The sequence below is a fragment of the Vigna umbellata genome, chromosome 1, assembly GCF_029865625.1.
Source record: "Vigna umbellata cultivar VRB3 chromosome 1, Vumbellata_1.0, whole genome shotgun sequence".
Lineage (NCBI taxonomy): Eukaryota > Viridiplantae > Streptophyta > Magnoliopsida > Fabales > Fabaceae > Vigna > Vigna umbellata.
The window spans coordinates 74,903,227-74,971,849 of NC_142165.1; the positions used below are offsets into that span (position 1 = coordinate 74,903,227).

At 33.5% G+C, this 68,623-nt stretch overlaps 12 protein-coding genes and 1 pseudogene across 15 annotated transcripts; 5 read left to right on the plus strand and 8 right to left on the minus strand.

Annotated features, from left to right (window-relative positions):
- The first annotated feature begins 2,848 nt into the window (after positions 1–2,848).
- LOC148206301 (uncharacterized protein OsI_027940-like) lies at positions 2,849–5,618 on the plus strand. The gene is made up of 7 exons (XM_088104211.1): positions 2,849–2,998; positions 3,678–3,864; positions 4,086–4,245; positions 4,339–4,370; positions 4,453–4,500; positions 4,577–4,625; positions 5,295–5,618. Exons 1-7 carry the CDS (start codon positions 2,994–2,996, stop codon positions 5,372–5,374), a joined length of 561 nt encoding a protein of 186 aa, XP_087960337.1. The 5' UTR covers positions 2,849–2,993; the 3' UTR covers positions 5,375–5,618.
- Positions 5,619–6,729: 1,111 nt separating this feature from the next.
- Positions 6,730–11,259, plus strand: LOC124836249 (WD repeat-containing protein GTS1). The gene is made up of 8 exons (XM_047311373.2): positions 6,730–6,937; positions 7,065–7,272; positions 7,374–7,469; positions 7,555–7,629; positions 8,703–8,813; positions 9,255–9,346; positions 9,676–9,760; positions 10,620–11,259. The coding sequence occupies exons 1-8, from the start codon at positions 6,807–6,809 to the stop codon at positions 10,980–10,982; spliced, it is 1,161 nt and encodes a 386-aa protein (XP_047167329.1). The 5' UTR covers positions 6,730–6,806; the 3' UTR covers positions 10,983–11,259.
- Positions 11,260–12,491: 1,232 nt separating this feature from the next.
- LOC124836252 (putative U6 snRNA-associated Sm-like protein LSm4) lies at positions 12,492–15,921 on the minus strand. Its single transcript, XM_047311377.2, has 7 exons — positions 15,764–15,921; positions 15,517–15,558; positions 15,262–15,360; positions 15,100–15,177; positions 14,295–14,334; positions 13,290–13,457; positions 12,492–12,911 (listed from the first exon to the last, which is right to left on the minus strand). Exons 1-7 carry the CDS (start codon positions 15,764–15,766, stop codon positions 12,895–12,897), a joined length of 447 nt encoding a protein of 148 aa, XP_047167333.1. The 5' UTR covers positions 15,767–15,921; the 3' UTR covers positions 12,492–12,894.
- Positions 15,922–17,078: 1,157 nt separating this feature from the next.
- Positions 17,079–21,188, minus strand: LOC148206302 (thiamine pyrophosphokinase 2-like). The gene is made up of 6 exons (XM_088104213.1): positions 20,632–21,188; positions 20,447–20,543; positions 19,294–19,366; positions 18,190–18,291; positions 17,696–17,945; positions 17,079–17,438 (listed from the first exon to the last, which is right to left on the minus strand). Exons 1-6 carry the CDS (start codon positions 20,768–20,770, stop codon positions 17,320–17,322), a joined length of 780 nt encoding a protein of 259 aa, XP_087960339.1. The 5' UTR covers positions 20,771–21,188; the 3' UTR covers positions 17,079–17,319.
- A 2,572-nt stretch (positions 21,189–23,760) lies between these two features.
- Positions 23,761–25,383, plus strand: LOC148206303 (xyloglucan 6-xylosyltransferase 2 pseudogene; annotated as a pseudogene).
- A 2,836-nt stretch (positions 25,384–28,219) lies between these two features.
- Positions 28,220–29,109, minus strand: LOC148206304 (translocator protein homolog). Its single transcript, XM_088113227.1, has one exon. It carries the CDS (start codon positions 29,058–29,060, stop codon positions 28,491–28,493), a length of 570 nt encoding a protein of 189 aa, XP_087969353.1. The 5' UTR covers positions 29,061–29,109; the 3' UTR covers positions 28,220–28,490.
- Positions 29,110–30,594: 1,485 nt separating this feature from the next.
- On the plus strand, positions 30,595–35,695 carry LOC124836247 (dol-P-Man:Man(5)GlcNAc(2)-PP-Dol alpha-1,3-mannosyltransferase). The gene is made up of 12 exons (XM_088104214.1): positions 30,595–30,808; positions 30,889–31,061; positions 31,151–31,219; positions 31,295–31,452; positions 31,535–31,601; positions 31,708–31,761; positions 32,007–32,095; positions 33,250–33,366; positions 34,240–34,379; positions 34,464–34,542; positions 35,084–35,140; positions 35,223–35,695. The coding sequence occupies exons 1-12, from the start codon at positions 30,628–30,630 to the stop codon at positions 35,389–35,391; spliced, it is 1,353 nt and encodes a 450-aa protein (XP_087960340.1). The 5' UTR covers positions 30,595–30,627; the 3' UTR covers positions 35,392–35,695.
- A 6,552-nt stretch (positions 35,696–42,247) lies between these two features.
- Positions 42,248–44,067, plus strand: LOC148206305 (heat shock factor-binding protein-like). Of its 2 annotated transcripts, none has more exons than XM_088113239.1 (5): positions 42,248–42,415; positions 42,673–42,726; positions 42,986–43,009; positions 43,096–43,171; positions 43,671–44,067. In XM_088113239.1, the coding sequence occupies exons 1-5, from the start codon at positions 42,413–42,415 to the stop codon at positions 43,826–43,828; spliced, it is 315 nt and encodes a 104-aa protein (XP_087969365.1). In that variant the 5' UTR covers positions 42,248–42,412; the 3' UTR covers positions 43,829–44,067. The 2 variants fall into 2 exon arrangements, with proteins under 2 accessions (XP_087969365.1, XP_087969375.1); XM_088113249.1 differs by having other exon boundaries at positions 42,257–42,415; positions 43,096–43,138; positions 43,674–44,067.
- A 700-nt stretch (positions 44,068–44,767) lies between these two features.
- LOC148206306 (rapid alkalinization factor-like) lies at positions 44,768–45,511 on the minus strand. The gene has a single exon (XM_088113255.1). The coding sequence runs from the start codon at positions 45,389–45,391 to the stop codon at positions 45,047–45,049; it is 345 nt and encodes a 114-aa protein (XP_087969381.1). The 5' UTR covers positions 45,392–45,511; the 3' UTR covers positions 44,768–45,046.
- Positions 45,512–47,049: 1,538 nt separating this feature from the next.
- Positions 47,050–50,767, minus strand: LOC124840211 (protein LOW PSII ACCUMULATION 1, chloroplastic). 2 transcript variants are annotated; one of them, XM_047316220.2, is made up of 9 exons: positions 50,526–50,764; positions 50,305–50,408; positions 49,741–49,876; positions 49,145–49,376; positions 48,803–48,960; positions 48,101–48,289; positions 47,903–48,003; positions 47,613–47,709; positions 47,050–47,445 (listed from the first exon to the last, which is right to left on the minus strand). In XM_047316220.2, exons 1-9 carry the CDS (start codon positions 50,745–50,747, stop codon positions 47,371–47,373), a joined length of 1,314 nt encoding a protein of 437 aa, XP_047172176.1. In that variant the 5' UTR covers positions 50,748–50,764; the 3' UTR covers positions 47,050–47,370. The 2 variants fall into 2 exon arrangements, 1 of the variants encoding a protein (XP_047172176.1); XR_007029020.2 differs by lacking the exon at positions 47,050–47,445 and having other exon boundaries at positions 47,903–47,999; positions 50,526–50,767.
- Positions 50,768–53,347: 2,580 nt separating this feature from the next.
- On the minus strand, positions 53,348–55,842 carry LOC124840215 (bifunctional protein FolD 2-like). Its single transcript, XM_088104215.1, has 5 exons — positions 55,669–55,842; positions 55,376–55,559; positions 55,097–55,254; positions 54,226–54,438; positions 53,348–53,754 (listed from the first exon to the last, which is right to left on the minus strand). The coding sequence occupies exons 1-5, from the start codon at positions 55,759–55,761 to the stop codon at positions 53,518–53,520; spliced, it is 885 nt and encodes a 294-aa protein (XP_087960341.1). The 5' UTR covers positions 55,762–55,842; the 3' UTR covers positions 53,348–53,517.
- Positions 55,843–56,872: 1,030 nt separating this feature from the next.
- Positions 56,873–57,770, minus strand: LOC148206307 (uncharacterized). Its single transcript, XM_088104216.1, has one exon. The coding sequence runs from the start codon at positions 57,725–57,727 to the stop codon at positions 57,518–57,520; it is 210 nt and encodes a 69-aa protein (XP_087960342.1). The 5' UTR covers positions 57,728–57,770; the 3' UTR covers positions 56,873–57,517.
- Positions 57,771–61,307: 3,537 nt separating this feature from the next.
- LOC124843727 (ankyrin repeat-containing protein At5g02620-like) lies at positions 61,308–65,080 on the minus strand. Of its 2 annotated transcripts, none has more exons than XM_088104217.1 (4): positions 64,710–65,080; positions 63,880–64,471; positions 63,000–63,409; positions 61,308–62,231 (listed from the first exon to the last, which is right to left on the minus strand). In XM_088104217.1, exons 2-4 carry the CDS (start codon positions 64,226–64,228, stop codon positions 61,344–61,346), a joined length of 1,647 nt encoding a protein of 548 aa, XP_087960343.1. In that variant the 5' UTR covers positions 64,229–64,471; positions 64,710–65,080; the 3' UTR covers positions 61,308–61,343. The 2 variants fall into 2 exon arrangements, with proteins under 2 accessions (XP_087960343.1, XP_047176495.2); XM_047320539.2 differs by having other exon boundaries at positions 63,880–64,476.
- Positions 65,081–68,623: the final 3,543 nt, after the last annotated feature.

A 68,623-nucleotide genomic window follows, 5' to 3' on the forward strand; every position in this document is an offset into this window, starting at 1 on the left:
CCAAAACATCTAATTCCAAATTTCACCTGTCAAAACCCCTACATCTAGTCAAAACCAAGTCCAACTTCACCTATGAACCATCAAACATTATTATATCAGTTTCATACCATTCTCACAACTCCAAAACAATTGTAAATCACTCCATCGACAAACTTAAACATTCAGTTTTATACCATATTCATTTCCATTGTCTTTTTACCTATTAGAACCTCCAAAATACCTTTTAAATGCCACTTTGACTTCACCATAGTAACTATCATTCCTTCCTTCATCACATACTAGCTAATTCTCATCATAAACAATTTATTAAGGACCACATAAATTGTTCTAAACTACCAATTCTAACTTTAGATCAATAATTTAGAAATTCACCTTTCAAATCTCTAATTTTTGATAAAAACTCACGTCATACCTTTACTTAGTACTATTCAACAATCTTCACCAGTTTAATCAACATATAATACAACCAAAATACATTTATAACTCATAAAAATCACTTTTAACCTTAGCATAACAATTACACATCAGTTTTCACACATTTTCATATCGTTTCATAACAATTCCAACAACTTAACATACTAGAATTCACAATGCAATTTAATAGTACATTTTAAACACACCATTATCATAAACTCGTGAATTACAATATGTCTACCAAGTAAACTTTAATTAAACTAGCTTCTCTTACTCTGCTTCCTCAGCTCAAAGAGACCAAACATAATCAGGGGATGTTGTTAGAACCATTGATTATTAGAGAACATAAGAGAAAACTCATACCATACATGCAAAACTCCATATGCACGGAAGAATGTTAAACTAGAGAAAATAGTAGAAAACTATCTCCTTTTGAGAAATTGATCGGGTAGACTTGAAGATCTCACTGCGAGGATCACACAGGTGACTTCTGATCTCCAAACAAGTGAATAGGGTGTAAGAATCCTTATAGAAAAGGCAAATGACTTTAAAAAAGTGGTTTATAAAGAGATGTTGTGTTTTAAAATAATGAAACTTGTTTATAACGAAATATTTTATATTAAAACTATTTAATATTAAAATATCCGAGTCTCACTATTTTTAACCTACTATCACTTATAAAATACTATTTTATAGGTCTTCACGTTATATAGAAACCGAACTTAATAATATGAAGAAGATAATCCTATAATCGGTGTTTATTTTATTTTGGTTATACATTATTTAATATTGTTATATAAATAGTTGCTAAAAAGTTTTATTATATTTTGGTAGGTATATACTATACTATGGGACTTTATGTCCATAACAATGTAATGCTTGCTTTTGGTACTTCGGAAAAACAAATTTTGATTGAACCTCCTATATTTGCCCAATGGATATAATCTGTTTATGGTAAAACTTCTTATAGGTTTGATATACTTTTATCTTTAACGAACAGTCCGACATTCAATGCAGAACAAAGCATATGGTTGTCTGGTTGGTTAAGTGCTGTAAATGAGAATAATAATTATTTATTCTTATCAATAGGACCAGAAGACTTTTTGGTTCATCATGGTATTGCTCTAAGTTTACATATATATTTGGTCTAAAAGTTAAGTCGGAGATATTTACAAAAATTAAAATTCAATTAAAATATGAAATAGAAGAGGGATTTTTTACAATATAATTTTTCATTAAATAATAATATTTAAACTCAACTTAAAATTATAAATTTGATTTAGTAAAACAAAAATTGTTTGAACTTGTATTTATTGGTATGTTACACTCTGATATTATTTTTATTTATGTAAATTTCTCAACAAAGACCATCAAATATAAGAATCAAATCCAATATATTATAAATTAACATTATATCTATTTGATACAAAATTTACTGTAAGTTATTGGGGTGAAAGTCTGGAACTGGCTAAAGTGATAATAGTATTTTGATGAAGAAAATAAATGAAATAAATTTAATTTAACTCTTTCTTCTAACTAACAAAACAATTCAAGAGAAACATATTCTAAAGATATTTTCTTCCAAATTAATATTTTAGTTACTTGCACTGTAATGGAAATTCTGAAATGACCTACCAAAAAAGATGAAGCTTTGATTTGTCTTCATTTTCTTATAGCTTGACTTTTAGGAAATGTTTATAGTCATATAATTTCACCATAGTCATAAGAGATATATTGAAAAGGAACAAGCTCTCATGCTCATCACTTTACATTCAATTGGTGAATGGAAGAAATGAGAAATGGACTGCTTTCATAACTTTTTACTTTTTACTTTATATTTTTTATTTTTTATTCAGAAATATTTATATTATTATACAAAGGATTTTCTCTTGATATACATTATTCTTTTTCATTATTTTTAAAATAGTCATATTTTAAATTAAAATAATTACTTTATCAATTTTATCTTTTAAATAATCATTTTTTTTAAATTAAAATAATTATTTATAATAAATTGTAAAATCTATTTTTATTTATTTTTATAATTATAGTAATAATAATTTTTTTATCATAGAAAAATAACACTTGTTTTACCTGTATAATTTAAAGACGTTTTTCGCAATTCAAAATATAAATTTTGTATATTGAATTATATATTTAAGAAAAAACATTTAAATTATACTATTTAAAATATAATTTTTAATAAACAGATAAAAAAACAAAAGAGAAAGGACATGAGAGAGAGGTGCAGACGAATAGAAAAAAAGAAGAACAAATAGATATTTTCAAAATCTTAAAAAAGACCAGAAAGAAAGAATCCGAGAAACAAAGAGGTTATTTGGTCCTTAATATGGGCAACAGATTGGGCCGAGAGGGAAATTGGGTTGGGCCAATATGCGATTGCGAGTTCAGGAAGGTACTAGAAGTGTCGTATTTTACGGCATATAAATACCGTTTCTTCAAAAGGAGCAGTTGTAACAGGGTTACTCTGGGGTTTCTCATTCACTCACCAAAGAAGAAACTAGGGTTTTACAAAATAACCTCTCTCTCTTTTTCTTCATTCCAATCCAATACCAAATATGAGGTACAAACCATTAACCCTGCATCTTCCTTTGATATTTATCCCTTTAGAACCTGTTATCACGTTTTGTTTATTTTGACATATCATTAAACTATTTTCTTCATTCTCTTGGACTTTGTTTTCTTCTATAATTGGGGGTTGTTATCGATCAAATTGTTTGCTACTCTTGTTTTGTTTTGTGGAGTTCTTACCGACTTGTGATCCTGGAGAATGGCGAGTTTTTCACACTTTTTAGCTGCAACACAAATACTGTTTTAATTAAAATTTTAGTAAACCTAAACTATAAGGGGGAATTTTCAAAATCTAGAGCCAATTGAAAAAGTTGGTGTATGATACATATTTTATTTCCCAGATTGTATTTGGTGATTCGGGTACGGCGATGGTATTATTAGGTTTTGATTTGTCTTGTTTATTATGAAAAAAATTGCATGTTGGTTCTCATTTTTCTATCATTTAATGTCTTGTTCTTCATTGTGTTCCCGTGAACGATTCGTATGTTGCATATGACTATTACGTTTTCGTCAAAGTGATTTGTGATTAGTCAATTTTTTGCGAATTCAGTGATAATAATTTTCAGCAGTTCGATTTTTTACCGTCTAGTATTTATTGCCTTCCAATGCCATATCTGGATCCTATCTAATTGTTCTTCATTACTTGTTTATAAATGCACTGAGTGATGCAGTCGTCATCCCGAGGTTAAGTGGGCTCAGAGAGTTGACAAGGTCTATATCACGGTGCAATTGGCTGATTCAAAAAATGCTAAAGTGGATCTTACTCCTGAAGGCGTTTTTACCTTCTCTGGCAGCGCTGGCACTGAAGACTATCAGTATGAGCTAAAACTGGAGCTCTTTGAGAAGGTTAATGTAGAGGTGAGAAGACGGTGCTAATTTTTGCTATGCCGCTATATCATTGGGGCATCTTCAGGAATGTTTATTTGCACCTTTTCATGTGAAATGAACAATAACATCTCTTCGACAAATTTATTGCCCTATATACGATTTAATGGATGTTGTAATGCTCATACTTGTATTTTGTCATCCTCCACTTACAAATCCACGGCTTTGATTCGTTCTCCATTTTCTTCTTTCAGGAGAGCAAAATTAATGTAGGAGTGCGAAGCATATTCTGTGTAGTGCAGAAGGCAGAAAATGGATGGTGGAAAAGGTTACTGCGTGGAGAAGGCAAGACTCCACATTATGTGAAAGTAGACTGGGATAAATGGGTGGATGAGGATGAGGAAGATGGCAGTGGTATTCATGGCTTGTACTAAAATATTTAATATCTTGCAGATCACAGTATACTTTTATGCATAGTCTAATTAATTCTGTTCATTGTGTTATCAGGTGAACCGGACTTGGGAGGAATGGATTTCTCGGTATGCAATGTGTTCATTTGATTATTCTCTTCAAAATATTTTCTTGATTATATTATTTAATATCCTCACTATTTTTATGCAGAAATTTGGAGGAATGGGTGCTGATGGAATGGGAGGGATGGATTTCTCTGTACGTAATACGTTCAGTTGATTTACTTTTTTATTGATGTTATATTATATGTTTTGATTAAATATGAATGGTGCAGAAATTTGGTGGTGATGCAATGGATGATATTGATGAGAGTGATGATGAAGGTACGTGTGTGTGCTAATTTGTGATTGACATTTTTCGTTTCTACGCGATACTTGGCCATACATTATGAAGCACGTGCAATTTATTGTGTTATAATGTAGTTTAAGCAAGTTGTTCTGACTTCTGAGTTTTTTCCATGTTTAATTACAGCGTTGTGTATGACTATGTAAATGGTTTTTATAGGAATTAGGAACACTTGGAAAAACTGAGTGGCAGTTTTTGCAGCTTAATGGCTTTAAAGGGAGCTGTAGGTTATGTTAAATATTATATGATACTTATAACGATTTTTGTTTCCATCTATTTTTGGTGGATATGATGTGCATGATGATAGAGTTGGGTGGAGAGTGCTAATTTCATAGTGCAGCATTCTAGAACTGAAACAGTGAATTGAAGTTGATCGGGAGGTGTCAGTGCTTTGTGATTGAAATGTGCAGTTCTGTGGTAGTTAATTCCTGTGAAGTTATCTTTGTATTGGTTCTTAAGTAGCTTATAAATTACGGAGCTAAGAGATAAAGCTGAATAAGAGATTTATTTTCAATGAGTTAATGCTCATGGACATATTATGTATATATGTTGAATTACAAATATGCGCATATAGATTTTTTGACCCTTGTTTATTCAATGCTTAATTTACATTGTAACTGAAATATATTTGTTTGCCGACTCTACAGAGCAAGAAGTGTCGAAGCCTGTTGAAGCCGATGCTGGCGAGGCATCGACGGAGACAAAAGAGGCTGCTCCAAGCACATGATGTCGTTTCTGTTCATGACGCTACCTTAGAAGATGCTTTATGAAAATTCTGAGTGAAAATTTCTTTCTGTACCATTGATTGGTAGTTGTTTTTAAGTATGAGACATTTATGTCTCACCCGTGGTGGCTAAACATTTAGCAAGTATTATTATTTATCAGAAAAATGCTCCTAGTTGACTTAGGATATTGTATAATTGAGATTTATTTTCATGCATGATATCGGGATTTGCATATTTTTATGTTCATTTTTTTGTTTGTGTGGATGTTGATTCTGGCGTAACTGCTTATTTTCTGTGTTTGAAAATATAATTCTTAATAAAATTTTGCTTTTAAAAGACGATGCGGTTTTAAAATAAAAATAATGTAGCTCAGTACGAACTTAATCTTTTATCAGATTGGACCTTATTTATTGCAGTTGTGACCGAGTAGCTTTTACAGGTTATGTGTAGTTTGCTTAGCGGGTAAATTTTGGCCTGTAAAATATGCGAGCTGTTCAATTTTGTTTTTCGAATTTAAATTGAAGTTTAACTTCTGTTGATTTGTTATGAATTTAATTTTAGATTTTGTTGATATAATTTTTGTGGAATAACTGGTAGGATCAGTTCTGTTATTAAAAAAACATTTTGAAAATTATTCTTAAATTTTTTAATTTTATAATACGCATTTCTTTAAAAATTTTAGAATCTTCAACGATTATATGCACTTAAAAATAGGATTTAATAGCTTATTAGTTAGTTGTGTTTTGTGAAAAAAGTTTATTATAATTAATATAGAAATAAAAACTATAAGAGCATGCTTGATTCGTACAATATAGTTTATTTTGGTTCTATTAGTGTTGGTTAAAATTATTTAAAATTTAATCTTATTTTTCCAATTAATCATTTAAAAATTATTTTAACATCTAATTTCTAATAATTACAAAACAAAATAAAGATATTTTTACCGAAAAGTATAAGGTTTTGGTACAGACCTATGCAAAGGTGGTGACGATTGTAACATGAATGACCGTGGAATGGATGTGAATTTACGAACGATAATCTAATATTTAGACAAGTAGAACAATAATCTTCTATACTTAGGTGTGAGGAGGAATTATTACGTAACAAAAGAAAATCTTGATAAAATCATTCAATTATGTTATAATTCATATCGTAAATATTTGAGTTAGTTAATAATTCGATTTGGTTATATTTATAAAATATTTAAACTATATCATATGAGTATTTTGGATGAGTAATAATATAAGGAGACACAAAAACATCCTATATAATATAAAACTATGAATGAATATTTTTAGTAATTTTTGAGTAAATTATTTACCTTGAAAAAAAAACAAATAAATTAGGTGGACCGTTCAACCCTAAACCCAGGCTTTTATGAAGAAGGCAATATTGTTGATGTACCTCTGCAACTCTATAACAGACACAACTTAAATGGAGAGCAGTGCGGCCATGGATGTTGAGGAGCAACCTTCACCCAATTCCACCAACGTAAAACGATTCGGCCTTAAAAACTCTATTCAAACCAACTTCGGCGATGACTATGTTTTCCAAATTGTCCCAAAGTACGTACCTTCTTTTTCTTCCCCGTTTAAGCTCGTTGAATTCATGCTCAAACTCGATGGAAAGTAGTAAAGTTTCCTTCTTAATTCTCAAACGTGACATGGGTTCCAATTTTTTTGTTAATAAAAGGGATGATTGGAGTGCAATGGCGGTTTCACTGTCAACGAGCGCAGTGAAACTATATTCACCTATGGCGGGTCAATATTTCGGAGAGTGCAAGGGTCACACCGCAACCATCAACCAGATTTTATTTTCGGGTCCTTCACACCACCAAGTTTTGTGTTCGTGCTCTTCTGACGGCACTATTAGAGCTTGGGACACACGCACATTTCAGCAGGTAGATTTGTTTTGTTTCTTTTTTCTTCTTTTATTCTAAGTTTTTCATGTGTACAAGTAATCTGATGCTTGAGTGTGTTGGACTGAACTGGACAATTGTAGGTTTCTTGCATCAATGCGGGTTCTTCGCAGGAGGTTTTCAGCTTCTGTCTTGGAGGAACTAGTGGGAATTTAGTTGCCGCCGGGTGTAAATCGCAGGTTTGCGTTTGATTGTGGATTTTCTATGATACATGATTTAAACTACTGTTGTTTTTTATGTGTCCTAAAGTTTGAGTTTGCTCAGATACTGTTCTGGGATTGGAGAAATATGAAGCAAATTGCATGCCTGGAAGACTCTCATGTAGATGATGTCACTCAGGTTTGTTCTGTTCAAATTGCTTGAATTACATGTGACAACAATTTATATTTTAGTCGGAAACTTGATATACTTGAATTATCTGAAAATTATAATCCTGTGGAAAAAGGACTTTTTGTTTGGTGATATGCCCTGCCTGAAAAATTTTGTTGTGAGAAAGAGAAACGCAGCAATTGATTCAATTATTATAATTCCAATATCTTATAAAAAGGGTGGGGTAATTAAGAACTACAGCCAAGGAACTCCAAATATTTCTATATAGAAAAAACTAGAATTTTTTCTAGATTTGAAGAAATTATTGGTGAATGGTCCTCTGTAGATTTATGAAACAGTGTACTTGATTCCTCATTTTCTGGGTTAGACTTAATTTCTATTTTCATGCAGAAGTCTTCATGGAATTTATATTAGTAAGAAGTAGGCTTCAGATATTTTATATCTTGACGGCTTCTGTTAGGCTTTGTTCATTTGAATGGATTTGGGGGAGAGTGATTGAATGGATTTGAGAGGATTTGAAAATAATCTTTTTTGTTGTTTATTTGAGTGAATTTGGAGTTAGGTGAGGGTGAATTTGGAAGTAAATTTTTTTAATTTGTCATATCAATCAAATCCTACACTAATTTTCATAAACGTTGCTTCCAAATTCATTCTCACTTACCTCCAAATTCACTCAAATAAATAACAAAAAAATTTATCTTCAAATCCTCTCAAATCCGCTCAATCATTCTCTCCCAAATTCATTCAAGTGAACAAAGGGTTAGTTATAACTTGTTTCTTTACCGCATAACCCCATCTTCCTTAACCCTACTTCACCATAATTAATGCGGTTATATTTCTTGTTTAGGGTTCACGGTAACCTGTTATAGAATGAAGCAAGGAAAATATGTTATGCAGAACGTTTTCCTCGCAAGTTGAAGAGAGTACCAATTCGTTTCATTATAAAAAATAAAGCTCTAGCAAGTGCTATGCTAACTTTCATTTTTTTAGTAAATAAGATGAAATTGACTTTTTTAATTATTCAATTCAGTGTGATACATGGGTTTATGTTTGATTTGACTAAAATCTGCAATTTGTGCCAGGTTCATTTTGTCCCCAACGAACAAGGAAAGCTTATTTCTGCTTCAGTAGATGGGTTGATCTGCACATTTGATACCACTGGAGATATCAATGATGATGATCATCTAGAGTCAGTAAGTCTGGATTTCAATTCTGTTTCCCCAGTTGTTAATTCTTGTAAAGCATTTGATTCTTAATTAAGGTATTAAAGACAGCTAAGCACTCTTGAAGTGGACTGTATTTAGGTTTCCTTGGTTTTCTACTATTGGGTATTCTATTTCAAGAGAATACCTATTCCAACTTGTATAGATTGAGCGGACCTTCTATATTTTTTATTTTCTTTTTTTGCAACTTATTTTTCTCTTTTCTGCAAAAAATTTTTATCATCCCACCCTTTAACTGAGTATTTCCTTATCTATGTATCCATAATTCCAGATAAATACATATCCGTTTGTATTTGTCTTATCCATCTATCCAGATATATATTTTGCAATAAGTTTTTGAGTCTTTGTATGTTTGAGCTACAAAAAGTTTTTTATGCAAAATTATATTTTTTTTTTTGTACAACAATGTAGGTGATTAATATGGGGACTTCAATTGCAAAGGTGGGGATTTTTGGAGAGAGTTACCAGAAGCTTTGGTGTTTAACACATATTGAAACCCTAGGGTACAGTGAATCTCCATTACTTGTGTTTTTCTTTAAGTCCTATTAGTTATTCAAAGCTTACCCATGCTCTATTTCTGCCTGCTATGGTTGTATTCTGCACTTTCAATTTTGTTACTGTTACTGGAGAAAGGTAAGCTCATACACAGAATGAGCAACTGTCACAATCACAGAGTAGTAGTGTGCGTTCGGATAGAACTTATAGTGTTTATGCTAATAATTACATTCGTATGGTCATAATGTGTTATATGAATTTTTATGTGTATACTAAGTACGAACACTTTCCTCATTTAAAACAGTTAGTTCTAATATTTCTTTCTTCTGTTACCTAGTATCTGGAACTGGAAAGATGGTAGAAATGAAGGAAACTTCTCAGATGCACGTACTTTAGCTTCTGAAAGTTGGAATTTGGACCATGTGAGTTCCTCCCATACTTTTATACGAATATGGTGCATGAAAACAGTCTTCATATAAAAAAAAAATGTGATGTGATGTGTAAGCATCGTGTATGCATATGATAATATATCATTGCTTCACATAGATAGAAACGAAGAAAAGAAAGAAGGGCAGGGCTGGTAACTAGTACATATTTGAAAGTGTTATAATTCTCTTAAAGGATCCTTCACACTTTTCCTTGCCTTTGCATCTGCTACTTTTGAGCTATGTGAAGTCTTTTTAATTGAACTGACATCCCTGCTTTTAGGAAAATTCCTGGAGAAGCAAAAGATTTTGTGTGTATTTACATGTCTTTAAATTTCATGCTGAAGAGAAGGATGCATTAGATTAGCTGAGCAGGCTGAATAAATGATCTTCCAAGTTTAAAGTAAAACTTTTATATTGCTCAACAAATAAATTGTTGGAGATTCTATGTTGACTAAAGATAAAACGAATGTGCAAACTTCACTCTATAAGATAGTTTTGTAATCTTGAGTTAAGGTTAAAATTCATTTCTTAAAATGGTATCAGAGTCATTCAAAGTTTATTCTAGTAAGATTTAGTATTTCTTAGGTCTATCGTTCCACTACTATTAGGTCATTTTCGGACCACTCATTAATATTATATCTCATACTTGAAATATATATGTGTGAGCATGAGGGGTGTGTCGAGATTCATACATTAACTAGAAATAAATGAATTCGAAATATACAAGTGAATATAATTCTTATCTTATAAGTTGATTTGGTAAGATTGAATTAGGTTTAAAGTTTACTTTGGAAGACAAATTTTATATTATGTTATATAAGTCTTAGCCCACAAAATACACTTTCCTTGGCAGGTTGATTATTTCATCGATTGCCACTACTACAGAGAATCTGAAAAACTATGGGTGATTGGTGGCACTAATGGTGGTACTATGGGCTACTTTCCTGTAAATTACAAAGGAGTGGCAACAATTGGAGGTGCAGAGGCAATTCTTGAAGGTGGGCACACAGGTGTTATTAGGAGTGTTTTACCAATGTCAAAAATTCATTCTAACAGTCCTAGCCAAGGCATTTTTGGATGGTCTGGTGGAGAAGATGGTCAGCTATGTTGTTGGCTATCTGATGATTCCTCTGAATCAAATCGATCTTGGATTTCAAGCACATTGATTATGAGGCCAGAAAAAGCTCGCAAGAAAAATCGTCATCAACCCTACTAGCAAGAATATTCCCAGCCATTAACTCTCAGTTCGATACTGAAGGAGCAATTTTTGTTTCATTAGCCAACAGTTACTTCTATTTTCACCTCAATTTGGGTTGAAATGCCTTGGATTTTTATAAAAATTATGTATTTGTTGTCAGAAATGTCCTCAACTGCATGTAATATTTGTACGTTGCCCTTTTTGTTTTTCCAAAATGCACAGATCACTTTATCCATTTTGTAATCTTGTATTGGTACGGAGTATTATGTTATATTTTTAAAGTTGTTTTTGTTTACTTAGATTGCTTTGATGATATGGTTAAGTTTACCTAACAAATGACAGCATACAAACCTTCAGAAATTCAAAATATAACAAATTCCAAATACTTAATAAAAAACCTTCATTGCTCAAAACCCATGATCAACACATATCACAATTTCATCAACTTGCAAATTAATTTATTCTCTCAAACTTCACTATACTCCAATTCAACACAAACAAAACTTTAACCAAAATATGATATCAATTTAAATTTCATACATATGCAACATTCTAATCATCATCCGAAAACCTTTTCAACTAAACAAACACTCCAAACCTATTTATATGTTAAAAGATTATTAAAGATAACTTTTCTTACCTAAAAATCTACCGACTCCATCAAACTCCAACAATATGTTTTCACACAAGAATCTTAAACCTCCTAAAAACAACTCTTTTCACCAATAATGTTATAATCTAAATTAGGAGAAATTCATCCTTGACCATTAAAATACACATGAAAGCAGATATCCATATAAATGCAAAGCACTCACATACAAACAATTAAAAGAAAGACAAAAAAACTCTTACTCCAAATAAAAATCTGTTAGGTAGCTATTATTGTCCTCTTTACTAATATCACCACATAACAGCCTGCATTTTGAAAATATTAACTAGGTTCTTTCATTCTCTATACATCTGTGCTTGGTTAAATTCAATGTGTTACGTATTGTTATTATATTTGGTTATCTTTGGAAACTTATTTTTACCTATTTTTTATTTCAGTTGAAAGTTATTCATGAATTACTTCTGAAAGTTCATTTCTTTTGCATAGTTATTCAATAACAATTTCAAGTAGAAATACTTTCAATAATATCCAAATAAATTTCATTTCAACAATATAACTCTAAAAAACAACATATTCGAATATAAATTTCTAAACGTACATTGCAAATTAAAAATCTCCTTTTCTTCATATAAAATTTTAATTTATAACAAACTGTTGATACACACTATTGTTAACAAACCTGTAATCTGAACAAAGAGAATGTAATCAATTACACAAATGTTTCCCAAAAGTCAAGTTTATTTGGAAATTTTGATACATTCCTGACAATGACACGCAATCTCTTTAGTAGCGGAATTAGCTGTTTCATTTCTTTTAAAATGCAGAGATACTGAAGAAATGGACAGCAGTTATGAGAAATTCATCCAAACATAATTCCAGTTGACTCAAATAGATTAGAAAAAAGGGACCATTCGACATAATGCTCCAAATAGTAATAATAGTTATTGGGCAGCAAATATTGGGATGAGGAATAATATCATTTCGTCACTCCATTTACTGGAACATGAGTTCAAGTGAAGGCCCCAAAAAGTTTCATGTAAAATTCTCATAGTAACATCTCTAAATATATCAAATTCTATTCAACACATTGCTCCATCACTACTTTTCATTGGAGGGAAAGAAAGGGGGAAGGGCACGATGGCTGGTGGGAAAGTATTAAAAAGGTGGAGGCCCCTCGACTAACAGAATAGCACTCTTGACATTTTTGTGATTATAAACACAAGAAAAACGTTGGAAGCTAAAATTCAAGGATGCACAAGGAAACACGAGCAGTGAAGTTGCAACTGGTCCATCTGAAGTAGTTCATTCCACCAGTCAGAATCACCCTCTACCTCGTCCTGTATGCACCAAAAGAAACACATACATTGGCCAATATTTGATTATGATGATTACAAATCAATACCGATAATTTAAGACTACTAAAGTTACTGCTAGGACCAAATTAACATTTATTAATTAGTGGTATCAAACCACTAAAAAATATGAAGGTACCAATTTAACTGCAGATCAATTTTGGAGTTACCAAAACCTTATTTAAACCAATAATAACACTTTTACACATCAGAATTATCATGCTTATTAGGAGTTCATCTAATTTAGGTGAAAAGAAGAAAAAATAGTATGAAACTCTTTAAATCATGGCATGGTGAAGTATAGGAGAGAATCTACAAATGATTGAAGAAAGGGTAATACATGCAAAGAGGACCGTGATTTACCTCTATTTCCACCAGGCTTTCCGCTAGGGCCACCCTTGCCTCGACCTCCTCCAGCTCCCTTGGTACCACCATCATCAAGACCACGCCCAATTCCTTTTGATTGGCGTCCACCAGCACCTTCTTCTCTGCCTCTTCCCCTTCCACGCCCCACACCAGGTGGTTTACGATCTGAAAAAGAAGATATTAATCAGAGCATATCTAGATTTTTCAATAACCAGAAGGCAGTATGAGAGGCAGGTATACACAGCTAAATTAACACTTTCAAATAGACAATATTAATTCATTGATATTGAAAACACACACAGAGACAAACACATATGTATATACATTAATTATGAGAAGCATTGGAATCTTTCAATGTCTCCAAAAAAAAAATCACCTGGTTAACTTACAAGATACTGAACAACCAACTATCATATTCATCATATGTTCGTGGATTCATAGCCCAGAGGTCAAAATACCGAAATTGCAACGGGAGGCGAACTAAAAAAGAGAATTTAAAACAAGAGTTTGGAAAGGTCATGAATTTGATGATTTGCAATAAAACAAATTACTCAAAACGCGACACTTTATTTTTTCTTTTTCTTTTCGCTCTTTTTCTTTCATAATACCTTTTAGGACTTGTTTTAGATTTGAGACCCTGTATACTTGCAATTCATAGATGAAAACTTGATGCAATTGAGCAAAATCGCCATGACAACAATATGAAAGATAGTTCAGCATTCCAACAAATATGAGAAACACAACATTGCCAATTTTTCTATTTTTGAATTTTCGGAAATAAATTTTATCTACCCGGACGAAAATGGGAGTTGCCAGATTTCTATTTCAAAGGACCTACTAACGATTGAGGAACCTAAATTCTCATGGCCCGACACTGAAACTCTCAAAGAATATGATTTGAGGGTCCTCATCATGTCCACTTCAATACAATTTTCAAACTCACATCCACAATTTAATTCTACTTAAACTCACAAACCAGCTAGATGCCAAAACAATGCTTACCTGCTCGGGTCTTGGTTTCTTCTTGAACTTTGTCAATAACCTAAAGTAATAACACAAAATAAAGATTAGAAGAATATATGTATGTGCTGCTCATATATCACTAAACAAAAACTCTTAATTCTATTCCCTGAAATGGGCCCAATGCACAATTCTCCACCACTGCAAGGTTAAAGGGTGATTGGGATGAAAGCTTTAAAAGCAGATTTAGATTGTCTACAGTCAAAGTTCCAAACTCAGTATTCAGCAATTTGGAACCTTCATCAGCGGGTTCATATTTTATTTCGATGAATCAGAGATAAAACGTTTAAAATCTGAACCATCCTATTGTCATCAAACAGTTAACCACAATGACTGAGTGAATGCATGCAGATTTGACTGCAATTATTTCAGTTCCCTTAAGCACGCAAGGATCGGGCTTTTTTCTATGACCATCAGATCACAAGGTAACTAGCAACTCTACAATTGACAAAGCTTCACCTTCTTCTCAACCCCATTTTTTAAAAGTTTCTTTTTCACAATTGGACAGTCTGGGAGAGCAGATCTCGGTCTTAAGGTGAGTAGTTGGCTATATTCAAGTTATATTCGGGTCTCAGTACCCAGTGAAACCCATTTAGAATAACAAACCCGAGTTTTTGTTTCATCTACTTGATGAGATCCACTACCCCTAATAATAGGGTGGATAATAATTCTTCCCAAGTCTATAAATATAAACACTAAAGGAGGATAACATACATTGAATGTTTCTAGCTTAAGCATCTCTTTAGCTTTTGCTGGAATAATAATAAAGAAAATCTCCGCTACACACCTCATCAGGAACTCGAAGGTACTTGATTGTATTGCCTCGTATGTAGCATTCAGGCATCCTCCAAAATCTATCTCCATCCTACATTGCCAGTTTCAATCAAAATCTATGAACAAACATTTCAACCAAAGTCAAATTACAAGGGATCGATAAAAACAACATTACTTTAGACGTGCAAATGACTTCTCGGAGATGGATGTTCATCCATGTATCGCAATTAACCAAATGGCCGTTATAAGTCTCTCCATTTTTCAGTTCTACCAACTGTTACACAGTCATAACATCAACATCACCATCATCATCATAATAATCATCATATCATAATAATAAAAATAATAGAAATCAAACGAAACATAGTCATCATCATAAGGAACCACTTGGTACAAAAAAAAAACGGAACATAATGAACAAGTGAGTTACCATTGGGTGGCCTTGGGCAGTTTTGAGAAGGGAGAGAGGAAGCTGCAAGGAGTTTACACAAAATGGGGGTAAAAAGGTCAAATCATATACAGTATAATGTAAGGTTAAATAACAGTAACGGTTACCCTAGAGCTTCAGATTATACGACGAGTTGGGGGATGTTGAATCCTAGTGAGGTTTGTTTCCGATTTAAAAAGTTAAAGTTAGCGCTTTCAAAGAACTGGGTTGGAGAAAATGAGGTCCTTACCATGTCGTTGATGAGCAGTGTGGTGGATGATTGAAACTGTGAGTTCGAAGAAAAACGAGGGCGGAAAAGAATAGAAGAGAGAAGGGAAAGAACACACACACACTCTCTCTCTCTACAAAACGTGTTGTTCAATCTTTTTGTCCAAAGGGAGAGTGTATTTGACCAAGGTAACAAAATTAGGAAGATTTATGAAAGTATATTTGAGTAATAATACTAGCAATTTTTTTTAAAGTTTATTACTTAAGTTTTATAACTAAGTTATTAAATAAATTCATTTTGATTGAAAAAATATTATATGTGTAATACGAATTTATTCAATGCATACTTAATTTACTTATTATTTAAATATATCTTTAAAGTAAAATAAGATGAAAAATAATCCTGTGCGTATCAATATTGAGCATATGATATGATATACCTTTTTCTAAAGATTATTTTTTTCAATTTTTGAATATGTACTAAAATAAATAATTTTTATTTTAAGAAAACACAAGCAAGAGTTTAATTTTAATACATTACAACTATAAATATGTTTATAATCAACCATTTAAAAATTACTATATATATATATATATATAACTATATATATATATATATATATAACTATTATAAAATTAAAAAAAAATCTGTTAATCCTTAATTGGAGAACAAAGAAAAACCTTTATAGAAATTCACAATTTTATTCGTTACTTTGAGAATATTAAGCAAAGTTGGACTCTAGTGTGTAAAAAATAACTTAAGAAACTTAAAATACATTTTAAAATATTTCAAAATATTGAAACTAATAAATATTTATTAGGACTGAACTTTTGTCAAAATCACAGTACTAGTATTTTCTTTGATATATTAAAATGTTTAGTCTTTCTTCAAAAGTAAATATTTAGTTAATGTTTATTTTTAAAATTGCCACATTTACTTGTGTTTCATGTTTCGTAACAAACAGCATGATTGTTAATAAAAATTCTGTTATCATAATATTATCTACTAATCACATGTAATCACATACACTGAGTTCAAACTCATCTCCCATCTATGTTCTGATAAATCATTGTACGATCCAGAAATACATATGAACTTTTATTAACTTTTAAAATAATAAAAGCAACCTAAGAACTCCATTGACGCGTAATGAACACAAATCATACAATAACTTCTGTTAAGCAGTTCAGAGTGCCAATTAACAGTCTGTTTAAGCAATTGAATAGATCGTAAGCAATAGTATAAACAGTATTTTTTTTTCTCTATCAATATTTGCCATCTTTTTCTGCTGTTTCATTTACGGATAATAAATCAACCTACAATGTTACCATACAACTGAACCAACGAATGTAGGTAACCTCTTTGAAAACTGAATTTCCAAGCATAGTCACTAGGAATAGAAGTTCCTACATTAAAGAATAATTCCCTATTTCCCTTTTGTCCTCCCGTAATTCATACAGTAAGTTGAAAGAATGGAACATAAAGAAAGGTCAGCTGAAGCTGTGACCTTTAATAGAATAGGACCCATATTAATACTTATGATCTGAAAAATCACTGCACTAAGCAACATATAAAACCTAAGGCTTCTTGATAGAAATAGTCCAAAGAAGATCTGAATCAGACTGTACTGTAACTATTTCTCCTTTTACAATATTCGATGTGCTTATTAAACCTCCAAATCTCATTGCCGTCTCATCTGAGATAAACAAAATAAAAAGTTCATCATCAGATGACATTTATAAACAATATCAGAGTTGGGTGATTGAAAAAGGAAATGGAAGTTGAAGATTTTTATTATAAGAAATATTGATGCCTCCATCACACTAAAGCATCATATTCACTCTGTTACCATCCTACTCAAGCGGAGACTCAAGAAGTACAGTTTCATTACAGACTAACATATTTACAGTAATCACCTAACATTATTATTAAAGAACTAAAAGCATTACTTACTGAGGTCCCATTTGAGTCCTGTGGTTGTAGAGCTTCCAGACGGCATCCCAATTGGAATGAGTCCACAATGGGGACCCTCAACAGAAGATTGAATAAAGATTTTATGATACCGATTCTTTGGAAGAAGATGAATGAGGCAATCATCAGATAGAAGGATAATCCGTGTGTTGGGAAATCGACACAGAACATTAATATTTCCAATCTCATGGTCGAATCTCCCACCAAGTGCTCCAGCAACTAGAATGCATTGCTGCCATTGCATTAAGATGAAAGGTGAAAGAGTTATTGCCAAGTTGAGCTAATTTCAGCAGTACAACTAAATACGCATAGCATGATAACAATTCCTTACTGCCAAAAGGGAATTAGAGCAAATATGGCACAAGACTTGTTCATTTCAATTATTCCAAAATTATCTTAGTCCATGAGTTCAATCCCCAGTGCGGCTGAAATTAGAAAATCAGAAAATAAATAATATAACCAAGTATTTAACTTACCTCTGATCCATCAATCTTTGGGCTGAGGTCACGTATGTATATGACACATTTGTGTAAATCTGTGGTGTCCTGATCATGCGACTCATCAATTATCTTAGTTCCCTGCAGGAAGAAAACTAGCATAAGACCCTTGCCATAATTTATGCAAGATTCAAGATGTAAATATAACAGTAACATAGGAATAAAAATGGTACTTCGGTGTGAACAATAAAGTTTCCTTTTGAATTCATTTTCTCTATTGCTTGCACAAGCGCAAGCTTAGTCGCAAAAAAAAAAATTTGGTCCTCGAAGTATCATTTTAACATCCTCCAGTTAGTCCTGCTGTTAATGAAACTATTTTGAAGTCCTTTAAGTGCTGCTAGATTGGACTGTTTAAAACATGTGTAGAACTTGTCCCTTTGTTTCAGGCGTGTATCTATTTGATCTCTCTTAAAAAGAAAACATCAATTTTATCCTTTAGAATTAGAAGCAACACATAACGTTAGTGTCCTAAACTCGTAACATTTTGTCTGATGAAAACAAGAAGTTGTTCAATTTCCTATCATCAATTATTTAACAAGAGATGCATATCAGTAAATATCTTGAAACGCAATTGATTCCAGTAATTGTTAAGAATGCAAATTTTAGTTGTCGAAGGTCACAATTCGGACTATTGAAAACAAAATAACTGTGTACGACAAAGGGAAGACCCCTGAAATATTGTAGAAAGTAAAGTGAACATGTAAGGTTGATTCTTCGGCAAACTAGTCTATTGTTATTATGATAATTTTTTAACTCTACTTTTATGCTAATTTTACTCTCACCATACCAGACATTGTCTGCGTTCTGTGATTGGAATTTGAGATGGTAAATTTGGGACTAAGAATAATTGTAACAATTATTTATTCACGTTTAAAACCGTCTAGCCTTATAATTAAGGGACTTCGAAACAGTTTCGTTACCAGACTGAACAACAGGAAAAATGTCACATAACTTTGGGGACCACTTATTATATTTTTAATACTTTAAGGACTAAGTAGGAGATAAAATAAAAATTCGAGGACCAAATTGATGGCTTAATGCACAAAAAACCATAACCATAACCATAGGTAAAGAGGGAAATACCAGTTTTGCATAGAAGTCAAGTACTTCTTTCCGTATTGAATCCATGTCTCCTTTAATTGCATCAGGCTTGTACCTGAAAGAAACCTAGCAAGTTAGACAAAAGGAAATCTGCAAACATATACTGAAGATGCCAAAACATCCTACCAGAAATTAACAATAGCAAAACACTGACAATAGTACTGAAAACAATAAATGTGACACGGTTTGCAGTCTAACCAAGTCCTCCAACAATTATACTGCATAGACTAGAAACGGAAATAAAGATCGTTTGGAGAGCTTACACCATTGAAATCAATCCGAGATGCAAAAATGTACAAAGAAGCATGCTATAAGAAAAGTTAGATCAATTAAGCGGAAGATATCGTTGACTACAACTCAGAAGAAGGATGACTTCTCACAAATACCCCATGATAATTCCAGCCAGATACGTATAAGTGAAAATAAAAATAAGGAAATATATCATGGTAGAATATCTTTAATCTCTAATAAGATAACATCAAATGCGATACATGGGAATTCCACGACAAGCAGAAACAAACAAGGCACTGGTAAGCACTATCTGTCACCCAGGACCAGAGATAAGAGTGACATAACATTGTTTGAGCAGATTCATCGTGATCAATCATAATGATGGGAACATGGACTGATTTATTTAGTACAACAACGGCAAAAAAGGATTAACAGAATCCAATTGATGTAGCCTGCACGAACTCACAAAATCCTATTTGGCTATCTCATTTTCTGATCCACTCAGTCTCACTCAAAGCCACTAAGAACTTTAAAAAACCCAGCCCCACCACAAATACGTAAAATAGAAGTAAAGAAAATCACAGCAGCTTGAAACTTTCAAGAAAGACATCGAACTCAGAAATCACAAGCGTTAAGAAATTCCCATCATGTAAAAGAATAAAAAAAAAACATCATTTCATAACCAGAACCAGCCTTTTGTGAACTTGTCCTGGACCACTGAATGAGAGAACTCAAAAGTGATAATAGGAAAGTTAGAACTTTTCATTCAGCACCCCAATTGCGAGAAACACCACGACCACAAGCACAAAGTCACACAAACGGAACTAAGCTAAAGAGAGAAACAAACAAAACCTTAGGGAAAAAAAATAATCAAAATTTAAAATTTAAATGAAAAAATAGGAACCTGGAGCGAACATGGGAAGGTTGTTGATGCGGGAAGAAAAGAGGCATTTCATCATACACCCTATTGGCACCTCCATCGGCGCACACTCGCACATGAGCTGCACCCATCAATGCATGAATCAACAATCAACAACCAACACAATAAAGAAAGAAAAAAAAACAGATGAAAGGGTGCAGGGAGAATACCGTGGTCCCAGAGCAGAGGAGCAAATCTCGGAAGACTCTGATTGAGAATAACGAGAGCGTAGTTCAGAGAAAGAGAACACGCCGCGTTGGGGTTCTCCGGCGAAAGAAGAAAATTCGAACAATGACACATCAAATCCATATTTTTTTCACAGGATGCTTCTTTTGGGAGGCGAGATGTCTGTTATGCTCCCAAACTTTTCCTGACGCTATATACCCCACTTTAGTATTCCGTTTTTTGTTTCAATAACGATGGTGATAATATTATATTGATGCACTTGCTTCTTCTCCCTTTATTCAATCATTCGCTGCTTTCTATTCCCATTGAATGTGCTTGGATCTGATAAAATAAAATCCCAACTGTAACCAAACTCTAATAAACCTCGTCTGCCATATACGCGCGATGAAATTACAGTTACAACCCCAGCGATTGGATTCGATTCAATTCAATTTTGGTGTGCAGTGGAACAGACGTGGGAACGCGATTACCATACGCGAAAGTTCCAGTTTTGTGCCACATGCCAATTTTCACCCTTTCATAGTTCCACGTCTTTTCAGTCAATGCTTCCTATACAAATTTATCAGTTCATATTTTGGGTAATTATTCTGTCAATTTATTTACCTTTTTTATACCATTCTTTCAAGAATTCACTTTAATATCTTTCCCAATCAGTTGCAGATATTTTCTTTTAACTTTTCCTTTTATTTTAGACTTAAATACATTTTTGCTCTTTTGTGATTATTCCTATTCTCTTATGTATTACAAAAATAAAACTATACCGATATTAAAAATAAATAAATAACAATAACCAAAAAGTTAATATTTTAAGAGCATACACCAAGCTTGTTCACTTAAACTCATTTACTTTCTTAATTCGTACTTTAATGTATAATTTTGGTATCGGCATCGACTTATATACTAAAAGAAATTGAAACATCACTGATATTGATAATTAAAAGGAAAATGTTGAAGTTTAGTTTAAGGTTTAGTTTTTAAATTGTAATTTTTAAGATATTATAAATAAATTTATTGCCTGTAATAAGTTTATTGAAATTAAATAAAATTTCCTCTTGTGGACAATTTTGTGTAAAAATTCTAGCAATTCAATTTTTTAAAACGCTATTTTATGGACGCCGTCTTTTTATTTTTGTTGACTCTCCTCTGTTTTAAAAAAAGGGTTATTTTCATCTAAATTATTTTTTATGTGTATCGTGAAAAAAAAAAGTTAAGTAGTTTCTACGAAATTCTAAAAGAAAGGGAAAATAAAGACAAATCCTTTTGTAAATTAATAGTATAGTATTGTTTTAGATTCGAGAATAATAGCTTGAGCAATAAATAAATGGTAGCACACAAGCATTTATTTTGTTTGATTTTGAATATACCATTATTCTTCTTCTCTATCGTGGTTATTTCACTCGAAGAGTTACTATAAATAAAAAATATCTTTCATGGTATATGATTGTTTTTACCGTGTTTAAAACAAAAATTATGGTTAAAACAGAAAAACACACACAAATTATAAATCGTAAGTAAGGATAGCAACATGATACACATGAAAAGTTTGAGTATTTGATTTCAAGTAAAAGTTCATTATCATCTTATATAACGAGTAAAGAATTTTTGTTTCATTCATATTTGTATTGAATAACCCGATACTTTTAATGTTATATTCTTAATTAATTATTTTTTTTGTAAAACTAATAAATATTAGTAAATATTTAATATTAAAATAATGTATTATTGTTTATTCAATATATAATATTTTAAAAAATAGAATTATATAAATTTTAAATCAAAGTACATATATACCAATTGAACAAAGGCAAAACAACTATATACAATATTACACAAAATCTATATAATAAATGAAATATTTTTTTATATAATTGTAGTGAAAAATTATACATAAAAAAGTGAACTAAATATTAAAATATTTATATAAAAATCATTAAAACAGTTATATATGTTAACAATAAATAATAAATAAAAATATTTTTAAAAATATCAAATGTATACTCTAAATTTTATAATTGAATGAAATCACATAAAAAAATTATATAATTAAGAGTGTAATAAGATAGAAAAATATTATTCAAATATCAAAATAGTCAAACATTTAAAAGATGATGAAATTTGTTTAACAAGACACAGCTCTCAAATGAAACAAACATTTAGGACTAAAAAGAATAAAAAAAAAAAAAATTAGAGAGTAAACGAAGAGTTTAAGAAATTGTATGCTTGAGTTTGAAAGTCAAATATTTGTATTCATGTAAAATAATTAACAACAAAAGGATATTAAAAAAACAATACAAATAATAAAATGTAAGACTACAACGTGAGACCACGTTATTTATTATAATTAATAAGAGGATGATAACACAAATTCTAAATTTGACTTTTTATAATAACATTATTTTTTACAATATATACATATCAATAAAAAAGACATAAATTATTAAAAAAAAGGTAAAAATGCAATAGAAATTTTATTTAATTTTAAATATTTTTAATTAAGTTTAAATTTTATTTTTATTAAAACTCAATTCAGTGAATAGGTGTTATTCAGCTGTAAAAAGGAAGATGAATTTTAATTGTTTTCATTTTTATTTAGGTGATATTATGACTCATAACACACAGAAATATTTTAGTTATCCGCCGAAACAAAAAAATTATAAAAAAAAGTTATTTACACAATTTTATATTTTTTTATGATTTTATTCGATAATTAAAATTTTTACTGTGTCACACTCATAGACATGTTAAATATTAATTTTATCTATAATCATAGTCTTTAAAACAATAATAAAGTTGTGGTCTTAGGTCTCGACTCGATTTATTTAAGGCCCCTTGACCACCAATTATTCAACAATTATGAAGTACAATTTGCCCCAGGAAAAAAAATAGTCACTTTTTTTTTCTATAATGCTATTTAATAACGAGAATATTGATTTTTATCATAGTTATTTTTTTAATTTGAATAATAATAGACAGGGAAAATATTTTCAATCATTCCATTTTAAAAAATAATTATTGTTCTTCAAAAAGAGAATATACCGCCTTTATCTAAAGGTTATATTTTCTTCCTTCCTTTATTTATTTATTTATTATTGACTTGTCCTGAGGTTGCGCGTTTCTGGATTCACCACTACAATTGCGGATGATCCGAAATTGGTGTGTCCATATCTGTTTCTGGTTTTCAAATTGCATTCATTTTCCATTCTGAATTTATCTTTTTGCATTAACATGTTACAAAAGTGTTTGGGAGCTCAAAGGGCGCGAAAATTCCAGAGAGCTCTCAGGCATTGCAAGGTCACCATCCTCTGCCTGCTCCTCACCATCGTTGTCCTGCGCGGCACCATCGGTGCTGGAAAATTCGGCACGCCGGAGCAGGACTTCATCGACATTCGCAACCGTTTCTACTCCCGCAAGCTCCCTGAGAACGATCGCCACCTTGGTGAGCTTCAATCCACGACGTCCAACGATTCCAATTCCATCACCGACTACAATGCCTTTGACATCAACACCATATTGGTCGACGAACCAGAAGACGTGAACCGCGAGAAATTGAACCCGGAAGAGCCGTATCGTCTGGGCCCCAAAATATCGACCTGGGACCAGCAACGATCTCGCTGGCTTCGCAATAACCCCAATTTATCAAATTTCGTTCGGCCCAACAAGCCTCGTGTTCTTCTGGTAACTGGGTCATCGCCGAAACCCTGCGAGAATCCCGTTGGGGATCATTACTTGTTGAAGTCAATTAAGAACAAAATTGACTATTGTCGTTTGCATGGGATTGAGGTGTTTTACAACATGGCTCTCCTTGACGCTGAGATGGCAGGGTTCTGGACCAAACTTCCTTTGATTCGGAAGCTTCTTTTGTCTCACCCTGAGCTGGAGTTTATATGGTGGATGGATAGTGATGCCATGTTCACGGACATGGCGTTTGAGGTGCCGTGGGAGAGGTATAAAGACCATAACTTGGTGATGCATGGGTGGGATAAAATGGTTTATGATGAAAAGAATTGGATTGGGCTGAACACTGGGAGTTTTCTGCTGAGAAATTGCCAGTGGTCTTTGGATATTCTCGATGCTTGGGCTCCAATGGGGCCTAAAGGGAGGGTTAGGGATGAGGCTGGGAAAGTGCTGACGCGTGAGCTCAAGGATAGACCTGTTTTCGAAGCTGATGATCAATCTGCCATGGTTTATCTGCTGGCTAAGGATAGAGACAAATGGGGTGATAAAGTTTATCTCGAGAACGATTATTACTTGCATGGTTATTGGGGGATTTTGGTTGATAAGTACGAGGAAATGATTGAGAATTACCATCCTGGTCTCGGGGATCATAGGTGGCCATTGGTGACTCATTTTGTGGGGTGCAAGCCTTGTGGGAAGTTTGGGGATTACCCTGTTGAGAGGTGCTTGAAGCAGATGGATAGGGCCTTCAATTTTGGGGATAATCAGATTTTGCAGATTTATGGATTTACGCATAAGTCGTTGGCTAGTAAAGAAGTCAAGAGAATACGGGAGGAGACTAGCAATCCCCTTGAAGACAAGGATGAAGTTGGGTTGCTTCATCCAAACATTTAAAACAGTTGATGTATCATCTTCTAGGTCAGTTTCACTCTTTTTGTACGAGGTTAAATAGTCAGAAAACTCGTCATCAGGGTGCATGTTAGTGCAAAAATCCGATACTCTTTTTGTATGACCGATATTTTCTATGCACCACCCCTACTTAATAGGTAAATTTATCATTATCTTATAAAACTAAAATCAGATATTTGTTACAATATATAAAGTTCAACAACTCAATCAACATTCAAAGCTCGAATATTATTCTTTATTAACCAGTTCGATAAAAGACAAATAACAATAGCCAAAAGTTTATATTTTTAGAAGCATACACCAAGCTCCTTCACTTAAACTCATTTACTCTCTTAATTCGTACTTTAATATGCAGTTTTACTGACGTGATCGACTTATACTAAAAGAAATCGAGACACCACCAATCTTGATAGTTAGAATGTAAATGTCAAATTTTAGTTTTTAAAGTTGTAATTTTTAAGATATTAAAAATAAATTTATTGTCTGCAATAAGTTTATTTAAATTAAATAAGATTTTCTCTTGTGGAAAAATCTACGTAAAAATTCAAGCAAGTCAATATTTTAAAATGCTATTTTATGGATGCGGCTTTTTTTACTTACGTTGACTCTTTATTTAAAAGAAAAGTTATTTTCATCTAATTTATTTTTTTTCTTAATATCAATTTTGATTCCAATTTTTGTCGGCTTGAAATGGTTCTAACTTTTTTTCTCTCTTCAATGTTGTCCTAAAGAATGTAATTTATGTTCAATTTAGTCCTTTTTGCAGACGGCGTTTAAATCGTTAACGACACAGTGTCAAACTGTGCAATAAGTGAATGTCAATGTCATTTAACTGCTGACCTGCCTTGCCACGGGACAGTCCCTTCCCCACCCAATAAATTTGGGTTTCTGAATGAAAGGGGGAAAGACTTCCTTACGCCTCCGCCGTTAGAGAAAAACTGAAGCTTGCGATGGTCCAATTGACCATAGTGGGTCTGTCGAAGTTTCGCAGAAACGAGAGCAAACTCCTTTCTTGCGGTGCGTTGAGGGTTGTAGCGGCGGCGTCTCCGCAAAGGTTTAATCTCCGACGTAGTCGTGATGCGAGAAGCCCACCGATCTCAGGCGGTTTCACAGCAATAGGACTCGCGATTGAGGGTTTCGATTTGGGGAGTTTTTGTTGTGTTATTTGGTTTTTGTAAATTGAAATATATGATTTTCGTTTCAAAATTGATTTGGAGAATTATTGGTTCTTCTCTGTTTTGTGAGTGATTAGGGATTCTGTTCTTCCCTACAGGTATGGGTTTTGGGTTTTGCGAAGTGGGGGATGAGGGTTCAGATTGAGAATGTTAGGGTTTCTGAAAGGGTTCTTCTTTGTTGGGGATGATGGTTCTTTTTTGTTTTCTCATGAATTTGTTTTTTCGTTTTGGGTTATTTGATTCGCGATAATGAGTTTCGTGGTGGTTGTTGTTGGATGCACGAGTGGCGCCAATGAAGGTGCTGGTAGGTGACCATGGGTGGTGTTTTTGGGTGGTTACTGAATGGAGAAGATAATGGACGTGCGAAGATGGTGATGACGTGTCAAGGGTGATGTGTCATTTATTGCACAACTGGATAGTGCGCCGTTAACGAAGTCTGCAAAAAGGACTAAATTGAACATAAATTACTTCCTTTAGAACAATATTGAACAGAAAAAAAAATTAAGACCATTTCATTAAGCCTTTATTTTTTAGTGTGTGCAGCAGCTAGACTCTTCAGTCTGGTGGAAAAACAAAATTAACGTAGTTTCTACGAAATTCTAAAAAAGGGATGAGGATGAAGACAAATCCTTTGTAAATTAATAGTTGAGTTATATCTGAAAATCTGGTGGTACAACTAGTAGTCTCCTTCTCCACTGTTACAGTTAATATGGTCAGTCTGAAATGATCAAACTAATAAGGACTAGGCAAAATCTGGGATAGCAAATGGACTCACTGCCCAAACACATTTACAAGGTTACTTGTGATTTATGACAAATTCTAGATTTAGAGGTAGGAAAAATAATATTTTTTCTGCATCATTACTGAATATTGCATTCTGCCTGTATGTTAATTATGATCTAATCTATATGCGTTATAATCATTTGCTTTTTCTGAGTCATATATTTTTTAGCTTTTACAACATTAATTATGGAAATTGTTTGCGACCTAAGCACCTAACAGACATTAATTATGAAAATTGCTTGCGACGTACGTACCTAACAGGGACTGTAACTCTGACTGAGAATGCGAAATTTTGTCATGTTTCTTCTTTTTAGAAACTGTTTCATATAAGATATCATTCTCGTTCTCTCAGTTGTAGACAAGGCATTTGCTACAAAACCAGGAACTTTTGAAAAACCAAGAACTTGGTAATGAAGGCGTGCAAAGAGGTTAAGTTTCTTGGAAAAGTTCCATTTTATCATTTGATTTGCATTATCATTAGTATTAACTTTGTGCCTTGACAAAAGCAAGGCCAGCAGGTAACCTAAGTGAGAAATCAGGTTCGATTGTTACATGAAGAAAATTCTAGGCCAAACTAGATCCAAAAGTTGCTTTGTTACTATTATTTATATGAAATAACACTTTACAGCCATCTTCTTCCCTCAATGCCCTTGAGAAAATATCATATCATCTGTTCATAAGTTCTTATTTTAACGCTTCGTTCCTCATGTTCGAGTAGGTGTGGTTTATGGTACTCTGAACTATGAACAAAGCAATTTTAGTATCTAATGGTTCAAATCGTGCCATCTTACTTATTAGCGAAGTAGCTAATTCGTATACATGTGTAAGAATTGTAGACATATGTTTTTACCTCTGGAATAAGGTTACAGGACGGGACAAAAGTACGTGCGTATACGTTCTAAATCCCATCATTTTTTTTTCTTGATTTTGCAAAATATCTTTAAGCTGAAATGTTAGAGATGCTATTGTAGGTTGGTCTTGGATAGAAAGTAAAGAAATTTGTATATGTTGACATCCCTGGCAACTAGAGTTGGAGAAACGTTAAATTTTGAAAAAGCAAACGACAAATTTACAAATTTAGCACACACCAATCACATTCGAACAACATACACAAAGAGTCGTCCAACCTGAAAATAAAAAGAAAATGGAGTGCAACAAAAATACTAGGAAAATGTTATTTACAACACGCATATGTCCAGTAGGCGATTCAGGCGACTGTTTACACAACAATTCTACGTAACACTGTTGGCTTCATCTTCATTGGTAGTAGCAGTGGGGTGTATAAATATGCATGTATGCGTTCAGATAAAAAGGAGCTTAATATTTACAATAGATAGAAAAGCAACCCATGCCAGAGAAGGCTTTATCAAATCAGCAGCAATGGGATTGACGGAGCGAAACACAAGCATGCACCCGTACTGGCTCACGAACAACCCTAAACAGAGCATCAGGCTGAGCCGTGTGGCCCCAGCAGCAAACACAAGGGGATCCCAGAGCACCGCGAAAAGGATTTGAGTGAAGTAAAACAACAGAGCCATGCGGTTTCGGTGGAAACCTCCTTCTGCCCAGACCATCCAGGCGGCCATACCCGTCAAGAAGCTTATGGCGGGGCAGGTGAAGTGCACGGCCCAGGAGGGTGGGAACCAGAAGGGTCTTCTGGTAGAGAGAGAATCATCAGCGGTGATGGAGGAGCCTATGCATGCTGATAAGACGGTGAGCAAGAACGGGAGGGTAACAGCTATGGCGAGTGACTTTAGGCCGCGTTTGGCCATCATCTTTCGTTTCTGGCGTTTGTCTCCGATCATCCCGTTGTCGTTGGCGGCGGTGTCTGGATGCGGTGTGAGTCGATGTCTGAGGTCATTGGAAGCCATGGAAGAAGAGTGAGGAAGAAAGGAAGAGAACAGAGGGTTGGTGTTCGTGAAACTTTCTCGGTGCGTGATAGTTTTTAAGGAAAGGACATGGATTGTGTGGTGGAGTGACACGTGGATAGATGTGATGGAATGGATGCAGATGTTCGGGCGCGTGTGCATGAGAGAGAAAATGTGTGGATCTCTCTGCATATGTGGAAGCACTCCCAAACTACACGTGCCCATCTCAGAAAGGAACTGACTTGAGAAGCAGCTTCTATTTTACACGTGTTCGTCTCAATTGAATTTGCCGACATACGTAACAAACATAATTTTTCACCAAATCTAAGCAACTCACTGCCACCTCATCGTAATTTAATGACAGAATAGCCTGTATTTACTTCTGTGCAATGCGATATCTACACATTTGTCCTCATTATTAAAGTTTTAATGATGTCACGCATGTGTTTTTATTTGATATGTATTTTTTATGAAGTTGTCATGAAAACAATTCAAATTTTCAAAATTTGGGTTACGTAATATAATTTTATTAGTTTTCAACGATGATATCCATTTTTTAAGAATTTTAAAGTCAGGGATTAATTTTTTATTGGGAAATTTGTGGACTTGACATTTTGTTTGGGACTTTTTCCTGCACTTTACATTTTTTTCCTACATCCCAATTTTTTTCCCTATGAGCATTTATCAAAGGAAAGCAATTTGTTGTTGGATATATATTGAAACAATGTTATTTAATTCGATGTCCTCTTTATTCGAGGAAGCTATCATTCAGTGTTCTTCTTATATTTTTAAGAAATAAATTTCAACAAATATTAAAAACAACATATCAAATAATTAAACTTTAAAAAAATAAAAAATTATAACACATTAAATAACTAAACTTAAAAAAAATAGAACACAACAAATAACTAAAATTATAAAAATTAATAACAAAAACGTAACACATCATATTAAAAAAAAAAACTCAACAGGATTTCCAAGAAATCCAATGCTTACTAAATCTGTTTGTTTGTCGGATTTTAATGACAATTTATATAATCTAAATTTCGAAATTAGGTATATGAACGAAAAATGATAAATAATTGCCAAATCTGTCTGATTTTCATCGGAAAACTTGAAAAATAATAGTGTAAATGAAGAAGAACAGTAAATACATATCTTTTTATTTAAAAGAATGAACGAAGACGAAATCTGAAGACAAAATTTGTTGAAGAAGAACACCATTAAAAGAAAAGAAAAGAAGACTGAAAAAGAAAAAGTCCTTAAAGAGTGTCTCATGAAAATGACTTGGAGTTGGAGTGCTGGGAGAAGTAAATATAATAGCGGCAACAATAAACAAGACTGCTTACCTAATTAATTTAATAATTTATATATATGATCTTTAGGTTTATAATGGACATCAGAGTTAAATGTCGGGTTGCAGGAAGAGAAAAGGTGGGGTGCAAGAAGAAGGCCTTTTTGTTCTTTTAGGAGTTGAAATCTGGTGAGCCCATGAGACGAAGCCCAGAAATAAAAATTAGAGAGAAAGAGAAAGTGAGGGCGTTGATTGTGGAAGAATAATAAAACGGAGATGGGTGGCAGAAGGTTGAAAAACAGAGAAACCATGGGCGTTGAATCGGTGGCGCCGTCGCCGCCACCTCCGAGATCGGAAGGAAAAACCGCTTTGCTCCAAAACCCCAAGATAGCCTTCTCACTGGCTCTTCTCTTCGCTGACGCCCTCCTCGTCACTCTCATAATAGCGTTTGTACCTTGTAAGTTTCAGTTTCCACACCCTCCCCTTCAAAAGTTCAATTCATCGCAATTGATATACGACGGCGTTTTATGCTTTCAGATACGAAGATAGATTGGGACGCTTACATGTCACAGGTTAGCGGATTTCTCGAAGGGGAGAGAGACTTCCGCAACCTCAAAGGCGACACTGGTCCTCTCGTCTACCCTGCTGGCTTTCTCTACATTTACTCTGCATTTCAGTATCTTACCCAAGGACAAGTTTACCCTGCTCAGGTCACGCATTCAAATTCTTCTATTTCTCATTCTACTTAATTTTCAATAAACCAAGTAATTCATCATGTCTTTCTCTTTTCTCGTTGCAGATTCTGTTTGGTGTATTGTATATCATTAACTTAGCAATCGTTCTCGCCATCTATGTCAAAACTGATGTGGTAAGGATACAAATTTTCTCTGACTAATTGCTGATATCCATTCTCACTGCTTTTGTAAACTCAATTTTCTATCAGGTTCCTTGGTGGGCCCTTTGCTTGCTTTCTCTATCCAAGAGAGTTCATTCCATCTTCGTGCTTCGTCTGTTTAATGACTGTGTGGCCATGACACTTCTTCATGCTGCATTACTCTTACTTGTGCACCGAAGGTGGAATCTTGGGTTGATTGTGTTTAGGTAAATGCTCTCATGCTATAGTTATGTTTTTTGTTGTTGTAAGGATAAAATGTTTACGGAGCTTCTGGCAATTATCTGTTAGTGGAGCTGTTTCTGTAAAGATGAACGTGCTTCTTTATGCTCCACCTTTACTGGTACTCATGCTGAAGGTACGTATATACGTGCAATATTTATAGTCAGGGTATGTTGACATCTTTTTCTTTGTCTACTTACATCGTAATGCTCATGTATCCCGCTTTCTTCACGCACATGCAGGCTATGGATTTCAGTGGCGTGTTATTGGCATTAGCTTGGGCAGCAGCTGTTCAGGTCCCTTGCATTTCATTTTCCTTTATATATTTATAATTTGTAAGACAATAATTGCACGCGTTGTTATTTATAGAATGCATAAATTGGGTGTCTGATGGTTGGCTATTTTTTGTTTTAAAATAATCTTTCCGTATTAGCAGGTGAGTTTCTCTTCTCGGGCCTCAAGCTTGTTTGATTCTCTAGAGTGTGCAATGTCCAATTTTGGTAAGGCCAGTTAACTCTAGTATGGTTAACTTCTGCCGTAGATATTACTGGGGCTTCCTTTCCTGGTTTCATATCCAGTTGCGTACATATCGAGCGCCTTCAATCTTGGTCGTGTCTTCATCCATTTCTGGTACCTATTTTTTAAGTGTGCCCTTTATGTTTGCTTGATATGATAACCATGATTCCGAAAACAAATTTAGCTTTTAGTATAATCTGAAACCCTTTTTTCCTGTGGTCAAAGCGATGATGTGTGGTAGACAGGCAATATTGCAGATAATAGTATCTAAAGTTTTATTTTCTGCAACGATCATCTGCCACATTCTGGCACTAAGGAACATAAACTAATAAGCTTCTGAAGATATGGTATCTTATATTGGGGGTGATTAGATACGCTGCTTACGTTTTTCAGGTTGAACTTGTGACTAGTGCCTAAAATATAATTCGTAAGACATGCCTATGTCTATAACTTTGATATATTCATGTGATAATGCCTGCATTCATCCATGTCCTCATTTATATATTATTGTTCTTTATTTGTAAAGCGATTCACACAAAATGAAAATGTAAACGTTATACTAAAGCTTTCCTTAATGTTTTGACCTAAGTGAAAAATCTGCTTCTATGTGAGCAACACACTATACTCCCTTGTGAAAGCCTGGTTGGAAGCTAATTTAGCATCGTACTTGTTAAGAAATGAACTTTAAGCCTAACTCAATTCCACCAAACCGGTTTGGTTTGATGGTGAGGTATACACCCACTTATATATTCTAAATTAGCTTTATCTCTAATCGATATGGAACTTCCAACACCTCTCTCACCAACACCCCCCTCACGTCGAGATATATACATCTCGAGCATGAGAACAACAAATATCGCCAAAATAGGCTCGAACCTGACTCTGATATCATATTAAGAAGTGGACTTTAAGTCTAACTCAAGCCTATAAAACCAGCTTGTAAAGTGAGGTGTGCACCATTTATATATTCTAAATTGGTCTTATCTCTATTCGATGTGAGACTTCCAACGGTACGAAAAATAGAATTTTTCAGATCTGGGTTTTGGTCAGTAAGGAGTTCCGGCTAATGGTATTACATGTACCATTTAACTTAATTGGGACACCACCTATTTCATTTCAATTTAAAGCTCAAAGGGGGTCGGAGTAGTATACTGAAGTTGATGTATTCAGTTTATAGTATCTTTAATTTTGAGAAACTGTATTTTACCCTTTCTTATGTGGTCTCAGTTAGATGTTTCCTGATGTATTATTTCAATTTATGTTATCAGGTCTGTTAACTTCAAATTCATCCCTGAGCCAGTATTTGTGTCCAAGGGATTTGCGGTCTTTTTGTTGGCTGCTCACCTCATATTACTTGCTTCATTTGCGCATTATAGTTGGTGCAAGTATGTATAAAGGTTTATTTTTCTTTTAATTTTTTCAATACAGAAAATGCTAGGAACCCCCTTCAACTATAGGTTAATTGCTGAAAAGCCCTCCTTGGTTTAAAACTCAGTAAGACTTCTTGAACTTCAAACTTACAGATGCTTTATGCACATACATGAGGGGTTCAGTTCATTCTAGCTGCACAATCTTTTAAATTCAGGGAGGTGAGTTTTGAAGGTTTTTTGCTATTAACCTATATAGTAGGGGGTTGTATTTGTAATTTGGAAAAGAAAACTTAATATATCTTGTCAAGTCAGATTTAATAAGTTCTTTTTCTTCTGTTTGACCAATAAATAATGAGAACCGGCAATCATTTTTATTTTGTGGTACCAAATGTTGGACAGTGACGTGTCAACAAAATCATAAATAGGTGTCATAGTCTTGCAGAGATGAGAATGCTGTGTTGATGAGTATACTTACTACTAGAATAGATAAGACGATGCATGAATGAATTAGAGAGAAAGTAGGAGTAACTGTTATTCAGGGGAAAATGGTAGGAATGTATCTAAGATGGTTTGGCCATGTTGGGAGATGATAGACTCAAATGAATAGAGTTGATTAGATAGAGGATAGCTTAAGATTGACTTGGATCTAAAACAGTGACCTGGTATTTTACATTACACAATAGCATTGTCTGATTATGAAGTGAGTCTCATCTAGGGGGAAATGACTTGTGTTGTTATTGTTGTCATTAGTGGTGGTGGTGGTGTGAACAGTGTATATTATTGTCTATACTGTGGACATCATAATTGGGATACATAAGAACTGTGATGTATACTTGGATTGAAATATTGATGCAGCTGGATTACATGTTGACTTATTTAGTTTTACAGACATGAAGGGGGACTTTGCAACTTTCTGCATTCCAGATATGTCTTTATGAGAATGAGGTTTGCGGTTTTCTTTTCTTCCTCTTTTTCTAAGAAGGTTGGCAAGAGCGGTTCATCATCCCTCCAGATCCTTAATAAAGAACGTTAGTCATCAGTCTCTTGTAGGATTTAAGAACATTTCTTCCCCTTTTTGTGATAAGTGATACTAACTTTTTACTTTTACTCAGATATTGTGACAACTATGTTTGTTGGGAACTTCATTGGCATTGTATGTGCTCGGTCATTGCATTATCAGTTCTATTCTTGGTAAGTCTGCTGGGTTTCTGTTAATTATACAACCACTACCTCTCTGCTTAATTTATTCTTACTCATCAAGATAGTTTAAAGAAAGGAAAGCGAAAAACCCACCTGCATAATTTATTAAGATGATAGAAGATGCATCCATGACCTCTGAGCTCCGTGTTCCTATTGTAGTGAGGACATTCTCATTTAGAAATACTTTTTTACTCATCTTCATCTGGTAGATGATTGTGTTATGTTTTGTTATTTTCTTTTGGTGAATAGACATTAGCTTTCGATTTAAATTTATTGGCCAGGTTTTCCTAATTTCCATCTGTGCGGATATTTCATTTAGTATTGTCCTTGTAGATATGTCATGGGTAAAATCCTCTTATTTACAAATGAACATATCTCTCTCTGAAATTATTTACCTTGTTTGTGTTCAATCATCTCTAACAAATTTTGGTAGACAGGTATTAATGTAAACCACAAAACAGTTGTTCATGTTTGTGGTTTTGCATTCTAAAATAACCCCTGGTGGTAATTCTCGCTATTTGTTATGGTACAGGTACTTCTATAGTTTACCTTACTTGTTGTGGAGAACGCATTACCCAACGTTGTTGCGGTAGGTTTGACCCACTTCCCATGGTTTTATATTGTATTGAATTAATAAATAATCTATTTCTGTACTTGGCATCCACAAGCAGTTTGATTTTGTTCGTGGGAGTGGAGCTGTGCTGGAATATCTATCCTTCGAATAGTCTTTCTTCAGCATTACTTCTGTGTCTTCACTTAATTATTCTCTGGAGTTTGTGGTCTGCTCCACCTGAGTACCCTTATGAACAGTATAAGCCATCCTCTGGGAAAAACAAATAGAAATTCAAAGGTTCCTCTCCGTCTATTTTTGTGGTGGATAAAGGATGAATTGGACAAAATGATTCTCCCTTATCACTGCTTCCACTTTGATGTAGATGTTTGTGATGATGTATCTTGGAGCAGCCCAAGGACTACTAACTTGAGGATGTAAAACAGAGTATAGGAGCCAGAATTCCCTATTAGATATGCCCATGTTTTTATGAATTTTATTTGTCCAATTCCTTTGCTCACTACCGAACCAAAGTTTTGTACTTGCAAGTGATAGTGTATCTAAAATGGAATTATTGTCCTTTAGTAGCTTAAACGAATCAGTATCAAGGAAATCTTTATATATATATATATATATATATATATATATATATATATATATATATATATATATATATATATATATATATATATATATATATATATATATTTGATGTTATGTAGTAAGGATATTTATGTAATAACATAAATATCTTAGATATTTTAGACAGTTAAGATATTTGTCAAAAGCCACTAACCACATTTTTAGGTAAGGTGGTTATTCTTAGTTTACTTATAAATACAGTGACAGGACCAAAGTCCAGGTACGTTCTCTTTATGCTCTAGAGATCCTGAATAATATTTCAGAGCAGTATCCAATTACTCTCTTCTGAGCTTCAGCTCCATAATCCACATCTGACTTGAGCGTCGGAGTATCTTTGCAGGTACCTCCCCTCCCTTGGCGAGTATGAAGAGCAACAATTGAAGAAATGCGAACATCCCAGACAGCAGAAGCCAGGAGCAACCAAGATACGCAGGAAAATGTACACCGAAACATTTTGGCGCCCACCGTGGGGCCGAATGGCATCCCACTGAAGCTGCAAGGAACCAAGACCAGCGTTCAATCTTTACATCACTGCTTCGGATGAACACTAGGAATTTTCAGTAAAGTGAAAAATACATCATATGAGTGGTGATCTCTATGTGGAAGTTCATCAACAAGTTTATCATGCTTAAAAGGATTAGAAGACATTCCTTTTAGATCAGAGGTGAAAAGCTGTAGCTTGGAAACTCAACATGGCTCACGCCGCGATTTCTGCAATTTGAAAGCTATCTTTTCTGAAAAAGGCGGCGGAAGCGGAAACAGTTCTCGGGGATTATCTCCCGACAATAAGGCGGTTGAAACGCTCATATCCATCCGAAAGGAATCCCTCTCCATTTGAAAAGGCATCAATCTCTGCTCGTAGTCGTGACGACCGAGAATCGACGATCCGAATATCACTCGTCGGAAAGGGCTGCTGCCTTCATCGTCGCCACTGCAAGGATCAAAACCACAATTCCAATCAATTCCAATCAATTCCAATCAATGAAAACCCAATTACAACAGAAAACCCTAAATTCCCAGATCGCACAATCCGCAAACCAAAACCCTAAATTCCCAGATCGCACAATCCGCAAACCAAAACCCTAAATTCCCAGATCGCGGACCCATTCTCCACGTCTTCCGCAACACTCGCGCCATCCACGCGTAGTTCGGTTCTGCCTCCACGTCATCCAACCCAATTTCTATTCCCCAAACTTTAAACGTCAGTCGTCCATTCAACATCTGTACGAGCGTTCAAAATCTGTACGAGCGTGCCACTTGGCCAAAGCGACAACTTATATGTCGAACGTTCAAAAAGCTCAGCCTCGCGTACGTCAATGACGTTCGTCCTGAAACGTCCTGCACTCAACCTCGCGTGTTCGTCCTTCGTATTCAAACGCTCGACAAACTTGGTGTACGAGCGTCCAAGCCAATCAGTGTGTACGAGCGTCCAAGCAGCCCTGGGCTCGTCCTCGCCCTTCGGATTCGAACGCTCGACACTTAATGTGGACGAGCGTTCAAATAAAGGACCGTGCGTCCTCGACCTTCGGATATGAACGCTCGACAGCGCCTCCGGACGAGCGTTCAAGCAATCAACCGTTCGTCCTCGGATCGTTCGTCCTCGGATCGTTCGTCCTCGGATCGTTCGTCCTCGAACCGTTCGTCCTCGCCCTCCGGACTTGAACGCTCGACAATGCCCGTGGACGAGCGTTCAAGCAATCAATAGCTTTCGTCCACTCGAATGAATAACGCTCGTCAAACAATGCAGTGCCAGCCACCCGCCTCAGTAACGTTCGTCCACTCGGTTCCCAAGCGTTCGTTCACTCGAATGAATAACGTTCGTCCAATGACGTTCGTTCTCTTGGCCTCAACGTTCGGCCATTATCTTTCTCGGACGTTCGGCCTAGAGCGTTCGTCACTTCGCTCATCACTGATGTTCGACCACACGTACCACACGAACGTTCAAGGAATCAGACGTTCGACTTGAAAAGCGTGCGCCATTTAGTTTCAACAGCCCGACCATCAATATCAGCGAGCGTTCTCAAATTCGTGGGTACGAGCGTTCAAATACCTCTCGACCGCTCGTCAATTCATGTGTACTTCCAACACCGCTCGACAACCCTTGTTAACGAGCGTTCAAATACCACTCACCAATCCATTTCAGCGAGCGTTCGAATAACGCTCGACAAAGCTTGTGAAAGAGCGTTCAAGCAATCCGCCGTTCGTCCCCGGACCGCTCGTCCTCGCCCTTCGGATTCGAACGCTCAACACTTAAGGTGGACGCGCGTTCAAACAAAAGATTGTTCGTCCTCGCCTTCTGGTTACGAAAGGCCGTTCGTCCTCGCCCTTTGGACTCGAACGCTCGACACTCAATATGGACGAGCGTTCAAACAGCAGTCGATCGGCCTTCGAATTCAAACGCTCGACTATTTTGGTTTACGAGCGTCCAAGACAATCTGTGTGTGGCAGTTCAAACAATGGGCCGTTCGGCCTAACTTCAATTTCAACCACGCGAAATTCTGTATGTACGAGCGTTCAACAAAGTATGCGTCGAGCGTGCAAGCAATCCTCACGCTCAAGGGACGAACGTTCAAACTGTCAACGTCGTTCCTCCCCTCGATCTCCAACGCTCGTCCACTCTGTCCCCCGACGTTCGGGCACCCGTATCCCTTACGTTCGGTAACTCGGTCTGAACCGTGCGTCCACTCGGGTCCACAAGCGTTCGCTCATTCGACTAAACCTGATACTCGCACACGAGCGCGTATACTCATGATCGGCCTCTTGGCGTTCGGTCACTCGATCACTCCACCGTTCGTCCTCGCTCTTAGGATGGGAACGCTACACACTATATGTGGACGAGCGTTCAAACAGTACATCGCTCTTCAGTCCATTTCAGCGAGCGCTCGTCAAGTCCATATCAACGAGCGCTCAGAAATTCGCTCGACACGCAATGGGACGAACGTTCAAACCATCCTCAACATTCATCGACTCCGTCCTCAATGTTCGCCAACTCGTCACCAACGTTCGTCAGCTCGGTTCCTCAGCGTTCGCCCACTCGAATAAGTATCGTTCGTCCTCCCTTCGGATTTGAGCGCTAACACTCGACACTCATTGTGGACGAACGTTCAAACAGCAGACCGTTCGTCCTCGCCATTCGGATCAGCACGCTCGGCAATGCCTATGGACGAGCGCTCAAGTAATCGATCGTTCGGCCTCACCCTTCGGATTCGAACGCTCGGAAACGCCGGTGCACGAACGTTCGAGCAATTAGCCGTTCGCCCTCGGGTTCGAACGCTCGGCAACGCTAGACAATCAGTAGGTGTACGAACGTTCAAACAATGGGCCGTTCGGTATCCCTTCACCTTCAACCGCTCGTCCTCACGTTCGGTCTCTACCGCTCGACCATTCTTCAATACGAGCGCTCCCGCATTCGGCCTCATTAACGTTCGGCATCTTGGCAGCAACCGTTCGGCCAATCACTTCATTAACGTTCGGCTATTTCCGCAAGAAGCATTCGGTCACTTCATCTTTTTGACGTACGGCCTCAAGCGTGCAGCATTCGGCCTAATGAACGTTCGGTCACCAGGTTTGCAATTTGACCAAATGGTCTCACTTATATACTCAATATTATTTCTTACAGTGCAGATAATCGTCTCTTGTACATAAAAGCGGACACCTGAGAGCCGTCCATCCTGAATCACTTCTCAACCTGGTAGATGTTCGCCCAAGAACACCCAGGTGCATAAATCCTGAAGCACTTCTCAACCTGGTAGATGTTCGCCCAAGAACACCCAGGTACATAAAGGGATACACTCCCGCTGGTAGTTGTTCGCCCAAGAACACCCAGAACATCAACCGCTCGACAAACCATGTCCACGAGCGTTCTACGGGATACACTCCCATGGGTCACTGTTCGCCCATGAACACCCAGTACATTCGAGATACACTCCCACTGGTACATGTTCGCCCTAGAACACCCAGGAGCATCAAACAAAGGGACACACTCCCGCTGGTAAATGTTCGCCCTAGAACACCCAGACCATCAAACCTAGGGGACCATCCCCATAGCCTAGCTTATGTTCACCCAAGAACATCAACTTTTCAAAGATTCTGTCTTTCAACGCTCGACATTCAATTGTCAACGAGCGTCCACTCGTTCAGTCGTTCGGCCTCAACGCTCCACATTCAATTGTTAACGAGCGTCCACTCAATCAGCGTTCGGCCTCAACGCTCGACATTCAATTGTTAACGAGCGTCCACTCAGTCAGCGTTCGGCCTCAACGCTCGACATTCAATTGTTAACGAGCGTCCACTCAGTCAGCGTTCGGCCTCAACGCTCGACAAACAACGAGCGTCCAAACTTCGCTGGACATTCCATTTTAACGAGCGTTCAAGAGCCGCTCGTCAATTCACATCAACGAGCGCTCGGCAGTCCATGTTTACGAGCGCTCACAAACCATCCTCACGCTCAACCTCTCGGCAATCCATGTTTACGAGCGCTCAAGAAATTGGCCGTTCGGCCCCAAATTTGTTCAACCTTTTGGTTTTCAGCGCTCGACAACCCATGCGTACGAGCGTTCAAGACAGTCGGCCGTTCGACTTCCCTTTGCTTTCAACCACTCAGTCTCACATGCCACTCGACCGCTCGACCTATGTAACAGTCCTCATGATCGGCCTCGCATACCATTCGACCTCTATCGCTCGGTCATACGTATCCTCACGTTCGGCCTCATTTGCTCCAGCTTTTTGTCGTTCATCTTCGCCTCCTTTTGGTCCATCAAATTCCTCACTTGCACACGCTCTCTAATTACAGCAAAGACAGCCTCCCTCAAACTCATAAGTCCTATAGTTACCTCGTTCATAAAACGGAACGGTTAACTCGGACTTGGGGGGCATGTTATGTAGTAAGGATATTTATGTAATAACATAAATATCTTAGATATTTTAGACAGTTAAGATATTTGTCAAAAGCCACTAACCACATTTTTAGGTAAGGTGGTTATTCTTAGTTTACTTATAAATACAGTGACAGGACCAAAGTCCAGGTACGTTCTCTTTATGCTCTAGAGATCCTGAATAATATTTCAGAACAGTATCCAATTACTCTCTTCTGAGCTTCAGCTCCATAATTCACATCTGACTTGAGCGTCGGAGTATCTTTGCAGGTACCTCCCCTCCCTTGGCGAGTATGAAGAGCAACAATTGAAGAAATGCGAACATCCCAGACAGCAGAAGCCAGGAGCAACCAAGATACGCAGGAAAATGTACACCGAAACATTTGATAACTTGAATTAAGAAATGAATAATTTCCAGTGTTCGGTTGAGAGCATTCTTCATCTTTGGTAGTTACATATCTATACTTTTTTATTTTTTAATTTAACAACTGTCTTTTTTAGTGTACATGTTTTATCCATTGTATCTTTATACTCATTAACCAATTTTTTTTCTGTAATCTATAACAATTAATAATAATAATAATAATAATAATAGTAATATCAATTAGATATTGTAACCGAGTTTTTCTTCTACGGTCTTTTACCAGTCTATTCTTTGTATTTTTCTAAATATATTAACAAACTTTTTAGTTTTGATTATCTAATAAAAGTTGAAAGTGTTTAATTTATAATTAAAATTATTATATTTTAATTGAAATTTATATTTTCTGATTACTTTTTATATACATATGTTATTGTAATTTTACTTTTTATTTCAGTGAAATCTCACGAGTCTTTCTATTACATAATTATAACATAAAACTAATAAAATATTTGTTTATACGTACTTGTTATTGTTACGAGCTTTTATAATTTTAATATAAATTTTAGTAACATTTTCACTTAATTTTATTATAATACTTATAATAATTATTATGTATTCATATACTTATTTTTATCATCTAGAAAAGCTGGACATATTACACGTTTCTATTAGTAATAGTAATAAACATTAATAAATATAAATTTTAAAGATTTTGTTGTTATATTAATAAAAGGAATTTGTTAAGTGGGGGGTATACTTTGAAAAACAATGTTAAAGAATATATTTTTCCTTTAGCTTTTCTTCTTAGGACTAAAAATATAAATTATTGGCCGGTTTTCGTCCCTCTTTTAAAACAAGGTACAATTTGGTCCTCATTCTTTTCGAAATTTTGGTTTTTAGTCCTCGAAAACTAACACCGTTAAAAATGTGGTAGTTTTTGAGGTTAGTTTTAGAGGACTAAAACCAAAGTTTCGAGGACTAAAAACAAAGTTTTAAAAGGAATTAGAACCAAATTGTACCTTATTTTGAAAGAAGTACGAAAATCAGAAACGATCAATAGTTCACAAACTAAAAACATATTTAATCTCTCTTCTCAATACGAGCAAATGGTCCATTCAAATGTTATTTTAAAGGTAAAGTATTGTAAACAAGCATATTTGTTTATCAGTGAATAAATTCAAATAAAACAAAGGCAGACTCTTTAGGAAAGGAGAAATTAGAAAGAGGATAATATACAAAAAAAAAAAAAAATCTAAGTAGAAATGATTTCAAATATAAATTTTGAAATAAGTGTTATAAAGGTGAAGAGAAAGGGAGTGATTGCACTGTTTAGTGTGTAGTTAAGTAATGAAGAATTGGAGCAGAGTGTAGCTCTGCACTTATTTTTTTGAAAGCAGTTGAAGGAGTTGGAAGTGTAATTTTAATCATAGCATGGTTAGGCTCTCCCTTCCTAATTTCCCTCTGTCATCATTACATTAGTAGCTTGGTTTCTCATACAGGAGTATCAATTTTAATATTTAAGAAACTAGGGTTTTCAATTTCAATAACCGATTCAGTTTGCATGGCTCAATTAGGGATTTTTTTTTTTGTGGTGGTACTGGATGTATTGCAGTCCATTGCATTGCATTTCAATTTTATTTCATTTGTTATTTTAGGATCTTTTTTTATCAGTACTTCCCTTTTCATGACAGGACGGACATGATTCTGAAGACCCAAAGCAAAGCACTGCTGATATGACAGCTTTTGTAAGTTGTTAAGCGTCTTCAAGAGTTAATCGTTGTGTTTTATGTTTCATTTATGTGTTTATGTGAATGCCAATAGTGCTAGTAACTGGTCGTTGCTTATAACATTTGAGAAAACGATTTTAGATTACTAGTTTAATGTTTATAACCATTTCATTCTGCATATTGGGTCTGGACCAAAGTCCACGATGAGAGTGGGAATATGAATTGCTGCTATTGACTGTTAAATTTTGACCTTTATTTCTCCTTTTTCTCTCTTTAGGTGCAAAATCTTCTTCAACAGATGGTGAGTTGTGTACTCTAGGCTCGTTGACCTGCAATGCTGATTTTCAGTATATATTTCACTGCTCCTAACAAGAATTTTGTTTCCAGCAAATAAGGTTCCAGACAATGTCTGACTCCATAATTACAAAGAATATCCTTTTTATTCTTATGATAATATTGAATGGTAAGGTTTAAAGAAATCAATTTCAGAAAATGTAATTCATAATAGTGGTTTTTCCCAAGAAATAAGATGATTCAAAGTAGACAAATGACAATTGATCTTAGGTGGTGTCGGGGTGCTAACTTACATTCTCTATAGACAAGCTTGCAAGGAATGCTTTCTGAACTGTTTGTGTTTTGAATTAGTCTTTATAATTCATAGACAACCCTGTTATATTATAAAATGCTAATCAAATTCAAACTCATAACATACATCATGGTGGTAAATTGTTTCTTCTCACAGCTGCATAATCCTTTTCTTTATGAACTCAAGAATGTATACAATTTGCGATGTGACTTAAGCAACTTATGTACATTTGTGATTGAGTGGTGTCATATATATGCTGGCTAAGTCAGAATGGACAATGATTCCAATTGTATCACCTTACATAATTGTAATTTATAATTATTGCCGACTTGCCCGTTATAAAAATTGCTTAAGTAATGTTTTTCTTAACGTCAAGCACTTGATGAGATGGGAAACCGTATAAATGAGTTGGAAGAAAGCATCAATGATCTAAGAGCAGAGATGGGAGTGGAGAGCACTCCATCACCTGTGGCCCCTGTTGCCCGTGCTACGCCAAAGGAAGAAGAGTCGAACAAAGAAGAAGGTTCTGCTTGAGTTACATTTGTGTTCTACTGCATTGTTTTATTTTGTATCTTGTCATAGTTCAGGATTCTGTGACACTGTATCTAGCGAACTTTCTCTTTGGTAGCTAAAATTTCTGTTCAAACTATGTAAAAAGCAAAGCCCCGTCGTTGATTTCTTGTGTCTTTCTAATTGGAATGTGCTAGATAGGGTGCCATGTGTTTGTGGAGGATATTTCCTATACTTTAAATTTCTTGATTACTTTATGTTCCTCCTGAGTCCTGCCCCCATTCTATTTTTGCTGTAATAGTGCTGAGAACTTTTACTCAAATCTAGTCTCATGAAGCATGTTCCAACACTAGCCTAAAGCTTACCATTGTTGATTTCAGATCAAAGTAAAGTAGATATATTTAAGAATTTAAGTGTCATTTATACTTTCATTGTGCATAATAAATTGTTGAATTTTGAAATAGATTGTTTAAAAGGTTACGTGATTTTTAATCAGCTGATAATGTAACTGAACAAAGATTAAATTAGTTTAATCTTAACTATTTCTGGATTCTTGAAAGAAGAGTTGAGCTAGCAGATGTATGGTATCAAAACTCTATTCGCACAAGGTTCAGTTAGTGCGCATTAAAGCAAGTAGAGTCCCAGCTAATTGGAGTAATGCTGAAAATTCTTATTGATTGGCAAAGTTGACACAGGCAAATTTATTTGCTCTGACTACTGTTTACTTACAGTTCCCGATAGTTACCTAGCTGTTTATGTTCATTTGAAATAAAAATAAAGATTTTGAGATCTGCAAATCTGTATTTAAAACGCACCACCGTCTGAATAGGCGACTTTTTTATTGCTTAAAAACCTCAAAGCTTATGTTTAACTATGAATGCAAACATTGTATATAATAAACATGTTTCTAGCACCCTTTGCACCTTCTCCGGTGGAAACTCATGTTTGAGGTGGAGTAAGCAATAAAAAAAACACAAATATATTAACAGTAGCCACACCAGTGAAGATTAATTTACATAAAATTACAGAAATAGAGACTAAAACAGCTTTCAAAGTAAAACATAACAAGCCAGGTGATCATAACTAGAAGGCAGAGGAGTAAGAAAATGAAAATAAGTGCATGTTTGAGTTGCTGTTCATTCAAATTGTTGTGACAGTTATTCCAATACACTTCCAACCCTTTTGCAAACATAGTTGAGTCTGAAGAACATTAACTCAAACATGCAGAAAGTTGTAATTTTTCTAAGAATTACGGCAGCGGGTGATGGAGGGGCAGCCACGGGTGTATGGATTAGCCTCTGCACCTGGCTTGCAGTTGTAGTAGGAAGCACCCCTTCTTGAGCATGGCACAGTGTTACGTTGCAGCGCCTTGTAGCTTATATACTGTGAGGTCGCTAGAATGCGCCGGTGGGACTCTGAGTCCATTCCAAACTCACCCTCTTCCATGCACTCTTCTATGGAGCCTTGGCATGGTGCTGTTGTCTTAGGCACCCACCTTACACGCTGCTCAACTATTGCCCCTACTATGGAGGGAATGATGAACATAGCCACCAAGAACATGGCCAAGAGAAAAGAAGCACTTGACATTGTTTTGAAGTGAAGAAGATGGTGTTCTTATTCTTCTCTAGAGTTCTAAGTCTTCCATTCATTCTATTCCATCCTTTTATAGAAGCTTTACTAGGAGAGTAGGAGCGGGTAAACTTGTATCAGAAGGATTTCGGTTTTATAACAAAGAACTGTTAAATGTCACTTTTTCTTTTTATGACATTAAAAATAATTTAATGTTAGAATATAATGTAACAATGAGTTAAATATGTTTAACAATAAATTTTAATGAAAAATTAGAATTTTGTCTATCTCAAAAACTTTAATATATTTTGATTTTCAAACTTTTAAAATAAAAAAGTATATTTAAATTGCATTATAGATTTTTGTTGTGTCTTAAAGGACTAATTTATTTAATTATTTTTAAAATTTGAAAATTAAAATATATTAAAGTTTATGACATGTAAGAATTCTAATTTTACGTCTAAGGATACTAAGAATATATTTAACTCTCTAATAATAATGGTAATAATCTAGAATCTACAAATAAGGAACTCAGTTTATAGTATTCTAGTGATTTGGAAGTTCAAATGTGTTTCAATTGCTAAGAAGAAAAAGTTGGGTAGACGATGAATAAACCATTCAAAACCTACCAAGAAAACGATATTAAGAATGAAGGGGCATCAATGCTACTAGGTTTAGATTCAAAGCATTAACTAATTAACTTTGAAATGTCTAAAGTTGGGCCTAAGATGTATGGTTTACGCATATGGCTAATTGAATATTTTGTGGAGTCTGAGGCCTTCAAAATTGATGTTGGGTTTGAAATAATGTTGCTCACGATAGGCCACTATAAGTCATTTTACCTGCCAAATTCCGTTCGCTAATTCACATTAAAAAACAGCTTCTGATGAAAGCAAGCAATCGTGCTTATCCTAACAGACAAAATATATAGTTTAATTAGCTCCATTGTTTCACAATTGCCATTTAATGTTATAGCCATTAATTATTTTTTCCAGAATATTTGCTTTTAAAATTTTTCTGGAAAATTTCAAAACTATTTATAAAATAAATTAATACATATATGCACACTAACACAAGTTGCTTCAAGTAATAAAAATTTGATCCTCCTTAAATAAAATCTTGGGTTTCAATTTTACGAGCAAAAGGTGTAAATTTTGGAAGTTTACCCCGTTTAAATAAGTCTTGTAAAATAATTTTATATTACGCATGATAATTTTGTTAACTTTTACAATAATTGATTATTTTATAAGCATACCAACAATGATTTTTTATCACATTAATTGTTACATATTTTATCCTCACTAATCTACATACCTATTCACCCTAAAATGGAGTGTTGAATTGAAACTTTTTCTTAGTTGATTAGTTGAAAAGTATTGACATCTAAAGATTCGACCAAGGCAGAATATATTAGGATAACAACATATGTCAACTCTTGTCGCAATGTCATGTCACTCACCAGCACCCACATCTTTCAAAAACTTAACCCTATTCTATCCACTTTTATGCATTCCATTACTCTTACATCAAATATCAAATAGGTTTGAGAGATTGTATGGTTATGTAATACTCCTAGTCCTTAATGCAAACTATTGGTTTATTTTAAAACTATTACTTAATACATGTAAAGATAGTGTTATTTTCAAACAGCATGATTATAAACCAGGTTAACTAGCTGTAGTTAAATTCAGATGCATTCACTTATCAATCTGTATTCTGTGTAGTCTAAAATTACACAACTTCACTCGAGTACAACACTACCCTTTTACGAATAAACTACAAGAATGAATTGTCGGCAAAATATTCTATCAATATTAATATTCCTTCGTAACATTTACTTTGCAATTGTCTGTGGTGATCGTGGAGGAATGGATAATATTTAGTTCAACGGTGAAGAAGATTTTTGCTGTGGAACATTACCAACGACGGTGATACCAGGATTATGGTGACACATGAGACGGGAAAAAGAATAATACAAATTTGCACCCTCTAAATTCTCATCTTTCCAGCTTGCTTAAAAATGCTTCCATTGGTGGTAGCTCCTTTACAATTTGCTGCCAATCAGGCATACCCTGTAAATGCATTAGCACTCCTTAGAATGTTACTGGTAATGGCATCAGGGGTAGTGAGCCAAGTCTAACCGTGATCAGTTTTTCATGACAGCCAGCAAACTAATAAAGGACAATTCCACAATAATGTGGAGAAAAGCATTGCATGTTTACTGTGAAATGGAACTTACTTTCCCTGATCTTCGAACTCTTCCATCTAACCTTAGTATTATGTACACATCTTCACCGAGTGAAACTCCTTCAGATTTCTGCTGATCTCTTATCCACCTAGTTAAGTTAGAATATAACTATTAGAAAAACTTCTCTTTCTCTCTCTCCACCGATCTATATCATGCACTTCTTAGTTGACATCAATCCATCCACCCTTTGAAATCTATGTTGAGGCTAATTTCCTCCCCTCATTTAATGAAAATATATATTACAATGATAGCTGATAGACAACAAATCAGAGCATAATTACCTTTCCCATTCTGCAGGAGACACAACCTCAGCCTTGAACCTAATTTCAGATTTCAACTTCGATTTTGCAGTTATGGATTGTGCTCGCTTCTCAAAATCTTCCTAGCAAAGTTTTTTGGATTAGTATCATCTCACCAAAGAAATAAAACTTTGGATGAATAGCAAGATATATTAAATACAAGGTTATATCAAGTCTTACCCCAATAGATGGAAGAGATTCAGCAGCTTTTGGCTGCAGACCAAATCCTTTTTTCTCAATTTTTGTTTCCCGACCTTCTCCCCATATAACAGGAACAACCAGAACACCACGTCTAAGGAGCTCCGTGCGAAATCTCTCGGCTCTTTGCATGGCCTGAGACACTGTTTCCTTTTTTCCTGCTAATATAACCTAAAACCAAAACTTTAGTTAGAGCATGGAGGATTCATCCTGAAGAGGAGAAGAACAAAAATAAAGAGAAAAAAATATATCGGTTACAAAAGAAAGAGCAAACAGTCATAACTTGATAATCAAATTAGTCTGTCACTAGTCCTAGTGGGCATAATTACATAGAGGAGATAAACGGGATAAGTGGTGTCAAGTTATCAGTGCCTCTCATTTATGTATGAATTTCAAGATTAAAGTACCACTTCAGAAGCCGAGTATTATAATTAAGAAAGGAGATAATGTCAATGAATGGTAAAAGCCTTTGATATTATCGTAACTTGTATAAAAAATGAACTCCAAACAAGATAAACAACAGAAGAAGAAACACTGACAACGTTGTCTCTCCAATAAATTCCAAATAATCATCATAATTATTTATTACTCAGATAAAAATAAGCATTTAAATACTAGAGCAAAAGGAAAAAGTCCCATACGTGGTAGAGACTAGAGAGAGAAAAAAAAAACATAGATACTAACTGGTCTAACTGTATCCCGTAGCTGCACAAGTTCAACTACTCGATTAGTTGAAAGCCGCAAAGGCAACCTTGATAGTGTCTCATCTCGAGATATTTGTGCAAGTTGTTCCTCCTCTTTTTTATTGTCCCAAAAGAACAATGCCACAAGAACAACAATACCTGCACATTGCTGATTCCAGTGCTTAGTCATTTAATGAAGCAATGTCAAAGGTATCATCACAACCCGCAATTATGTTGAAAGAAAACAGAATCAGAGAGAGAAAGAGAAAGTGACGCACTAAATTTAGTAAATATAAATTGATCCAGAATTGTTTTTTAGCAAGTTAAATATATCACTATTCACCTCCAATATTAATGGCAGCATTCCCAGAAGTTGCCAAGAGATCAGGAGCACCATCACCACCACTAATTGCACGAATTAGCCTGGGCACAGTAAAAAACAATGATATTCCTGCAGCTGCTGTCAGTGCTATATAAAAGAATCTCCTAACCCCACGAAATGGTGCTTGAACTTCACTAATAAGTTTTAGATCTCGCCGAAAACTGTAGCCAATATCCTCCCCGCCAAGCCTAGCCTGATTGCATGGCAGAACAGTAATATGAATCATTCTTAAAAACTTCAAATATTTAACATTCAATTAGACAGGATTACAATGAGGAACAAAAGTTCTTTTCAAATGATTTTCACTCATGACTATCATATTATCGCTCTCAATGATATCCTTTCTTATTTCAAGCTGTTTGTAGCAATGGAGGCAAGGGCAGGAAACATAAGAGAGACTTCATTTTATCAATGTTTTTACAGAATAAAATAATCGTCAGAGAGACCACCACTGGAGACATACTAAGCCATTCATGAGCCTTCATTAAACACCTTAAACTTTTAGGAAACTCGGTCATTAACAGTTATAATAAAGCATAAGATATCAGACTAGAAACCTCTTCTTGTAGTTCCTTGAATTCAGGCAAAGCTCTGAAGGAGGCCAAATCAGGATCATTGAGTATGGTACCAAATTTCAGGTTGTATTCCTTCAAAGCAGTGCGGAGACAATCAGCTGCTTTCTTTCCTTCTCCCCTTCAAGAAAATAATAACCAAACAACATCTAGATTATAATGTAAAGATAAAAATAGAAGTATTAGCTAATCAATACCCTTTTTAAATTGCTTGGTTTTTCTCATGTGGTTTATTACATCAAGAAAATACAAGAAATAGAAGAAATGCAACAATTTTAGAGATGCCCATTTGCTTAGTCGTCTCGTTGCTAAAATCCTAGGAACTCCCGAGGATTAGGAATTAAAACTCAGCAAAGGCAGTGATGGCAAGTAGATACCGTGCCTTAACATTTCACAACATACAAGTTCCAAGACTCAAGTAGTGGATTCAATCTGATTGAATAAGAACCACTACTGCCTTATAGAATCACTAACAAGTTCTATTAAACCGTTGAAATAACCAATTAACAACTGAAAATTGTGTGATCCATTCTAAAAAAAATACTATACCTGTATGCATGGCAGCAAGCTTTGTTGTAGTAGGCAGCTTGGGCCTCCACTGGATTAGGGTTCAAGGAAAGTGCAGTTTCAAACTGGGTTAAAGCATCTTTAACCTGTAAAAAATCAATTAAGAAAAAGTATAGAGCTTTTAAGGTCCCACTTAAAACTACACGGTTCTGATATTGAAGAATAAGGAGAGTGAAAGAAAAAATTGAAGACAATAACAATACCCGTCCTTTGGAGAAGAGCTCGAGACCCAAATTGACGCAGGATTCAGCTGTTTGAGTATCAACTTCTGGTGTCTGTGATGAAGAGCATGAAATCAGAGAAAATTGAATTTTTTTGCGTGAATGTAGAAGAATCGTAGTGTGAGAGGGAATGCATGGCCTTGCTATATTCCTCCAATTTGATTCTGCGAAGCACAGGAATTGCTGCACTGCAACCACAGCCATTGACGAGTTTCATATCTAGTTTTCTTAAGTGTTGCTGCTATTAACGTGTTATCCAAACATGCCATAATCTGAACCTTCAGTTTTGTCCAATTCTAGAAACGGACGGTGAGGATCTTATGGTAAGGAGCTTCCTTATTTTGATCTGAACGACGTCGTTCCATTTCACGGCATCTCTTTCCGCTAAATTTGAACATCAAACTCTCTAAACTGCTCAAATTTTCTATGTTTAAGTTAATTTAATGATAGGTAAGGTATAAATTAATTTTAGTTTGCAAATAATTTATTTCATATTTATTCTCAAGATTATTCTATCTAAAATGCTGTTTGTATTAATCATCGTTTCGTAGGATTGAAAAAAGAATTATTTTCAATTCCTAAATTATTCCTGTCAAAAGTTCATCAATGGAAGCTAAATGATTAAGTTAGTCTTTTAACTGTGACTGAGTTTCAAAGCTTGGGAAGAGAGAAGTTATTGGAATAGAAGATTTGATAAAAGCAAGGTTTAATTAACTTTTAAATATATCGCAAATTTACATAATTTTAACTGTCTTTACTGAATATTTTTATTTAATTAAGACTCAAAATATTTATTTTATCCAAGTACAAGACATCATTTTGTTAATTGAAGATATTAAGCTTATTTTTTACTTTTTGATCTTTAATTCTCTAATAAATTTTTATTTATTTTTAATTTATCGATCATTTTGCTTCTAAATAAAGAAGGAATTATTTTATCGAAAAACTTAAAAATGTTAAAAATAATGGAAGAATGTCAACCGATAAATTAGAAACGAAACTAACTGTCATATCATGGTAAGATAAAATTTTCAATAAAACAATTTTTAAAATTAAATTAAACCTAAAATTATATATATATATATATATATATATATATATATATATATATATATAGTTTTAAAATATAACTATTTCTAAAAAATAATTGAACTATTTGATTATTATATATTAAAATTATCTAAAAATTTGTATTGACCCTCATCGTAAATTGTTTTATAAAAATATGATGTAGTATACAAAAATATGCTTGTACCAAGTAATTTTGAAGTTGATTACTATACTGTATTATATAAGTACAACAAAACCAGACTTGTGTCTTTTAAGACACATTCATAAAGCATCTATAACAAAAATAGTAGATGAACTGTGATATGCAAATAGCGTTTAAGGTACAATTGTCATTGCTTGATTACATACAGATACAAATTCTTCTCTTGTGGATAATTACAGATGTAGTATTTCATGTAATCCATGATTACTAATGGTCCCAAATTCAGATAGCACGTCGCTATCTTAAAGACAGTTGCCAATGTTCAAATGAGAAATTAGATTTACTAAATCCACAGACTTATGACAGTTTGTCCACTTTTTTTGTGCAGTTGGAAGCTTAGTTCTTAAGAAATAATGGTAAGAAACGACAGATTGTGAAAGACTGGAACAGCATTTTTTTTAAAGTCAAATGGATTGAAACAAGGTTTTTCACCTTAAACTGACATTAATAGTTTGATTTTATGTTTTGACATTAAGAATGTGATTTTTTGACTGGTAAACAAGTTTTCAAACACATTTTACAGAGATCAGTCTATTACAATGAAGAAGATAAGTTGAATGACATGTTGAAAATTAGATCTCTATGTTCTACCCAAGTTTGAGAAGGTGCGTAGGTCAATCAGGGAAAGATAAGAAATTAACCAGACAAGGCAAAATTATTAAGGCATAAACTATGGTGTAAGGTCAACTGGAAATCTTCCATCCTTTTTATTTTCTTTTGCAGCTGTATATATCTAACGGCTTTGCAGATTAATCCAAAGTGGTTAACTCTATCACAATGAAAAAGAGAATTTGAATGACATGTTAGATTTCTATGTTCTATCCAAGCTTGTCAAGGTGGGAGGGTAAATTAGGGAATGATAAGAAGTTAACCAGTCAAAATTATTAAGCTATAAATTATGGCATAAGGAAGGTACGCTTAGAAATCCTGCATCCTTTTTATTTTCTTTTGCAGCTGCATATATCTAATAATGGCTTTCCAGAATAATTCAGTGGTTAACTCTGCCACTCCAAGTGGTTAACCATGTTATAGGTGAATGGTGGTTAATAAAGTGTTACAGGTAATAGTAGTAGAAATTAACTTTGTTCAGTAATTGATTAATAAAAATGAATCTTATATACGATCATCAAAAGAATCGCCTAAATTATGAAAAACAGAAACAAAAAACAACTACTGCCTAAAAACAGTGCCAGCAGCATCATACAACAGAGGAAGACCAAGAATATCCGGAGAGAAGTAAAAAATTTTGCTCCGTGAATCGTTAGAAGTACCATATGTGATAGGATGAGCACGAGTAACCCATAGATGGTCCTTACCAGATGGTAACAAGAGTTATGAATATGGCAGCCATTACTGACCGACTTAAATGGCTGTGTGGGAATCCTTCTCAATAATAAGCTTAGAGAATTGTACTAAAGAAACTAAAACATGCTCAATACCCACATCAAATGTTTTTCTTCTGAAAAATTGTACAATGTGAGCACAGTCGGGGATATAAGCCAGAGGGACAGACACGGGAGGAAACGGAAGATATTGAAAAGGCAAATATATAGTTTTGCTTGAACCAATCCCACTTTTCTATTTTGAAGACCGATCCTTGTGTTACAAAATACAATACATTGGTCAACCTTAAACCACACTTTGAGTATTCTCAAAGAAATTTCAACTAAGACGAAATACCTTATTCAAAGTCAAAAAAGATCAATTACTTTGCTCAATATAACGCTTAGCTCCCTCCAAAGTATTCTTCAACAACATTGTGACCGTCATTGGACCTACACCACCAGGAACAGGAGTAATCCAACCTGCAGTTTTAGAAGCTTCCTCAAAATCTACATCTCCAACAAGCCTGTAACCAGACTTCCTCGTTGGGTCATCAACAGCATTTGTTCCAACATCTATGACTGCTGCTCCAGGTTTGATCCAACTTCCTTTGATCTAATAACATTAGCGAACTTTCCATTAGGAAGAAGATTGGTGACAACAACTAATACATGGGATTTCAAAAAAAAAAATCAAAAGATTGGCAATAATAACTTGAGAAGCACAAAATTAACAAAAGCTTTTGTGGTACTTTTGATGCAAACATAGTTTATACCAATGATACAATGTCATGATAGAAAGATCAACTTAAGTTTCAAAAATTCCATTAAACAGCACCGGTTATCAATTGTATTTGAAAGTCAATGCACATCTAACAGATCCGGATGAGTACTAAGGACAAGGGGCTGCACAAGAGAAACTTAAAATAAGCTACTTAATTTATTTGATAGCTATTGTTATCCATAGCATTTTAGAATAAGAAATCCACGTTCCAAGGGTTAAAATTTGAAACTCCACATTCCACAACTATTGCATAAGGACATAGAATAGAGATGTAAATAAAGGAAAATATATTTTGATAATTACCATCTTTGGCTGTCCAGCTGCTGCAATAACAATATCCGCTTCACGTATGATATTTTCTGGTTGACTTGTGTGTGAATGTACAATAGTAACTGTAGCATCTGCTTTCAAAAGCAGCAATGAAGCTGGTAATCCAACTATGTTGCTTCTGCCAACCACAACTGCCTTTTTTCCCTTTATTGTTACACCACTTCGTTGTAATAGTTCAAGGCATGCCTGTACAAACAAAAATATAAATCAGATTTTGAGAGTGTTTGAAAGATAACTTTTCAGTAAACAATTGTGATAAGTAAGATTTAAATCAACACAAAAAAATAGAGCAACCCTCCCACAGGTTTAGTGTAGTGAGGTTCACAGAGTTTGCTAACAATGTAAGAAGCCTTGAAAAATGGGAATAAGAAGAATAGATCCAATACTGTTGTTCTAAAGATTGACGACAGAGTTAAAATATTTTCATACATACATCACTCTTGGCCCAAGTTTATCACTTCTCTAGAACAACAAAGGATAAAATCGTCATATCAAACAACAGTAACTAAAGCTACTTCGCATGCAAAAATTATGATCTAGAAAACAAAGATGAAAAAAAATACCAAAACCAACAAATTTCAGTAAATAGAAGGTATACCTAAATGAAAAAAATAGAGGAAGACATTAGTGACTAGCAAGTTAGTTAGTTGTTTTTAAGTAAAAAGTTATTTTGCTATAGTAGTAGCATTTTCCCCTCTCCTAACCTAAGCAGCCAAGCTCCAAAATCGTCTTTCTTAATGATTTGTAAGAAGAAAACTACATTAAAAAGAAAGAAAAAAGGCATGCGAAATTCATTCAATTGTTGAGTGTAATCCAAAATGTTTCAGATTGAAGAGCATTTTGCCTTGGGAGTGCATGGAAGGAACAGGGGGTCTCTGCCTTTCATTGCAAGCTTGCCAATGTTCAACGGATGAAAGCCATCCACATCCTTCTCAAGGCTAATTTCAGACAGAACTTTCTCTTCATTTATGTGCTTAGGCAACGGAAGCTGAACCAAAATTCCTGCATATATAAGCAAACCTACACTCATAGCAAAAAACAAAAAAAGGCCCAAAACAGAACGTACAATCGACATATAAAATAACAGATGCACGAACTGAAAAATGTATGGATTTACACTAACCATGAACATCAGTGTTATCATTCAACTCATGAACTTGCTTTATTAGCTCAGCTTGAGATATTTGCTCTGGAAGGTCCACATCGAAGGATTTGATTCCCAATTCAGCGCACGCCTTTCTCTTCATTCCCACATAGCTTTGTGAATCCTTCCTGCTCCCTACTATCACCACTGCTAATCCTGGAACCTGCAACATTTCACACACAAATACACATTCGCGAATATTTACATGTAGGAAAAAATCACAATTCTTGTTTGTAATATCCAGTTTCGGTGAAACGAAAATAAGGGCTTACCTTGCCGTATTTTTGAGCGAGGAGGCGCACCTCGTCGGCGATTTCAGATCGGATGGTTTGCGCAACGACCTTGCCGTCGATTACGGTGGCCATTTGATCGGTGAAGGATGAGAGAAATGTGTATGCTATTACTCTTATCACTAGGGATTGTCTGAACGTGAATCATCTGGACGACTAGTCGTTTCATGCAATGTTATAACAAAGCACATACACGTGTAAAATTTATTAATAAATACCTAAATTTATAATTATTTGCTAATGAAAATAATTTTATACTGCAACTTTCTTCTTTTAGTTTACACTTAAATGTATTGTAAAAGATTAAGCTTAATTGTATTCTTAGAGTTATTGATTTGAGACTCCACATACTTTCCTAAAATCTTACATGAGTCTTTCCAATTTATATAACAATATAACTCTACATATCCTTAGATGGCTGTAAAAAAAAAAAAATGTGTTATTAATAAATTTTAAGGAATGCATACGTATCTAGGATATTGTTATAGAGTTATAAAAATAATAATAAGTATGTAAATAAGAAATACCAGTTTGTAGATAAAGTATATACTCACTTAAGTTATATTTTTTTCATCTAGAAAATTTAATACTACCATTATACGAAGTTATGAAATATTAAAAGTCATTATGAAATATTAGACATCATATATAATTATGAAATATTAGAATTTATTAAATATGTCATATAATAATTTCTATATTTATTGAAAAAGCAATTCATTATTATAAAAAATAACATTCTAGAATAAAAATCAAGATTTATGTTTAAATGATAGTTAAATTTCAAAGATTATTGCTTTGTTGAGGTAATTTAATCGGCATTTCAGTAATATAAAATTTATGAAAAAATCATTCGAAACCTTGAAAATTTTTCTTTTTCAAACACGGATTTAAACAAGTATGCACTTAATCGAATGTGTACTACACTCATAACTGATAATTTTGATAATTGATTTCTAACTTAATTTACCACATAAGTCACTTATTTAAAGGAGTTTAACATATTTAAAAAAAAAAGCAGTAAATTTAATACATTTTGTAAGAAAAAAAATATGAATATTATTTTGTAAGAAATTAAAAGAGAATCAGTGATTATCAGAGTCAGCAAAACCATATTTCATTCATTTAATTATGTATAATCGATTATTTTATACATAATATTTTAACTTAAAAAAAACATTAAATGTAAGTTTTTAAAATATAGAAGCGAGGAGGATTTATATTATATATAGTTATACACTTTTCTGACAGCACCAAAAAAATCTGAAAGAATAAGAAAAACATTTATAAAAGATAAGATCGAATAGCCGATCTAATCTTAACACTCAAATTGTTCCAAAATATTCTTCAGATGAATTCAGGAATATATTGATAGCTGTCATCATCCACAATTCCAATTCCAATATGGCAGAAAGCAGCTGCAAGTGTTTCAGGCACTGCATAAACTGAACCATAAACACACAAACATAAAAGAGATATCTGATTATAACACACAAATTTTACAGCTCTGATATAGCCCCGCGCATACATACATATAAATATACAGATTTTTTCTTTTGGGTGTACACAGATGCAGCACCCATACATATATTTATATTTATATATATATATATATATATATATATATATATATATATGTATGTACGTATGTATATATATATATATATATATGCAGTGTTTTTGTCCTTAAGTTGCTGCCATATATACATATACATCTGTTGTGTATATCATGCCAAGAAAACTTGTAAGATTTTTATGCCTATATATTGACTTATGTAACAAGATGAATGAATTTTGGCAGAGTGATTTGTTATTAAGTTTTGTGGAAAGTCTATGTGTGACTCCAAGAGGCCAAGAACATTAGGGTTCTTATGGGGTCTTCTGGTTGAAGGCTGAACCTCTGATTGCGCTTGAGAAGCCTACTCCGATGGTTGGAGGCATCGGTGGAGATTGCCTTAGAAAGCTGGTGGAGCTTCTCTCCGACGGCGGATCTTCCAGAGTCCTTGGCCAGACAGGTTTCACCAGAAACGTGAGGTTTCATGGTGGATAATTAACTAAGGTAACCCTTTGTAGTAGAACTTAGAGGGCGGAGCAATGGAGAGTTATATAGAGGAAATGGTAGCTAGCATGGGCTACTTTTCTTCGTGTGGGTCGCAAGATTCCTTATGTTGGGTGACAGATGGGCTATAGATAAGATAATTGTGTCACATCTTATATTTAATTACAATATTTTCTTAACCATTTTTTTCTTATAAAATTAAGTAATTTGAATTAAAATTTTATTAAAAAAAATCTAGTACATGCTTACATTTTTTATTTTTTCTATAATAGTGATGTGTTCAAATAATTTAATCAACGTTTACAAAATTATTTTTTTTAATCTTTAAATTAAATTATGTATATATGGATTTTATGAAATTAATGTAAAAAACTCTTCTCAAGAAATAGATGTTATATTATATTATTTACGGATAAAATGTTTTAATATTTTTATAAAGTAATATATATATATATATATATAATTTAGGGATAGAATATAATTTTTAAAAATAATTTGAAGACAAAAAATATATCTGACCTTTTAATTGAATTTTAAAATTTTCATAAACGTAAATATTTTTAATTATTTTTTTATTTTAACATATATTTCTAAAATTTTATATTTTTAATAAAATCGTAAATATTGATTAAACATCTATTTAAATCTCTTCTATTTCAATTCAATACACTAAAAAATAGATTATTTAACTTAGAGACTTGTTCTCTTAACGTTTTCAATTAAATAATTTAGAGTTATTTTTCTTTTTTCAATTTTAAATGCACTTTCTATATATGTTGTGATTAGTAAACAAAATTTGAACTACCTTAAACTATTTTCATTTTATCTTTATGGTATATTTAATCGTTGTAATTGCTTACTCTTTTGTCCTTTTCATGATAGAGACCATTCCAGCTTTTTCTGGGTGGCCTTTATTCCTTCGTTTAATTGGCGACATTTTTTTTCGTGACTTTTGAAAAAGGAAGAAGGGTTACTGTATAATATTCTTATGCAGTTATTCTCATTATTTTGTCTTTTTATACTTTTTTTTTTCAATTTTATACATGCCTATATATACATTCCATACTTCATTTAAACAATCATATACATCTATATCATATAATTTGTGATTTTATTCTCACAAAAAATATTTTAACATGTATAAAAACAAACTGAAAAGGTCAATTTATTATGTTTTAGGGTGAATGAGTAGAGAATGACAGACATAAAAATTAGAGAAAGAAAAACATAAAAAAAGTGAAAGAAAGTTTCACATACAAGAAAAATAATAATACGATTGGAGTATTGAAGTGGAAAAAAGAGCCATCTTATGATCTAATAAGAATTAAAGTATACCGCATGAATAATATGTTGAGAATAACAACAAAATTACAGGAAAAATGGTGACTGGTGTGAATAAGATGAATGAGCATGAAGATGTGTCACTTTCTATGTATGGAATAAGTGAAAACAAAAGAGCATGAATTATTTAGATGAGTTGTAGAAAAATGTCGAGAAACCACTAATGAATGTGGCCCCATAGAACAACTATTTTAAAGACTTCCACACTTTATCCCAAGGAAAACAGGAAAGACAAGTTGAAAAAAAAAAAAGTACATGTATATATGAAATGTATAAATTGATGGTTGGTTCAAAAAGTAATGGATACATGTTGATTTTGTGTAGTTGGGTTTAGTAAGGGACATTGTTGATGGTTTTGTATGGTAAAAACACTGGTTAACCGTACTAATATGATTTTTGAGATAATTATTATAAATTAGAAAAAATATCCTTATATTAAGCTAAAATACAAATGTTTAATACTGTGAATCCATATATTATTTACTATACTTCTGATCATCATAAATTTTTAATAATTTCTTATTTTTGTATTTGTAATTTGGTGAAATAGCACTACAACTCATCTAGTCAACATTTTAATTTACGGTTTCTACTAGAAACTACTTTTTAATAATTTTAAAATTGTAATTTCCTCCTCAATTTGGCATGTAGCAGTGGAGGCCTCGTCGGGAGCATTGAAGGGGTTGGACACGGGAGGGGAAGAAGGAGATAATTGTGTCATTTCGTCAATGTTTTGGAGGTGTAGGAAGGAAAAAGGGATGTGCAAGAAGAAATAACCCTAGGTAAAAAAGGGTCCACGGGCTTTAAACTGATGGATAGGCTAGGTCCATAAAAGTTAGAATTGGTAAATAAACTGATTATATGAAAATAAGCATCCACTTATAGAGTAAAATATTTTTACATTTTCATTCAATTACAAATCGCATCTATGATAAGCATGCTAAATTTAATGGTAATTACGTCAATTATAATTTATAATCGGTTGATAATATATAATTTGTTTTACTAAAAGTGCATAGCTATTTTTTTATAAAGTCTCATCTGAAAAAAAGAACAGACTCATAACTAGTTGATGAGTAAAGAAGTTCATTCAGATGAGAAAGTACTATTTATAAATCTTTTTGCCATCTCATCTAACAAAATAATGAAAACTATCACGATAACAAGGTTATTGACTTTAATAAAAATTACCTTAAAAATGTATATTAATTATGTTTTTATTTGGTTAAAAGTTCCAAAACTTTTACATTAACAATATATAATTATTAAAAGTCTAATGGTTGTATCTTATCTACATAAAAAATATATATACATTATTCAACTAATTAAAAATCATGGTTGATATAAATTTTAAAATGGTTATGGTAAAAGTTAAACAAATTTATACACGATAATTTATAATTAAATTATACTATATAATTGTTTTTTCATATATCTTGTATTCACCATCAAATTCTCTTCAAATATAACAGTTTCAGTTAAACTGTTTTCAATGTCGGACAAAAAGAGTGTTGATAGCAGAAAAAACTATTGAACAAGAGAAACAAAAATACAACTTATTATTCAACCTAAACGGTCTTCATCACGTCATTCATTCATTCCAGCAAATAAGAACTTCACATTCCAAAGCATTCATTAGACCAATAACAACAATAGATTTCACTGACCAACCATTGTCTTAATCTTTAAGATGTCTTCATACATTTTGTCATATAGCAGAACAAATTAAACATGTCCACTATGACAATTATTGGGACAGTTTTTTTTTTTTTTATCCTGTCGTTTTGCTTCTTATTTTTTGTTGCAATGTCATTGTAATAAAGACACCAGAAAACTGTCTCACCTGGTTCAATGAATGGAAAGAAAGATTATGTTTTCTTTTTATCTTGACACTGACAACTTTACATGCTTTTATATTGGGTAATAATAAATAACTTAACATTCATTAATCAGCCATATAAACTTAAGAGATTAATTATTTGTTGACCAAATATTGTTTTTAACTTGTGTTAAAAACCTGATTAATCACCTCCGAGAATCTTATTTAAGAAATCTGGGTTCACATATTAAGGTGGTTATATGTTTATGAGAAATTGGAATCATCATGTAAAAGTAAAGTGAAGTTTTTAGGGAATTGTGTTGCAGTAAGAGAAGGGAGAAAGAGAGTAGATAATCAGGGAAGTATTTGGATATAAATCCATGAGCTGAGGAAAGAAGAGAGTAAATGAAAAGAGCAACCAAAGCTTTATTAGTGATTCTATATGGCATAAAGTATCTTGTGCTCATTGTTTAGTAGCTCAGAATCTGACATAACTGATACCGAAAAAGACCTTGACCTGCTTCCCATTGAGGATTTCCGAATGCTCCTTAAATTTGAGGCCTCAATGCGATGCCTAATAACCCAGTAACACATGGTGCCCAAAGTTGTGGCCATTATAGTTGTCCCTATGATAGTGACTCCAATTGCAAGCCACTTCTCATCCTTCCCCACCACTACAAATGACAGTGCTAAGAAGGCCACAGAAATTAGCACACAAGCCAACCACATCAGCTTGTTGATGATGGCCATCATCTGCTTCTTTGCCTTGTTTTCTATGATCACAACCGAGGTCTGCACCACCACCACAGCCAGAGAAATGAAGAGGGCAATGGAATCAAAGACAAAGAAAATGAGAAATGCAGCTTGTGGGGCTATGTTTGCTTCACCAATCGTCATTCCCGAACCTGGAGGAATGTCTTTTGGATCATCAGCAAATTGGCCAGGGACTGTGAAAATAGCTGCAAAGGCAACTGTGGCAATGAGGACTGCAACCACAGTGGTGGAGTTTATTGCATTGTTGAGTCCTTCAGCATGCAATTTGTTGATACGTTTGGCTATGCCTTGAACACTTCTTCTGGTTTGGCGGGTGTGTTCCAACTGGTCGTGGACTTCATGTTTTATGTCACTCACAGTTTGTTTCAACTCACGGGCTGTGGCTGTTGCTGGCTGCGTCTTTAAGGCTTTGGCACTTCGAACACCGTGTTCCAATAGAATGTCTTTAACTTCAGAGTTCCCAGTTTTTTCAGCAGTGTCTAGTGCAGTTTCGCCAGACTTGTTAACTGCTAAGGAATCTGTTCCTGTCTGTCCAAGAAGCAACTTAACAATCTGCACATACAGAAATCAACAGTTCAGACACTATCATTAATCCAATAAAAACTATTAAAATTAACTTTCTTCTGGATCAAGACCGATTCCTATTGGGTACAAACAAAGTCTCACATCGGAGCAAATCTGTGAGGGTTTAGCTCAAGTCTTGTATTTCTTTCATTATTTTCGAAGGCCAAGCATGCTAAACCAGATATAATTTCACACCTTTAGAAAGTAGAAGCCAAGGGCCAAAATCTTCAAAAGAATTCTACCATGAGATCTAGGTCTTAGGTAAAGATCTGAACTTGAACAGTGTAGTGAATATCATAACATCAATCATAAAGTAAATTTCAACCAAATGATAGCCAAATCTTTTGCTTCATCTTTCATCTGTCCCAGGAACAAGTGCATAATAGGTATCAAAAGTATGAGTCAAGATGACTTTTGTAGAATGATTACCCAATTATTCTGGATTATCACTTCCATCGTGTTCAAATTGTAGTAAACATTATGAACTCGTTTTGAATTAAAAGAACGAAAGGATGAAACAACTTCTGTGATCAGGAAAATATCATTCAAGTTGACTGCTAACATGAATTCCTAACAGAGCACTATCAACCCAAATGCTATTCTTGTTCTCACTGCGGGATACCACATGGGAAAAAAGAACACATTTATCCACATGCATGATCTAAATCACAATCCATTTCTTATAATCATAACCTTGCATATGAAGTTTTTATGTAAATATTGGCTTCATTGTGAAAGGCATGTTTTCTAATTTACCTGAGCTCTGCCCTTCCTGGTTGCTATATGCAATGGCGTGTTACCCTTGTTATCAACCATGTTTACTGTTGAGGGATCAGCTTTTATCAACTCCTCCACCACCTCAAGATTCTGTCCCTTCACTGCCATGTGAAGTGCTGTCTGTCCCTTCTTATCAGTCCGCGTTGCAACTGCAGGCTCCTTCTCCAGAAGTGCTTTCACAACCTCTACATGTCCATTTCTTGCTGCAGAGTGCAAAGCCGTTTTTCCGTTACTTCTACCAATAGTTGCCAGACTACTACCTGCTTCCAATAGAAATTTTACAATCTCAATGTGCCCTTGTAATGCAGCAGTGTGCAGGGCAGTGGTGTTGGATGGATCCACTGTCATTGACAACTCAGAATGAGCCTCCATTAGGATCTTCACAATATCTGCAACAGGGAAAATTGTTAACCATGTACGAAAATAATAAAGAAAAACTGAGAAAAGACGAAAGTGACCAACATCCACAGGTAGAAGAGAGATTCAAATTCTTCTTAGATAACAGGTACAAAGAGTCTCAATCAATGATTCAATGAAACAACCCGTTATTTTACCCCAGAGGCCTAAACTGCAATCCAATAAACTGATTCAGATTTTGGATTCATCAAAAATGTCCTAGTTATTGTTAGCATTGGTACATCTAAGAATTAGTATTGGTTGGCTTAAATAGTCCTAGGTTGTAGAACAAAAGGATATCCAAAATTTACATCTATCGAGTAGTGATTACAAGGTGGGTTACAATCCAGGATGAGCCGTTGACAAAATATTCAAGGAATCTCAAAAGAAACACGATTGAGATTCCCTCCGAATATCACACACCACAAAAGAGCAAGCATATAAAGTCATATTGAAGGCATACCTAAATCGCCTTGTTTGGCAGCAATGTGGAGTGCATCAAAACCATTTCTTGCCTTAATTCCAGCACCAGCAAGATCATAATATTGAATCATCTCCCTAACCATATCAACATAACCATATTCAGCAGCAACATAAAGCACCGTTTCTCCAGCATGGTTCTGCTTTGTCAACAAAGCACGAAGTTCACCCCCTTCAGTGCCACTAACCGTGTCTTTCAGAACGCTCAGATTCCCTGCTCTTGCTGCAGAATGCAAAGGGGTATCATCCCTTTTACCTGTCACTTGTTTTGTCATTTTTTTCCTTGGCGTGCTTGCTGATACAGCCTGCGGCTGCACAGTTGGTGACTCCATTGGATTTGGATTCACACACCACCCTAATCAATCTCTCAGTTTTGACTCCAACTACTATATATCAGAATTCAGAACCTTCTTTTCTTCCTTCCAGCAAAAACCCAGATCAACACTTGCATCTTTCATCCCAAACAATTCTCTCTCCTTGAAGCAACTCAAAGGAGAGGATCATCCAAATCGATACTCAAAAACAAAACTCAAAACATCAGAAACTTTCTATCCTCCTGCAAGCCTCCAGAATCACTGCACTGATCACCCAGAAAAAAAAAACTGAGTTAAAACTTAAAAAGTTAAAAAAAACAAACAAAATACCCACAGCATCAAGCTATGCCTTTTCTTATTGCATTTTCTTCATGCTTGAGAGAAAGTTGGTGAGTGCAGTTTCATAAGAAGCAATACAAAAGGTGCAAATTTGATGAAAGAAAAAGTATACAAAAAATAATAATCAAGGGTGAGTGTGAAGGAAGCTTCTCAGTCTCACCTGGTTGTGTTGGGCTTCATAGAAAGCATTGAGATTTGTGGGTAGCTTTGGTTGGACACGCTGTAATGTAAAGAAACCAACTTTGGAGACAGAGTAAAAAAGAAGATGGAGAAAGTGATGGGGTTGAAGGAGATGAATATTTAGAAGACGTAGGCAATAGATGGCAATGATTAAGACATAAGAGACGAAAGTCACATGCAAGCAACAACTTTACACGAATATAAATCAGAGGTAGAGATAGCTTAAACTTAACATAGTAGTGACGATGGAAGAAGGAGAAAGCGTTGCGAATGATATGAATGAAATGATGGGAATAAAAAAATGAAACTGTTTGATGGAAAAAAAGTTGAGAACAGAAGAATTAAAAAGGAAAGAGAGTGGCAAACAACAACGGCGGTGGCTAATGTGGTGAAAGAGATGCCCGAGACCAAAATCGAAAGAGTCCAATGAACGAAAACGGAATTAACAGAACCACGCGCATTTGAATTCCCACTTCCGCGAGTGCACCGAGCTTTTTCTTCACGCGCTATAGTTTTTCCAGTTGACTTTTCCATCGCTAATTTGTGTCCTCAATAAAATTATCCACTTTCTTCTTCTTATAAGCTACAACAATCTATTTATTTTTTATTTTTTTCACTTTGGCTGAAGAAAATTATTTATTTTTTATCAATTCAACTAAAGGAGTTAAGATTAATTCACAAATAAGTTAAAATTATAAATAAGTTTTTTTTAATTTAATTTTAATTTTTAAGAAATTGTTCCTACCAATTTTTTAAAAGTTTGTCTAAAATATTCGGCATAATAAAAAATTGCTCTCTTTAATCGAATGTTACTGTATGAATACAAAGAATCTGTGTTAATTACATAAAATAGAAACAAATTGCGTATAATATTCTTAATTCTTAAGAAAGCATAGTGTAATTTGTTCCATAAATGATTAACTGGAGTCTAAACCACAAATCATTATTAAAGTTTTTAATTTTGGTAAATTAATTAGTGCTACTTTACCCTTTTTAAAAAAATTTAATTGAGTTTTAATTTAATCATTAATACTCTTTTTTCTCAATTTTAATCATTAAATTTTTCCTATCGTATTTGGTTACCCTCTTCAGTTTCTATCATAAAAGTTTGCTATATTATAGTATGTTAACTTTTCATATTAATCTTTTAAGATAACCTTTTTCGATTACTTTTTAAAGATGACTTTTCCTATTAATTTATAGTAACCTGAAATGTTCTTTTCACTTAAAAACTATTTTTTTATGAAATAAAAAAATATATTTAAAAAGATTAAATTGGACTTAAATGGAAAAAAGTTAGAGAACTAAAATACTTTTTTTTTCTTCTAAATTTTAAACTGTAAGCTTGTAAAATTCATTGTCAATAATTATATTCATTTATTTCTGAAGTAAACACCAACAAATGATTATGTAACAATTAATGGGTGATCCAAGTAAAATATACGCTACTCTATTAAGACTAGATTCAATTATAAGAACAAAAAAAAGGTTAGTCACGTAACATTGTGAAGGTTACATTATTATCTATGGAATATTTGTTTATTATAAAAATACTTGTAGTATTCATTAACAAAAAAATCACTACTCCAACAAATCGCATATTATTCTAGACATTTTTAAAATATTATTCTATACATTTTTAAAATATAATTTTAATAAATTAATTTTAGTTTAATTTAACTTTATAAAATAATAAATTAAATATTATATTTTATTCATATTGTTTTTATAAAGTGGAAGAGATATCCGATAAAGATTTCAACTCTAGAAACTTTTACAATATTTTCTCTCCAAAATGTTCATTTTCTCTATAAGATTAACGGAGGAGGTTGTGTTAGTAGAAAACATTTCAAAATTTAAGTTAGTTTCAAATCTTAATAAAGTGTTAAATGCGTAACTAAAAATAATGTAAATAAAATATCTTAATGGTTTTATTATTCATAATATAATTTATTATGTGTGAATTCTTATTTTGATAGATTTATTTAAATCTAGTGACCCATTTATCTTGTCTTAGTTAGTATTTAAGCATATTTTATTAAATTATATAATAATTCGTATTTGATTCAATCGATTGAACCTCTTAATGATAGTAATATAATATACACTGAACATGTTTAATTACAAAAACTTCATACGTGTTTTTGCTGAAAATGGGACGAGGACAACCGTTTGTCTGAAAGTCTTGTCTTCTCTCCACACCGTGCTTTGGTAACCGATCAATGTATGGGAGTGACCTACAAAAGACATTTTGACTCTTAATTCAAAATTTTTCTCTGTAGGTCTTTAGTAATTTAATAACGAGTCAAAGTGAGTTTATCTCGAAATTAAACCCTTATTTATAAAGTTTAAAGGAATCTGACCAATTAATTTATCTCTTAATGGTCATTAATGCAAACCTTAACTATTTAACAGTAACTCTTGTTACATTAATTGCGTCTTAACTCTGCTAAACGGTTGTCAAAAGATATTTTCGTGACATGTCAAGTGCACGATTCCTTCCAATTATTTTACCAATTACATGATTGGTCAGCTATAAACTCATAATAATAATAATAATAATAATAATAATAATAATAATAATAATAATAATAATAATAATAATAATAATAATAATAATAATAATAATAATAATAATAATAATAATAATAATAATAATAATAATAATAATAATAATAATAATAATAATAATAATAATAATAATAATAATAATAATAATAATAATAATAATAATAATAATAATAATAATAATAATAATAATAATAATAATAATAATAATAATAATAATAATAATAATAATAATAATAATAATAATAATAATAATAATAATAATAATAATAATAATAATAATAATAATAATAATAATAATAATAATAATAATAATAATAATAATAATAATAATAATAATAATAATAATAATAATAATAATAATAATAATAATAATAATAATAATAATAATAATAATAATAATAATAATAATAATAATAATAATAATAATAATAATAATAATAATAATAATAATAATAATAATAATAATAATAATAATAATAATAATAATAATAATAATAATAATAATAATAATAATAATAATAATAATAATAATAATAATAATAATAATAATAATAATAATAATAATAATAATAATAATAATAATAATAATAATAATAATAATAATAATAATAATAATAATAATAATAATAATAATAATAATAATAATAATAATAATAATAATAATAATAATAATAATAATAATAATAATAATAATAATAATAATAATAATAATAATAATAATAATAATAATAATAATAATAATAATAATAATAATAATAATAATAATAATAATAATAATAATAATAATAATAATAATAATAATAATAATAATAATAATAATAATAATAATAATAATAATAATAATAATAATAATAATAATAATAATAATAATAATAATAATAATAATAATAATAATAATAATAATAATAATAATAATAATAATAATAATAATAATAATAATAATAATAATAATAATAATAATAATAATAATAATAATAATAATAATAATAATAATAATAATAATAATAATAATAATAATAATTGTAACATCCCAATATCTCACATTGGATAATTCATATTATTACATTTACGGTAACATCCCGTAATCTCACACTTAAAAATTCACAGTTGATATACATATTTTAAACTCAGATTTCAACTATAAACTCCTAAGTATAACTTGAATCCTTCTAACTTATCTTCGATCTCTTTCTTCATTGGTATTGCTTCAGACGACATTCCTTCATCTGCTCCCGTATAATATCACGCATTATACGATCATCGCATTCACATGCACACACATGTAAGGGTGAGCTAACAATTCAATACAATAAACATACCTCG

Excerpts from the sequence above, each read along its gene's own strand:
- LOC148206301 (XM_088104211.1), top strand. Across the intron at positions 4,501-4,576 it reads TGGGAGGGATGGATTTCTCT|AAATTTGGTGGTGATGCAAT; the intron begins GTACGTAATACG and ends TGAATGGTGCAG. Across the intron at positions 4,626-5,294 it reads TGATGAGAGTGATGATGAAG|AGCAAGAAGTGTCGAAGCCT; the intron begins GTACGTGTGTGT and ends CCGACTCTACAG.
- LOC124836249 (XM_047311373.2), top strand. The coding sequence starts at position 6,807 with ATGGAGAGCAGTGCGGCCATGGATGTTGAGGAGCAACCTTCACCCAAT. Across the intron at positions 7,273-7,373 it reads ACACACGCACATTTCAGCAG|GTTTCTTGCATCAATGCGGG; the intron begins GTAGATTTGTTT and ends GGACAATTGTAG. Across the intron at positions 7,470-7,554 it reads CCGCCGGGTGTAAATCGCAG|ATACTGTTCTGGGATTGGAG; the intron begins GTTTGCGTTTGA and ends GAGTTTGCTCAG.
- LOC124836252 (XM_047311377.2), bottom strand. Across the intron at positions 15,361-15,516 it reads CTGCCCAAGGCCACCCAATG|TTGGTAGAACTGAAAAATGG; the intron begins GTAACTCACTTG and ends ACTGTGTAACAG. Across the intron at positions 13,458-14,294 it reads AGAAACCAAGACCCGAGCAG|ATCGTAAACCACCTGGTGTG; the intron begins GTAAGCATTGTT and ends CTTCTTTTTCAG.
- LOC148206302 (XM_088104213.1), bottom strand. The coding sequence starts at position 20,770 with ATGGATTTGATGTGTCATTGTTCGAATTTTCTTCTTTCGCCGGAGAAC. Across the intron at positions 19,367-20,446 it reads CCTTCCCATGTTCGCTCCAG|GTACAAGCCTGATGCAATTA; the intron begins GTTCCTATTTTT and ends GGTTTCTTTCAG. Across the intron at positions 17,946-18,189 it reads CAAAGATTGATGGATCAGAG|CAATGCATTCTAGTTGCTGG; the intron begins GTAAGTTAAATA and ends ATGCAATGGCAG.
- LOC148206304 (XM_088113227.1), bottom strand. The coding sequence starts at position 29,060 with ATGGCTTCCAATGACCTCAGACATCGACTCACACCGCATCCAGACACC.
- LOC124836247 (XM_088104214.1), top strand. The coding sequence starts at position 30,628 with ATGGGTGGCAGAAGGTTGAAAAACAGAGAAACCATGGGCGTTGAATCG. Across the intron at positions 34,380-34,463 it reads CCAGATCCTTAATAAAGAAC|ATATTGTGACAACTATGTTT; the intron begins GTTAGTCATCAG and ends ACTTTTACTCAG. Across the intron at positions 34,543-35,083 it reads CATTATCAGTTCTATTCTTG|GTACTTCTATAGTTTACCTT; the intron begins GTAAGTCTGCTG and ends GTTATGGTACAG.
- LOC148206305 (XM_088113239.1), top strand. Across the intron at positions 42,727-42,985 it reads CTGCTGATATGACAGCTTTT|GTGCAAAATCTTCTTCAACA; the intron begins GTAAGTTGTTAA and ends TTCTCTCTTTAG. Across the intron at positions 43,172-43,670 it reads TCTTATGATAATATTGAATG|CACTTGATGAGATGGGAAAC; the intron begins GTAAGGTTTAAA and ends CTTAACGTCAAG.
- LOC148206306 (XM_088113255.1), bottom strand. The coding sequence starts at position 45,391 with ATGTCAAGTGCTTCTTTTCTCTTGGCCATGTTCTTGGTGGCTATGTTC.
- LOC124840211 (XM_047316220.2), bottom strand. The coding sequence starts at position 50,747 with ATGGCTGTGGTTGCAGTGCAGCAATTCCTGTGCTTCGCAGAATCAAAT. Across the intron at positions 50,409-50,525 it reads AGCTCTTCTCCAAAGGACGG|GTTAAAGATGCTTTAACCCA; the intron begins GTATTGTTATTG and ends GATTTTTTACAG. Across the intron at positions 49,877-50,304 it reads GCTTGCTGCCATGCATACAG|GGGAGAAGGAAAGAAAGCAG; the intron begins GTATAGTATTTT and ends ATTTTCTTGAAG.
- LOC124840215 (XM_088104215.1), bottom strand. The coding sequence starts at position 55,761 with ATGGCCACCGTAATCGACGGCAAGGTCGTTGCGCAAACCATCCGATCT. Across the intron at positions 54,439-55,096 it reads TCCTTCCATGCACTCCCAAG|GCATGCCTTGAACTATTACA; the intron begins GCAAAATGCTCT and ends TTGTTTGTACAG. Across the intron at positions 53,755-54,225 it reads CAGCTGGACAGCCAAAGATG|ATCAAAGGAAGTTGGATCAA; the intron begins GTAATTATCAAA and ends TAATGTTATTAG.
- LOC148206307 (XM_088104216.1), bottom strand. The coding sequence starts at position 57,727 with ATGAAACCTCACGTTTCTGGTGAAACCTGTCTGGCCAAGGACTCTGGA.
- LOC124843727 (XM_088104217.1), bottom strand. The coding sequence starts at position 64,228 with ATGGAGTCACCAACTGTGCAGCCGCAGGCTGTATCAGCAAGCACGCCA. Across the intron at positions 63,410-63,879 it reads TGCCAAACAAGGCGATTTAG|ATATTGTGAAGATCCTAATG; the intron begins GTATGCCTTCAA and ends TCCCTGTTGCAG. Across the intron at positions 62,232-62,999 it reads CCAGGAAGGGCAGAGCTCAG|ATTGTTAAGTTGCTTCTTGG; the intron begins GTAAATTAGAAA and ends CTGTATGTGCAG.